Here is a 72089-nt window from a genome sequence, read left to right on the forward strand (position 1 = left end):
AAAAAATTAAATTGATCAAAATACCCTTGAAAATGTTGAGATTAGCCTACTAGCTCATATGAACATATGTGTTCATATAAGCCCAACGGCCCAGATTGAATATGGGCCGATCTGATGGTCACGACCTCATTTTGTATTTTAATTTTAATTTTTTTCTACAAATCCAAATAATTTGAAAGTTTTTCTACAAATTCAAACAATTTAAAAATTTAGTCGTGTGTTCTTCAAAAAAAAGGAAAATTTAATAAAAATATCAAAACAATAATTTATAAAAATTAAATTGACCAAAATACCCCTGAAATGTTTCGGGGGTATTTTCGTCAATTTAGTTTTTGTGAATTATTTTTAAAATATTTTTATTAGGTGCATCTTGATGAGAAGAATACACGTTTAAAATTTTAATTAATTTATATCTATAGAAAAAATTAAATTAAAATACGAAATGAGGTCGTGACCATCAAATCGGCCCAAATTCAATCTGGACCGTTGGACTCATAAGTTCATATGAGCTAGCGAGCTAATCTTAGCATTTTTCTATCTATATAATATAATATACTATAGATATTATATACATGGGAACTATCTATATAATGTAATATACTATACATATTATATACATGGGAATGTTTAGAATGAGACCATTTATCTTTGATACAAGGTGAGACATTAATCTTGACCAGTGGATGTAAAATTGGGTGGCTACAATTATTCCATTGACCAAGATCAAACTTCAAAAGAAATTTTCTCGAACTTTGTGACACATTCAAGCTATCAAACTTCACATCGGACGATTGTAAATAATCATGACCACCTTGTATCAAAGTAATCGGTCTCATTGTATACAATCCCTATATACATTATATAATCTATACATTATTTGTATCATATATGATATAAAAATATAATATATTATATTCTATATTATATATTATATATTATATTACCAAAATATTTTATTATATTATATTATATAACAAAACTAGTTTCTCATTAGGGGTTGGAGAAATATACATTAATAAAATAAATATAAAATACATTATATTACGTATTATATTATATATTACATATTTATATATTTATGTTATTAATATATATTTTATTATAGATAATATAAATATTTATTATATTATATATAATATGTAATATATTGTATAATATTTAAATAAGATGTTTTTGTGATTTGCGAACCTCAATGTTCAAAATTAACTTGAATGAATTGTAAAATTTCGTGTCCGATAGGGATTGGCCAATCCAAAAAACCATAGATAACCCTATTCAACGTACTTTGGTGGAATAGCATTCTCCACATGTTTTGCTCAAAAATGTGGATGGGCCACTCTCCAGGATTAAGCTATCCATGCGTGAATGTATTATCCAAACAAGGAATAAGAGCCCAATACCTAGATAGCCTTATCCTAAAGAGTCTAATTCAAGTACCCAAACATGCCTTTAACAAATTATGCCAACTAAAATACAAGAATTAACATGGTCACAATAGCTAAAACCACTCATGCATTTACCCATCACTCCTTTTTCACTTTCTTAAAACTATTGCCTATTGTGGTTTGTGGCCTTTAATATTTAATTACCAAAAGGCATCCTTTGGTCCACTTCGGCAATGTTTCTTCTGCCCAAATAGGTGCACACCACCTCTATAACCAAAGAAAATTCCCTACCCAATAATAATCATCATTAAAAGTCTTTTCTCAATTATTTGGGTTGACTATAGAATCATGTTTCGTCGTTCTACATTTAGGATTCATGAAAATTTTTGGCAAAATTTTATGTTGATTGTCTACTTAACGTAAGCAACCTCCTTTACTTGCACTTCGGTGTAGTTAAAAATTTAAGATCCTCACGCTTTTTAGACCAGAAAATTCCCTGCCCAATAACACTGGTAATTTCAAGTGAAACCTGATAACCACTGCAACCTCCATATCACCCGTCACATCCCCAATTCTTTAAAGGTAACGTATCAAGGCAAACTTTATACATCAATTTTAGCTTCACGGTTACCCTTTTATAAACATTTAAAGTAGTGAACATATTTGCCTGTCTCAAAACTTCCATGAGTATCTTTATCGTAAAATTACAAACACTAGTAATTTTTTTCTTCCGGCTTGCGGAGTTGACTGTTTATGGAACCTTAATCGTGCATTTTGGAAGGCAAAGCCGATATTGAAAAGTGAAGGATTAGGGAATGAATTATCATCATCAAAAGTTTTTTTCCAACTATTTGGTGTCGGCTACATGAATCATCATTCGTCATTCTACTCTATCAATGATTATACCCTCAATGAGGCCATAAATCCTCATATATTTTCTCACTCCGTCCAACTATGTCCTTTTGAATCTACCCTTTGTTATTTTTTTGCCTTTTATTTGAACTAACTCACACTTCCTAATAGATGTAGTACTGGATCAGCGCTGCACATGGCTAGACTGCCCAAGTGTACTATCTCTCATCTTATTGTCTATAGGCATCACACGTAAGTTCTCCTAAATGTAATCATTTCGAGTTCAATCCCTTCTTATCTTGCCACTCATCCATCTCAAAATCCTCATCTCACCTAAACTCATCCTATATGAGTATATTGTTACTTGACCGTCCAACATTCTATCCCCATAAAGCAAAGTTGTTCTCACAGTTGTCTTATAAAACTTACCCTTCAACTTCATTTATATGTGGTAATCAAATAAAACTCCAGTTACACATCTCCACTTCGCTCATCCAACTCACCCAACTCTAATTCTATGTGCAACATCTTCATCAATTTTTTTATTTTTCTGAATTTATCGGCCCAAGATATCAAAAGTGTGTTTTTTTTGTATTTCTTGACCATCAGTTTTAACTACTTCCTCGTCTCTACTCATATTATTACTAAATTGGCACTCCATATGCTTTGTCTTAATCCGGCTAATTTTAAGACCTTTAGATTCTAGAGCATCTCTCCAAAGTTTTAACTTTGTGTTGATGTCATTTCGGGTCTCATCGATCAAAACTATGTTGTCCCCGAACAACATGCACCACGGTGCCACATATTGTAGGTGTCTAGTTTAAGTCATTCATAACTAAGATAAAGAGATATGGGCTCACACCTGATATGGACCTATTGTCACTGAAAACTCACTCGTCTCTTCAATAATTGGCACTCCCTTATGCATATCTTTCGCCACATCAATGTATTATCTAGAGACTCATTTCTTTTCCAATACCTACCAAATAAATATGGAGGTACTCTATCATAAGCTTTATCTAGAACAATAAAGACAATGTGGAGGTCTTTTCTTTTCACCCTAAATTTTTCGTTGAGTTACCTAAATAGAAAAATAACCTCAATTATTGCCTAAGTAAGAACAAATATTACTCAAAATTGTCACTTGATGTGTCCCCAAAATAGCTTCTAATCAGTTCCAAAATAGAAGCGATAGAAGTACACCACTTCAGGCAAAATACCTCTAGGCCCACTTAACCGCCTCACCTTGAAGCAACCGCATAGACTCCTAGGACAATGTTGTCTAGGTCATTTGGACAGCAGTTGAGATGGTCCACAAAAGTTTTCCAATAATGACCACAAAACGTTAACCACGAGACATTGAAAGCTTAGTTCCTTACATATATAAGCCTTACAATTAACTAAGAATCCAATTGCTTTTGTTGTTTTGGGCAAGTCGGTGAGGGAGAAGGTCCTAAACCTGTTTTTTCATTAATAAATGAGTAGAGAAAAACAATTAACGTACAATCCTATAGTAGGACAGTTGTGTCAAATCACGCAACCATATTTGCCTCCCAAAAAATATGTACAATAGACCATCGATGAGAAGAAAGCCTAATACAGCAATTATCAACAATCGTCTTTAGCCTCCATGGAGCACGATATCGATTATGAATGACATCTACAAAAGGGCTGAATCATTTTCTATCTGTATTGGAAAGCAACTCCTCTAATGAACCAATTAAACTCAAGAACATAAGAATCCAATTGCTACCAAGAAGAAAAGTATAACCACCAATGAAATGACAAAACAAGTAATGCTATACTAACTCATGAACATAATCTCATCTCACAACAATCTGTCAGCAGCCCAAGGTTGAAACCAATATGGCAATACCAGATTCTACCATTACTTAGGAAAGCTTAGGCTGCGCTCTACATATCTCAACCATCAAGCGAAGAAACACAATAACTGGGAACTATCAGATGTTCTACTTTTTGGTAAATTGGGAGCTATCGAACCAGTGTTTCAAAAAGCATTATGTGGTACCCGGGCAGCTGTGGGGGTCCAAGCCACCCAGCACCGAGGCGACTGTCTAGGCAGCCCAGTTAAGAAATATATATATAGAATTTTGATACAAATGTGGAGAATTTTGATATTCTAACCACAAGTATTAGAATTTTGATATTCTATCCATAATTCATATTTAATATTCCCATGAATGAGGAATTGAGGAGAAGTCGAGAAGAAAATTTTGATAATGCACAAGATATACTTTCATACAATACTGAAATAATAAAACCATGCAAGCATACACTAATAGTCTGATACACACAAAAGTTACATAATAGAAAGTAGAAAGTAGATACTAAAAAATAAGAAAAAAAAATATACAGAAATTCAAAAAATATACAGTCTAGGATGCAATAGTCAACACTCAACAGTCAATACCAAGAGTCAAGCACTCGAGCGTCTTCAACTCTTCATTCTACAGTCATCATCATCATCTGAAGGAGTAGGGTAAACCATATCATATGCATCAGATTCAAGGCCATCATTATCAGAGTCATATCCGTCTTCAATATAACTCTCATCCTCATCTGTTTCTTCTGAATCTGCTTCTTTCTCCTCTTCTACATCCCTCTTACTATGTGTAGATGAGGCTCTAGGAGTCTTGGTAGTTCTACCATTTTTTATCCTTTTGTGCTTCCCTGAATTCAAATATTGTATAATCTCCTCTTTTTTTTACGCGGGACAACATCCCCTTTAATACTAACAAGATGTTTTTTTAACCGATAAATACCCCGATTAATATCATTTGCACAATAATTACATGTAATACGATTTTTATTATTCGGATTCGAGTTATAACCATACTTCCAACCCGAATCACCACTTCTAAAAGAACCTGCAACAAATATTTCCATAGAACAATACTCATTTTCATTCTTTTATAGTTCTTCTAAATATAAAAATTGTCTAATCTCATCCCGAATAGCTTCATGAACCCTTTTACAAGAAGTAACATTCCCTTAATACCAGCAAGGTGTTTCTTGATTCGTTAAATACCCTCATTGGTATCTTTTATACAAAAATTATACCTTCTATAATTTTTATTGTTTGGTTTCAAGTTATGACCATACTTTTAACCCGGATCATTTCTTCTAGCAGAACCAGAAATAGATCTATTCAAATGACAAAAATAGTATTCATATTTTTGTTTTATAGAACTCATATATTGTTTAATCTCCTCTCTTATAGCTTCATGAACATTTTTACAAGGGGCAGCATCCCCCCAAATAACCGACAAGATGTTTCTTAAACAAGTTTATACCCCCTTTTGTATCGTTTTCACAATAATTGCATCTAATGCAACTTTTGCCATTTGGTTTCGAGTTATATCCATATTTCCAACCCAGATCTCCACTTCGACTAGATCTTGAAGAAAACATTTCAAAATAAAACAAACAATCTAAAAACGTTTTATACTTACTTTGATTGATTGAACTCCAAACTTTCACCTCTGAGATATTTTCGAATGCTAAAATATTCAAAAACACCCTCTAATATATTAAAAAAAATTCAAAACTAAATATAATCTACCTGAGTAATGTTTGAATCCATTTTCTATAACTTTGATAAACACTTTGATCCAATGAAAATCTCAAAATCTATTTTTTTTGAGGTCTCTCTCTCAAATGGATTCTTATGGGTTTAGGTTTCAAATGAAACTAAAACACACCCTTAAAAGCTTTTATTTTTTCAAAAACCTCAATAGAATAATAAAAAATAAAAATAAAAAATATCATTTCCAACCCTAGACAGGGCTCAGGGCGGCCGCCAAGGGTTGGGCGTTTGGAGCCCACCTAGGCGGGTGTTGTACCGCCTAGTCGACCGCCCAAGAACCACTACCTATTTTGCCGCCAAGGCATGAGCGATGCTCCTAGGCCTTCTGGACCACCTAGACGCTGGGCGGTCCACTTTTTGAAACACCGTATTGAACTCAATTTTCATGGCTCATCATAGGTAAGGCTAGAAGCTTGCACAAAATATTATGTACATCTTTGCTACAAGCTTCAATAATTACTCCCGCAATTCCCTGAGACGAGGCATCACCATGCCAAGTTTGAGGATCTGGATTGATGATGACTCAATCTTCAATGTCAGCATTATAAAAGAGAACTCTCGTCATCCTTGACATTTACGCCATCGGCATTATAAAACAGAAGTCTCATCATCCTTTGGCATTTACGCCACATTCACATATGCAATCTGAGCATTACTGAACAAAGGCAAGGATCAACATTTCATACCCCCTTGAGAAAGACAAACTTGCCACCCACCTCCTTACCAACCTTGGGATGATTCCAGATCTGATTATCTTGTTCACCTTGGTAACACTCTACCAACTGCAATTGGATCTAGATTGGTTGGAGATGGTCATCCGCAGTTTCAAGTGAATTGTCCGAGGCGGGATTCACATTTTTTCATAAACTAGTTCCCAAAGCAATTATCATTATTGTAAGTTGTGTCATTTTAGTGGTGCAAAAAGGTTTACCAATATCAGAAAGAGAACCAAGGTGCATCTCTTCGTGTATATTATTGAAATGGCATCTAAGAGCTGTTACATACATCAGAATATAATAACATTGCAACAAGTTTAGAATCAGATACAAAACTTTGGAGCTGAGCAGCTACTTTCCTAAATGTGTCAAGATCCGGCTAATCAGTGCATCCTTCTTACCAGTAACTGGGAGGTTGTGTGCTGCCAAATAATTTTTCAACTCTGGCATAGTTAAATCCTTGAGCTGTAGACACAACGCGCAAATACATCAGAATGATCTTCGTCATACAAACAGATTGACGTTACCAAAAGAATAACTGCTAAAATAGCTATATCTGTTCACCTTTCCACTTTCTGCAAGGTCATCCCAGTTATAATTTGCTGCTTCCTTAACAGCTGTTTCAGCCTTTCGTTTTTTAGATGCCTCGCCACCTGATTTGGTAGCTTCCAATGCAGCCTCCTCAGCGTCATGGTTCTCACCATAAACTGCAGCCTTGAAGCCTTCCAATGCATTAACAACCCCAGGTCTGTGACATGCTTACAGAATCAGAGTCTCAATAATGCCAGTGTGACTTGACATAATTAACAGTAAGAAAATGTTAATAGTTTTGAGTCTTGCCTTCTCATGCCTTCTTCATCAGGTAACGTCTCATCATTGATCTCAGGCAACTCATCAACATCATCCCCTAGAGCCAAGACCTGCAGTAATGCATAATGTCTCTGCAAGGCTGCAGATTGTTATCAAGAGTGATTATTAAAATAATTAATAATCCATAAAACTCCAAAAGTCAAGTGATGAAAATTTTGAATAAATTTTACATGTGCATGTAGGTATATTTGTGTGCAGGCATGTATAGCTTACAATTCTACAGCGAACCCTGTAAGTGTTCGACAATTTTTGGAATGCAATGGCCCTACTCAATTTGAAAACTATTTTTGGTAGCATTTCTGGTTACTTGATGTAGGACAAAGGGGATTTGGCTCTATAGGAGTGTAGGACGGTTTAGTGGGGTAAATTGAGGGGTAAGGTTGAGAATATTGGGTTAAATTATGAACAGCAAAGTTACAGTTTTGGTTAGGCTTTAACTATGTTTGGATTAATTTCAAATTCTAAAGTTGGATTAGGACTTCGAGTACGGAAAGGAGTAGAAGATTTTGAACTCAATGAGGATAGTATTGAAGCTGGCTTGGAAAGTGGACGACGTGATCTAGCATAGTATGTATAATTTAAAATTTTCTTTTGCAATACCGGCTAAAACACTTACATATGTCCAAGATTTACAATTTCAACTCAATAAAATAAGCAAAAAGCCAAGAAAAGGATTCGCACTTGCTGCGACCTCTCAAAAACTTTTCTCATTACATAATCATAGATACATAATTGGAGATTGGGAACAAGAAAAACATAGTATAACAAAATCAAGTAGTTTGCCAAAAGATACCTCTAATGGACTTGGTCCACCCGACACCGGGTCTTCTCCAACAATGGTGCATGGGATATTTGGTCTTTCTTGAATATCAACAAATGGGAAGTTTGGCTAAACCCTTATCTTAAAACACAAGAGCATGTATGCAAAAAATAAGGCCTCTCTTTGATGCAACTATGTGAGGCGTGTTCCCTTTTCTTCTCCATGAGGCGTGCCCCTCTTTTCTTTTCTAAGTCTTTTGGAGAGAGAGAGAGATGAGAATAGAGAGAGGGTGGCATGCCACCCTAGGAGGAAGAGAGAAAGAAATGAGCAACTTAGGGAAGTGTAGAATGGACCCCCCAATATGATGCATTTACAACTTTGAGTCTAGGGTTTTCGGAATGAGAGTTAGCCATCATTATAGAGATTCGATCTTGACCGCAGATCATAGGTGACATGTGGGGTGAGAGATCTAAGCCATAAAATCCTTAGATCTGCTATCATGATTTAAAGGACGGTGCTAGAATCTTATCCCTCAGCTTCCTTAACCCAATTCCAACAAATATTTTGTATAGAGAAAAATACTATGTATTTCTTATTTAATTTCAATCAATCTCTATACCTTCCTATTTTGAAAACAACCATCCTCTTTCACAAGTCTTTCTTTAAATTTCAAATCAACCTATGTGGCTTCTTCATCAAGCCACACTTATGGAAGTCATAGTGGGCTCCACACCCCCATCTCAAGGGCCTAATGTGGTAGGTCCCAATGAATTTTGGGCCCCCACAATCTTAAATAAATTTTAAAACAAATAAAACGATTTTTAGACAAGCACAAGTATTTTATTTTTATCTTACTATTTTAATTCCTGCAAAATCAATTTTAGCCCTTTTAAATTCTATTTTGATAAAACAAATATCTAGATGTATCTTAAAATGCATATTAATATTCTAAAAAGTCATTTAACATAAAATTAAATATCTTAAATTTATTTGATGGGAATTGGATCTAACTTCGTTAAGGAAGATGCGAATATATTGAGGCACTCTATCTCCCCTGGTGACCATGTCTCACACTCACTTTTTCAAACTGACTCAATAGCTCCTATGGCCCACAGTCCATCACAGGAGTTCATGACTGGACTACCAAAGCCAGCCAATAAGTGATGAAAACATAGTCCTAGTACATGAATTACAGGTTCCCCCTCAGAGGACAAGTCTAATTCTGACCCATGCTCTCAGCCCCATAGAATTCAAATACGAGCATTCCAAAGGTGATTCCCAGTTCAAATTGATGAATTCAACAAGATCTAATAATCAAGTGCCCCATCGGTCAGGTGATCGAGTGTGGGACATACCAAGTCCTAAGGGGGTAACCCTAGGAAATATTTCAACAAGTCTTCCATGTTTCATTTATTTTGTTGTTCATGATTACTATTTGTTTCTGAAGTTATAAGTTTGAATTTTTTTGTTTTAAATAAAGCATTTGGCAGTAAAATTTAAAGATCCTAAACAATAGGTGTATTTCTGCATTGTATTGTGGCAATTGTAAGTAGAAATTCCAATTATTACTAGAGAAAAAAAGAAAAAAATTGAATTTATATTTTGGAATTCTACACAGCCACACCTTTCATATAAAACCAACGCTAACACTCAAATCAAACTATGAAATATATCTTCATGCAAGTGAGATAAAATTACAGAAATGAACATACAAAAGAAAAATGACATACCAGGATTTGCAAATTGAGAAATTGAAAATTCTTTCAAGTCCAGCTTTTTCATCACAGCCATTGCTTTTTCAATTTGATCATCCGTTGCTCTAGGAATAGTATCACTATCATGATTTTGAAGCTGCATTTTGACATGGGAAACCCAAAAATATGTGTTGAGAGAAAAGTTTAAGCTTTCATTTTTTAATCGAGCACGACTACATGACAAGAGGATTAACACACTATATCTAGTGCTGAAAGCACTGAGATATAGAGGTCATTCATTGAACACTAGGGAAAAGGTCTAATTCCCAGTTACCCATAAAGGAAAAATAATATTTCTATTTGAATATGATGTTTTTGGAACAGTGCATCATAGTGTTTTAGTATGAGCATCTGCATTTAAAATTATAGCATCCTAGTTCATTAATATCACTACTTACAATGCAATAAAGAGAGAGAACTCCAAATTAGAACTTGTTCAATGTCGTTCAAAAGGGGGATAACAAAGCAAGATTAATTGTTTGTCTCATCTAACCTCTTCTATGCTCCGGATGTCATTACAGTAAGGAAGGTAGATCATATGCATCCCCGGGGGCTCAAGTTGAACACCGTTCCTGATCATGTCATCCTGCCAATGCAAAATAGTATCAGTAAAATGTTAACCAACAACAGAACAGGTCAAGAAATTTAAGCACATCTTAATTCAAATGGCACGAACATATGCACCAGTCAGTGCCTAAGCATTACAATGGGAAAAATGGAAATGGAAATTTGAGAACTATTATTTGAAAGTGCAATGCTGAACTCCATTGGACTTTAAAAAATAATGCAACATGACAAAAGTAGTAAGCACATGGTTCGTTTGCCATATTTCCTCCCTGATTTCAAGTAATTTGAATTACATTTCAAGCACTTGACAACTACTAAATGATCATAAACAGAGAAAATACCCAGACAGGTGCTTGTGTGCAAGCAAGCACCCACCCGTGACATACACAGGAGACACATTTCCCATAATAATCACTTGAAATTCAAGTCATGATATTACAAATAACTTAAGTTTGCTTTGTAAATAAAGCGATACCCAACTGGAAAAGATCTCTAGTTGTCATCTTTCATCATTCTCACAATGTAAAGATGAGAAGGAATCACATCATGTTTCCCTAAGACCCTCCATATTTCCTATTTACATAGATTTCCCTTTACAATATAGTTATGCTGGAAATTACAAGTATTGGAATAGCAAAGGGAGGAAGAAAGAGAGGCATGCCTTAGGCTAGAGGGATTTCTCGACTTGGAAAGCCCTAAGAATAGTGGTAGACAAATAGGAGGTCTAGTTTCCCATACATCACACGCCTTTGAGCTGCAACTAATACATGCTTAAGGACAAGGAAATAGCAGAGAGACTGGTACTAAAACGAGAATCTACTAGTAAGTGTTATAATGTCTGGGACAACCCTATGAGACCTGTTCCCTTCACATAATGTCGTAATATAAAACCTTCATGTGGTAAGGATTGGTACCCATTTATTGCCCCAAGTTGAGGTTCTGCCTTGCGAAGGGCATTGTCAAAGATCAATGAAACATTTGAGCCACCAATTTGAGGCAAGAAGGATGAGTGCAATACTTAAAGCATGGCCCACACCATGTTGTCCCTGGTTAGACAACTTCAAATCTCCCACAGAATTCAAAGCTACGGATACGCCAGGTTCACTCATGGACCTAAAACTCTCCACCCTTCCTACTTTCTGACTTACGCCATATTTACCAACATGTGAGCTGTTGTCCTTATTCAAATGTCTTTCATATTGTGGATAAAGGCCCATATCACAAGGAAGTGAATAACAGGGTTCAAAGACCTATGCCTTCATGCCTCAATTAACTTCAATCCCAATATGTGCAGATTTTCCAACTAATATTATTTTTAAACAATCACTTAGTATATTTAATTTGTATGTACTCGAGAGAGGAATACCCGCACACGCATAATGGTGCATGTGTTACATGTCCATAGGGTGCGCTTACAATCCACTAGATTTTGGGATTCCGCCATCTATCAATAGACTTTGATGGACCAAGCATGAGCCTCTGCTCAAGACTACGGGTCATGAGTTCCTTTGGGTTTGTTTGAGAAAGCTACCGGGTCCAAGATGAGCTGAAGTGGGGTCCCTTGGTATTATGCAATTGCTTCAAAATTAAAGGTACCTAAGTTCCTTCCATAGATTTTATTAATTGCCCAAGTTAATCGATTTTGGTAAAGAACATTTAGAAATGATTTAGGTATTTTTGGCAAATTTTACTATTTATGGCAACCCATGGAAAATTAGAAACATTTTAGAAACCTATAATTAGAACCCACTTGTGAATCCTATACACGCTGGGCCCAAATGGCCAATGGGACCTACACATGTGTACACATGGACCGCATGTGGGGTCCATATGCCCACATGAGGGTGACAACATGAGGATGATGTCATCCACACATCAAAAATGGGAAAGCATGGTTCTCATTTGTTGATTGGTTCTAATGATATATGTCATATTGTGAATAGCCTTAATTTATGGAATGTGCACATCGGGTGCACAAGGGATGCACATGGCCTAGCTTCTAGAATGGTCATCATCATTATTATCAGCCAAGCCTTATCCCAACTATTTGGTGTCGGCAACATGATCTTGTTCTGTCGTTCGGCTATATCAAGGGCCATACCCTAAGTGAAGTCATAAAATTCATGATAGGGATGTGGCAAAAGTTTTCCATTGGTTGCAACCAAACACAACCTTCCCCCTTTTTGCTGGCAACGATTTTCCGCTCTAAAACAGGCATATAGTTTGATATTTCAATTTAGGCCCTAGGGATTATGGGATAAAAGTATCCACTTGCATGTCACATGGCATCCTCTCCTTGATTTCATGGATAACCCATGTACTAGTGAGAGAACGACTCGAGTTTTAAATTTATGCTTTCGAATATTTTGATCTACACTAAGGAGCACAACCCTCTCTCGACAATTTCTCTCATAAAATTGTTAAGATGATGGGCAATTAAGTCTTTGATCCAAAATTTGAATTTGATTAAAACGTATTCAGTCTTAATTATGGGTTTATTTATTGGTGGAATTTTGAATTCAAAAATTGGAGAGAAATTTGGGTTTGAATTTGGTCAAGGGATGATGGTTATGTATGATAGCTAGCAAGGGTTTGGATGTCTGGGATCAAGCCTCTCTCACCCCATAGATTTCCCAAGTGAATGGATCTAAATTATCGTCATAAGTAACTTCTAAACACTCCTAGCCAAAGCTTATAAATAAACTCCCACTTCAAAGTATCCAATTCAGTTTGTGTTATTACACTAGTCTAGAGAGACAAAAAGAGAGAACGAGAGAGGTGGGACACCCCACCATCTAAGCTTTATGACAGAGAGAGAAAGAAAGGCACACCTATGAGAGAGTTGAGAGAGGCACCATGGCCATGAGTCCTCAGCACCTATGCTCTCCTTGCTTCACCAAGCTCCATGACCTTCTTCTTCAAGCTCCAAAGATCACCTAGGCCTCTTAATGTTGTTCTATCTGCTACTATAAGTGCATTTAGAGCAAAATATGATCACTATCTTGGTGCTATTTCCTTCATCTTTTCCCAACCCTTACTGTGTTCTCATGATCCTTCACCATACTACAAACTTTTGGATCAAAATTTGCTGGAATTTGGCACCATGCACGTACCTATTTCTCTCTCTCTTGCTGCATTAAATGAGTCCCCTAGATGAGCTTAAAATGTGCATTTGAAGTTCCTTATATGCTTCCCATATTTTGCGTGTTATAGAGCTTGGATCATTGCATTATCTGTTTTGGAAATCCAATGTGGGTGTGATAAGTCCCGGAAGGTAACTATAGGCAAATTGCATGGATTTTGGCTTCCATGGCTTGTGTCTCCTAAGAACACATTTGTTAAGTGTTTGCAATAATTTGAGATTGCAATTAAGTCATTCTACATGTAAAAATGTTTGATGTACATTGTCTTGGCTATAATGCGATCTCAAGTTGTCCAAATGAATAGAAATGGTGATTATGATGCATAGAGGTGCTTATAATCCGCAAATATTGCTGTAAATTGAATTAAGAGAGTGTTATATGAGTAAGAGGTGGCTCTGCTTTCATTAATAGTTTACGTGATTGAGGTGTATACTTGTTGTCTCTTTGTGAAATTTTAAAAGACTCATACTAAGAGACCGGCATCTATACCTATCAATATTTGCCTACAAGCACAAGCTATATTTGATTTTATATCAGTACATGAAAGATATTTAGATTCCTTAATGATGAAAGACGAATCCTTTTACATATTCCATAAGTGTTCATTTCTTTACTATGTCTGTGGAGTTGCAAAGAGAGAAGAAAATTGACATTAATGCAGTAACAACTGTAATCAACATTAACCAATTTGAGTCTCTAATAACCATGCAAAGAGCAAGTTCAATAGAAATTCCCTAGATAACAGTACACAGAAAAGAGCGATGCTCACTTGGGCAACAAGAGCAACCAGCTGGGGATGAGTTGAGCTACCAAAGAAAGCCAAAGCAAATCTGCGGATTAGGGCACATAATTTTACTTTGTAAGACAATAACCAAAATAAAACAGCTTATGTTAGAAGACAACAGAAAACTAGAAACTTTTGTCATTGGTACTCATAGAATTCCAGCCTATTTCATTCATCTCACTATTGTGTAATCATACGTAGATTTTTGCAAGGCATTGATAGTATCAAAGTTATATTCAGCAATAAAAGGTCTTAACACTTCCCATGGTAATCGTAAATAATTCAAAAATGATATTTTGCCACCTGCACAACCCAGCTGCCACTTGTGCAGGCTCTGTCAACTGTGCAGCAAGGTAATTCCGCAAACCAACATCAATAATGCTAGGCACAAGGTTCCCAAGGGAGTCTATGGTTTTCAAGAGGCTAGGGATCAAGTAGTTCCCCAAGATGGCTGCTCGATGTGCGCTGAGAGAAACCAATAGATTGCAGAGCAGTGTTTGTCACATTTTAGGAAGATTTCTGAACAAGTGCATAGATTGAGGAGACTCAAAAGAGCCAATCGCAAAAAGCAAAGTGCGCATCGCAGGAAATCAATTGGCCCTGTCATTGGTTCATAAAGTGGGCCGCAAGTTACAGTAATATGTTTATTCAGGAAGGAGCTTCCATTAAGAAAAGATTAAAAGCAGTCAGGCCAATAAAAGATTTGAGGAATGTATCTTCCCAGCATGGAAGTTGTAGGGGGAGTTTGTGATATATTAAGACCAAAGACTATTTCTGGATTAGTATGACATCAAGAATTCGAAACAAGAAATCAAACATAAGTTAACTAAGAAAGAACCTTAACCTTATTACTCATACAGAAGTCCAAAAAGCCATTATTGTGCTTTCTTCAGACGGTAATTTAATCACACAAATATAGCAGATGCATTTTTTATTTCTTTCAATTCCTAATAATTATACAAAGCATCGCTGTGACGGACTTAGGTCCATATGTCATGTAACATAAGTCAATGTATAATTGTGAATAGCATCCAGTTAGCAGTATTAGCTATCTGAAACCATCACAGGGAACCCTCCTAAGCCCTTCCCGTTAGGTAGATATGGTGCAGATACACCGAATCAGTACACCCACATACTAAGTAATCAAGATGGATTGTATAGGCCTAGAGAACCTGTATCTGTACAATATCGCAAACCTACCCATGACTAGATATAAGTAAATTCTAAAGATATATCTATATCTATGTTACATGGATTCTTCGACAAGGGTCCCATACCCATGTCCGAGATGTATGAACACGCATACCGGTACAGATTCATTTGCGCTTTATCTGTTAAACATGTAACAGGGTATTTTGGCCACCAAAAAACAACCAAAATTTTGGAACAGGTACGTCTAAATACTAGACATGGTGTCCACAACACACCCATGCACATCAAAAGCTAGACGCTAGTGTACTGAAATTGGACCCGTGTTTTTCAAAAGTTAGACGCTACTCCACTTTTTAAACGTCTTGTGAAGTTCATCAAATACATCAACATTTCATATTATTATTTAAGTATCCTATGCGTCAGTAACCGACTTGTCCAGACTGTATTGACATGGCTATTCAACAGGGCATTTTTAAAGTTATCGTGCTGGACATCGCTATGTCAAACGATAGAACAACAGTTGTACTTGTATCTTGTAAAAAATAATACAGAGGGGTTACCACTCTCACCCATGCATTTGTGATTCCACCCAAAAAATGAGTGGCAAACCAACTTTGAGTTTCATATTCCAATCCATATTTGGGTGAGAAAGTAGAAGCATGGGAGACTAGAAGGCCGTACATATAGAAGAAAAATAGTGATCTATCAATTTATTGGATATGAAAGTAATTTACACTATGATAACAATATTAAAGTACCACTGATGCAAGACAAAATTAATCTTATTAATTTTTGTTTAATTTATAAGGACGTATTGTTCAATTTTAATTTTAGGATTTATTTTTAGGGTGTTTAAATTTTTCTAGCGTTCTTTTAATATTTTTTGGATTTTTATGAGTTGTTTAGAAACCTACTTAAGAGTATTTCTGGAATATGTGTTTTATCAAGGGTAAAATTGTCATTACAAATTTTCTGTTTAAGTTAGGAGTTTTTGGGTCATTTTATTTATTGCATGGACATGAAGTCTCTTCTAACATTAAATTAAGGGCGGTCTTTTCATTTAGGCGTGAGGGAAATTCTAGATTTCTCCATCTTATTGCTTGTATTTGGCCTTAACTTCTTGTTGATTTTATTGTTTTCCTGAATTCCCTGTATCAACCATGGTCTTCAATCTGATGACTTATATGTCCATCATCACCCTAACTTTCAAAATGACTTACAAAGTTACTATATGCCCACTCTTGAAAGCACTCAACCGCATAGAACCAATAGCATACAAATTATGAGTGAAAAGTTTTTTCCAAGAGCAGCTCAGGAAGACAAGTACTTCAAGAAGATGTGTGTGCTTCCCATCAACCAAAAGACTGTGGTGGTGTGTACGAATAGTTCTTCCTGCAAACAGATTCTTTTATAAAGTTCAACACGCATGTACTCTTATCTTCCACATTTTTTAACGTCATTCTTCAAACAAATAGTAGTAAGTATGATAAGCAAATCCGCATTCAAATTATCGAACAAAACAAATCATCATCATCATCATTTTAGCCTTTTCCCAATTAATTGGGATCGGCTACATGAATCCTAGTTCTCCATTCTGCTCTATTAAAGGCCATATCCTCAATGAGGACATGAGTCCCCATATCTTTTTGGACTAATTCCAACCACATCCCCATATCTTCAAACAAAACAGATATGTGAATCTAATTAGTCCAAAGTACATAGCAAGTTAGCAACAAATTTTAAAATTGCGCATATGAGGTAGACCTTGACTTACATGGATCCTTTGAAAGACACGCCAGTGTCAACAGCATTCCACATAGTTAGGGATAAGAGACTAATTACTTGGGAACATTTTTTGCAGTGATAAATATGACTAATGTCAAAACTAGGCATGGCTATAATGAAGCATTTAGTGTCATTATAGATAGATGTGAATAATGCTTTTTTGCACAGTTAGTTTCAGAAGGAGATAAACATGAGATCATTTCCAAGATGCAAACGAATAAATCCATGGGTTGTCACCTTTAGAAAAAATTGTATAGATAGTGTTGGAGTTATATGGTCATTTAAAGGCCCTACGAGAATGTAATAAAATTTCATCATAGTGAAATGATTAACTCCAGTACTGGCAATGGTCCAAAGGGGCCAAAATTGGCAATATTGATGCCAAGACTCAAACTAGACTCGACAAGCTAGGCTAGGTTGAGTTCTAAAACCATGTAGCTCTCAGCATATGGCACAACCGTCAAGGTTTGTAGTGTTAACCCTTGATGAGATGCCAAGGGTGGTTGGCAAAGGGACTTCGCGATCCTTGTATGCGATTGGAGGGCTTCAGTGGACGAAGGTCAAAACCTCATTATGACCATCGCGAAGTATGTACATATAACCATCTTGGGAAGTGAACCCCATTGGGGGTTTGAAATGTACATGTGTTAAAGAGATAACCCCCATGCAAAAGTCTGTGTGACCTAGACTAGTCCCTAGAAGGGAACCTGTAATCCATGGACTAGGATTGCATTCTCTTCACCTATTGGTGGGCTTTGATAATCCAATCATAAACTATTGTAAGCATGGGAATTGTTGGGTCAATTTGAGAAAGTGAGTGTAGGACATAGTCGCTAGTAGAGATGGAGCGCCTCAATATATTCACATTATCCTTAACATAGTTAATGGTTTTAAATGATTAACTTCATATTAACTAAATTTTAGAATATTAAAATGAATTTTTAGAGTGCCATGTATATTTTATTTTATCAAAAAGAATTTTTCAAAGAGAAAATTTTGATTTTTCAGGGTTTCATAGATACATATGGAATTTAAACATTCTAAATGACTTCTAAAAATCATTTTATTAAATCTCAAATTTAAAAGAGAGCGTGGGGCCCAGTTTTGATAAGGACCCACCAAGTTGAGCCCATTTGATAGGGGCATGTGGCCCACAAGTAGGACATACGAGTGGCACGCCCCATAACTTCTTACTCTCTCACTCTCTCTCCCTCTCTCTCTCTCGCTCGTGGAAACTTGAGAAGAAAGTTCTCTAGAAGGTTGGAGAGAGAAAGGGATGATTGATTTCAAAATAGAAAGATTTGTAATTGATTTAAATTATATGACACTAATTGAAATTAAATGACACATTTTAATAAATTAGATTTTGATGGGATTAGGTTAAGGAAATGAGGGATAAAGATCTAGCAAATTTCTTTTAATCATGATGGTTAATCTAAGGAACCTATGGCTAAGATCTCAATACCCCCACGGCACCTTTGATCTACGGTTAAGATTAATCTCCATAAGGATGGAAAACCCTAGAACTCAAAACCCTAGTTTTGCACTATAAATAACCCCCCTGGGGATGAGATTAGACACACCTCAGGTATTGACCTCTCTCTCGCTCCCAAGGACAGGTACACCACTCTCTCTCTTCCTCTTCTCTTCTATTTTATTTTTTTCTCTCTTAGGCTTTAAAATAATAATAGTAGGGGGCACACCCTAGCCATAGAGGGGTGGCATGCCTAGCTATTGTGAGCCCTAGATTCCCTATCCCATGGTGTTTCATGCTCTCATATCTTGAGTAAAGGGTTTTGACTATGCTTTCCATGTAGTGAGGCTTAGTGGTAGACAGAAATCCCATGCGCCATGTTGGAGGAAATCCAATGTGGGGCGTACGAAGTCCTTGGAGGTAATCCTTGGCATTTATTTCGACTTTCATTTTTTTCTCAATCTTCTTGGATGTAATTTTGTTCTATGTAACGAAAGAAGTTTTCTAAGTGACAAGCAAGTAAGAATCCTCTTCTTGTGTTTTCATTTTCTTTGAATCAAAAGTAGTAATTATTGGACACTGACAAGTGGTATAGCCCATATAACAAAAGAAAAAGCGATAAATTTTAACTACAATACTTGGCTAGATCACATAGTCCACCTTTCAAATTGAAGCAAGCACTTCATGAAAGTCCCCAACGTTTAGAGGCGTGAACATTAGAAATGTTTTTCAACAAAGAGATAGCAATAACTCCATATTCTTTAGTTCAAAAAGATTAAGATCAGTATTGTGGCAGGATTTGAAATGTTGGCAAAAATCTCATAGAAGAAATGATTTGGGCTGTATGAGGTATCTTTTGGAACAAAGACACTGTTTGGCCAGCAAAGATTAGTCGACAAGAACATAAATGACATTCTTGGAAAGGCCACTCAAGCAGAAGGTTAAGTTACTGGCATATGAGCATAAGAGATACAACATGTAGTAGATAGCATATCATATTGTGGGATTACAGTCTCGTATACCAATTCATGATTTAGTAAGAAATAACTCATGTTGTCAACAAGCGCATCAGTGATCACCAAAATGTGTTTATCAACAGTTCATTGAATCATACAAAATTTCTGGAGCACACCAAGACAAGATTTGTTGCTCTATTGTTCCTCTAGATTTTTTTTTTTTTTTATGACAATCTATTCTTCCTCTAGAATTGGTAATGTGGTAGTGAGATAATTCAGTTAGATGTCTCAATCAGGGGACTTTGGGCAGTCATGACGCCCATTATGTCATCTTTTTCAACTTAGTTTCACAATTGTCACTGTTTCCTTACCTCACAATAACCATTGGCCTTCAGTGGAAGGTGATCACAATCGAGGGGTGTCATTCCATGAGATGCCACAAGGTTTTTCCTAGCCAGTACCATCATTATTTATGCTAAGAGGCCTTTTATGCTATAGCCTCCACCTATAAATGCATATCCGTATGTGTGGTGTATTGTGTATGTGTGAGGGATACTAGTTGGGGGAGAAAATTTAGTTGCATACCTGTTGGAATTATGGCCTTTAAAGGCCTTAAATTCAAGATATCCTTGCTTAGTTGGAGTAAATAAGTGAAGACGATTCTAGTGTTTAATGCATTGGAGCCCAGAATCATATACCCCGAGTAGGCAATGAGAAATACTTGTGGGAAAGAGATATTGCTTTTAAAGGTGGATCATATGCTTCGTGAATGATAGGTTGACCAGGGCTAAGAGAACCAAAAACAGATTGAAACCCGATACCTTAAGAGAAAGGGCCCTGTACAGGATGGTCATGACTCATAGAATATGAGTTTGTACCCTGACACGAGACCACCCTATGGCATGTGCACCCACAGTTGCACGGTAAGCCACTCTTCTAATGTGTGATACTGTGATCCAACTAGGAAGAGCTTGCGCACATGTATGTGCTTTTACAGGATCCATAAATGAGAATTTCCATGTTCTCAGGGGTGCACCTGTAATCTACTTACACTCGAGGATGAAGGGACAGTGATTAGGGTGACTTTGATAAGCCATATTATGCGTCCCTACTATAGACTGTGGAGCATAAACTTGTTAAGTCATTCCAAGAGAATGGACCATCATTACGAACTAGACCAGTGGAGGACTCCAGTAAATAGTTAACTGAATCGTGTACCGAGGGTGCAATTCTGGTTCAACGATTCCGGTTTGGAATCATTCCCAAGATGAAACACGGTTTCAGGACACGTTTCCAAGTTTTTCAATACGCATTCCAAATTATTATTTGAATCTCGATTCCTGAAAGCTTAGAAGCTAGATTCCATATCGCAGAATTTGCAATTCATAGTTGCAAAACAAACGTGTGGAACACGTTGATTCCAATTTTTTAGGAATCGTGAATCCATGTTGTTTGGAAGCTAGATACATATTGTCAAAAGGTGTGGTTCGTAGATGCATTAAACAATGTTTCGATCAACATTAAATCAAGTTCTAATGACACGTAATCAAGATTCAACTGCAAATGTTGAATGAAATACATTCACAAATTGTATGATGCCAGAGGAGCTCCAGGAACCCATTTTATGTTATCAAAGGAGTTCCAAGTACCCTTTCGCATCATATTACATTTTTGTATAAGATCAAATACCCATGGTTTGGGTCTTGGGATTGTGATGTTGTGAGAGCCAAAAAATCCTTAACAAAATTTTGAGATGAATCCATGTACAATAATATCTGCCAAGTTACCCAATAGATTTATCAATCTATAAATCACTTAGTGGGTGGCAGCCCACCTCCAAGGAAGACGTCTGGGTGGGAGACCAAACATATAGGAGTGCTGACAAAGATGTCAACCCACATAATACGGTTGCTTTTGGTAATTGTACTAAAAATATGGACTCCAGATTTCAAGCTTGTAAAAGATGTAAAATAGTAAATATTTTCTCGTAAAATACTTCTCTCATATACCAGAGGAGATTGGTGTGTGATTCCTGAATTGTGGAAATTTCAAATCCAAATTGATGGGGACAACAATTCCAATAATGTAGGAATCATGATTCTTATTTCATTGGATCGCGATTCCAGAAGCCATTGATCGGTGTGGGGTCATGTGCAATTCCCGATAGGTGGGAAACTCGATTTCAACATAATGGGATATTGATTCCTACAAATTGGAATCACAATTCCTTTTTTTTGGATCGCGATTCTGATTATTGGGAATCACACCTCCGGTGATTTTCATTGTACAGCCGGCAATTCCAAGATTAGGAATCATCTGGCACATGCGATTCTGCAATTCCTGAAGCAAATTGGAATCACAGGTGTTTCCAACAACTATATGCCAGTAACCTAGATTTCAAGCCTAGGGATCTCATTTACCAATTTTCCATTTTGTTTTGATGGCAAAATGAGTATTTATAATAGACAATGATTAATGAATTTTTGACAATTTTTAGAATTTTTTGAAATATTTTCAGAGCATAAAATGAGGTTTTTTGAATTTGTTTTAACAAAATTCCACTTGAGGACATCTAGTGGGGGCCCACATGCCACTCAAGTGGCCATAGAGCTGCCACATGGCACCCCATGGACCCACCTATGCCCAACATCACCATGATGTCAAACAATAAGGGGGTTGTCCTAGTTTGTCTTTTGAGTATTTGTTCAAAATAGTTTGTAATGTTTTGAATGAGATAAAAACTTTTTATAATTTAAGTGATTTCATTAGTCACATGTTTTGGCACACATGCGGGTTCATTCACATGTGGCTATGGTTTTGAGTATGCCATGAAATTTTGGCTTAAACCCTAATCCATGAGAGAATAAAGTTTTAAAATAGCTTTTCATGAGGCATCACCTCATTACATTAAGCCTATGTAAATCTTTTGATATGGCTTCATCCTATTGGATGAAAGAAAGATATTTAGCAAATTACATGAGAGGCATGCCCCTAACATTTCATTCTTTTGTTAATTTCAAAAGATCACCATGGGCACTTTTGAAATGGATAAATAGCATTTAATTTGGTAAAAGGACCCAATCTCGGGTTTTTCATGAGTGATAAGGGTGTGAAATATCATCATTTGATCTTGATGACTAGATAAGATGAATGGCTAAGATCAAAACTCTCTCACGTACTATGGATGATGAACATCAAGGGCCATGATCAATTCACTTAAAATGTCGCACTAGAAATTGCCGATAAATATCCCCCTTAGTCTCATATCCAGCACCCTTGAGACCCCATTTTGTGATTGATAAGAGAGAGAGTAAGAAGCTACACATCCCACCTATTTCCTCCTTGTTCCATTTTGATGAGTTAAAGTCACATGGCCATTAAAACTTCTTCCCTTGGTATCTAGGCTAATTGGTGTTCTAAACTAGAGGTCACTTCTACAGCTCTATTCCTTTCATTTCTAGAGTAATTTGTTCATCTTCTTCTTACTGTAAATCTCATTTTACAGTAAATCTTTTCATGCTTATGTGCTTGAGTATTCAAAAATCCCAAGTCCCTTGTAAAACTATGCATGTACACCATCACACGTGCAGATTTGGTCTAATACTTTGCACCTAGACATCATCTTTTTTTTATTTTCATTACCCGATTCTTTGAGATTTCTCCGAGAATTTTGAGCATATCAGTAAGCATTTGGTGCCCATTCAAGTACCATTCCATTGGCCCTTGGTCCTAGAGTATTTCTCTCATGAAACAACACTTATTTCCACAAGTTCATGGCCATATACACTCATATAGTTCAAGTTGATTATAGCGTACTTTTGCTCACTGTTTTGATCATTAAAATATCATCTCTCTCATTTTAAAGTTTCTCACTCATTTTAAAGTTTATGGCCATATATACTCATATAAGCTTCCATATTTGAGATCAGCCTAGGGGAGAGAATTATTTGGATTGGGTCCGAATCCACCCAAATCCAAATCCGGATCCGAATAGTATACATCGGATCCAAATCCGAATCCGATCGAATCCTGAATATTTGGATCTGAATCCGAATTCAAAATTATATACAATATCCGGATCCGGATTAATGTTAAGATTCAAAAAAGAAAAAAAAAAGTCACGATTACCCCCAAAGTCCTCATTGCATTACTAAAGATATTTTATTAGAATTTAGAATGTCTAAGCATCTATGAAACTTGCAAAAAGATATAAAAATAAAATAAAATAAAATAAAATAAAAATTAAAAAATAAAAACAAACAAACTTGCAAAAATAGACAAAATAGGAAAAAAACAGAAGAAATCCTAATAAATTTGCAAAACTTGCAAAAATGAAAACTTGCAAAAAGATAAAAACAAAACAAACTTGCAAAAATAGATAAAATAGAAATCATGATAAACTTGCAAAAATGAAATCTTGAATCACACCAAAGCAAAGGTTCGCTTTCAATAATATCTTAGAACTTATAAAATATCATTATAAATCTCTCCCAGAAACCAGCTTCTGCAACTTCTCCACCAAAAAACTATTCATACAAATCCAATACAAAAATTAGGAACTACTCAATTCTCTATCACAATCCATTAGATTTTTCAAGAAGAGAAACACATCTATCCCACCAACTTGACCAAAACTACATCTACAAAAGCTTTCCCAACAGAAGCAATCTCAGCAACTTCCAAAAAAACCATCCATGGAACCAGATGAAAATCCAAGAACTATACCGGATTACACTTGATTTATCAAAACTTCGAAGGACAATAAACTAACCTAGGTAGAACTCTGCCTCTATATTTTGAGACCGCCTTTGCTTAGAAAGCTTGGAAGCTGCTTTCACAGTGAAAAATCCAGCGAATTTCCATCCAAAATCCTTCTTCCTGCAACTTCTAGTGGCTGGAAAAGAGGCCAGAATTTGAGGTGAAGCAACACTTGACTCCATTATTATCAGAGGTGGGTTCTTGGGTTTGGAGTGGTGGGTTTTACCAGTTGAGAGAAGAAAGGTACAGAGAGGGGTTTTGCAGGACAGGACAGATGGGACGCCATTTGAGGAGGCTCTGAGAGGGGATGCCACAGAGAGTGGCTTCTATGTTGAAGTGGATAGGATGAAAGAGAAAGGAGCTCGCCATGGCTGGTTTGAGGAGACAAAGTGATGGAGGCACAGAAGAGGAGAGAGAAAATGAATGGTTTTACAAACCCTAATTTGGGAGTTTAGAGAGAAGTGAGGATCCAATCCCCACCCTTAATCTTTTATTAATAGACAGTGGGGATTAGCTCTTCCAAAATTTAAAATTATTATATATATGTAAATTATAAATTATTTATTTGTATATGTATAAAATAAAAATATACTATTTAAAAAAAATCGGGTCCGATCCAAATCGGATCCACCTGTACCTAGATCCCGGATCCAAATAAGATCCGAAATTTGGGTTTCGGATCCGGATCAGGTAAATTCTTAGCCTTGGATCAGCCCTTGTGATTTGAGCCATCCATGCCTTCATCAATTGGACAAAACTAAATCCCTAAAAGGTCTGCTTATGTGACCGGGGTACAATTTCCCACTATTGTTTTGCAGTTATTTGTTGTAACTTTGAGTTCATTAGTGTTTTATATCATCAAGAATTGATTATGTAAAGCTTGGATTCGGATTATGTGAAAGAGTGAAGTGTATATGCAGTCCATGTACAAGTATATGTATTAAATGGTGTAGTTTAATTCTACGAGTACAATGTATTTGTTTTTGTGGCTGTGACAGTGAGTAAAGCTGTACGTGAGAGAAGTGTTTGTAAAAATTTTAAGTGACAAGTGAAAGTGTTGGAAAAGGAGCACTCTAGACACTATACCACCTTCAATACCTTACTCAGGGGGTATGGAGTGATCACCACATCTCCTATGCCATTTTATTCGACTTAGTTTCACTGCTGACACTGTTTCTTTATATCACTTAACCTCTGGCCTTCGGCCGAAAATATTAAGCCTAACCATTTTGCATAGCCAGCTTTTCTAATGGTTGATCCACCGAGTATCTATCATTATATGTGCCACAACACCTTTTCTGCTGTAGCATCCACCTATAAATGCATGTGTACGTGAGTGGATCTATATTTAATCATCAAAACTATTAAAGCAGTTTATGTTACTGAAATCTTCCTTCTTCGTAACCATTGCTCTCATAACTTTCTTAGCAGCAAGACTATTATAGCAGTTTATATTTCCGAACTATTACTTCTGCATAACCATTGCTTTCATAAATTTCTTATCACACGATCTAAATAGCCTAACCACACTAGTTTTGGCTTCCCCATGTAAAATGACACAGAAAATATGATTCCAGCAAGACATCCCATCAATATAATTCTGATATGTTGACAGAGACTCATAATGTCAGAAATAGAGGCATTTTTACACAAGAAAGACTATATGAACCATTGATCCATGCAAATGGATGTTATCATGAGAACAGGCATCTTATGCAAGGGTGACAAACAAAGTATATGTACCCCATGTGTGACTGGCAAAGCAACATGTATTCAAAACTCTCTAACAATACGTACCCAATGCATAACTGGCAAAGCAACATGCATCCATAACTATATGCCAATATCTCATATTGATACTTCATTGTATCACATCAATTAATCGGTTCTTTGATAATGTTACTCACCACCTTACATAGTTTGGGACCTCAATATTGAAGGTAATTAACAAACACAGGCTACAGAACATTTGTTATAACCACAAATAATTCATAACCATTCATTATGTAGCATCATTGGGTAAACTTGTAAAGTTCCATCAATCATCAAGGATAGTAGCATCACTACTTACCCATTAGTTCTACAGATCAGAAACAGTTCTAACACTAGCCACCATGGACAAGCCCCAAAAATAACATCCTAGCATGACTAACAAGTAAACTGATGAATAAAAAAGGCTATCAAGCAATTATTCACCTTTGATATTTCAGCATAGCTCTATAAAGAGCAACGAAAATGCAAGTGCTTCCATCTATTTCCTGCACCACAATGACTGGGAGTGAGTCATGCCCCAATCAGCAAGCCACTGCAGAAAACCAATAGGATGCTTGACGCTAACTGAAAACCCACATTTATGATTCAAATGATTTTGAAAATATATTACTGTAATAAACGCATATGACAGGATGTGTCACGCATCTGATTTAACCTGGTCCGATTTCCTAAATTAGTATGATTACATCTGGATTTTCGAGTTAAGCTGTATACATCTATCAAACTTCTATGCTTCAACTTGCCCAGCCAAAAAAATGGTGGGTGCAAATTATTCTATTTTATATTCCACTTCTGAGATTTTCCCATTCAGGTTTTTAGGTAATATCAAGTTTTATGAGATTTAATCACAATCATATTACACGTTACCAAAAGAAATGTTCAATTGAGGATTAGCATTGCTAAAGCAAGATACTACCACTTGTCTCAAAAAAAGGAAGATACTACCAAGGTGTTGATCTTCCATCACAATAACAAATGGAGCATGCTACCAGCATAAAACTAAGTTGAACAAAAGTTGAGCTCCAATAAGTAGCGCTTCAATAGTTAATTGCTTTAAACATACTAATTATATAAATTAAACTAGAAAATCTTTTACTTAGTGAAAATTAGCAGGTTTTAAGCTCACAACTTCAAGGCTGCAACATCAAGTGCCATCTCAGTTAAGCTACGAGCTTGAACCCATTATAGTGACACAATCACTAATTTACCACAGCAATACAAAGCAAGTTCACCGTTTATATTTTATAGCAACTTCTTTAAAAGAAAAAAGGATTTACATCTTGCTCCCTCCTTACATGGTACTTATAAACGAAAGGAGGGGGAAAGACAAAAGATTAAATCTTCAAGAGAAGCCCAAAGATAGGAAATCAGGGAAAGTGATGCAGGAAAAATTATTCTTATTTGAAATTTTTGATTAATTTCAAATGATGTATATTTAAATTTCAATTGTAAGGTTATTATCAGTTATTTTTAATTGCTTCTATTTGCTAGACCCGTTAGGGACTTTCTAGGCATTTTACTTATAGTTTGGATCATTTATTTTAAGTAAGTTCTAAGTTAGGACTGATTTAGTCATTCTTATTTAAACAAGGGGCATTATGGACTTTTATGTTTAAGCTACGACACATGGGTCAATTTTTTATTTGTGTGGACATTATTGTTTTTTTAACATTAAAGAAGAATACGAAAGTGGTGTGGGGAGCTAGAGGCTCATGCATGTGATTCTATTTCAGGAAAAAGAAAGAAAAAACCCCAAGCTTTTGAAACCCTAGCTTGGTGAAGGAAGAAACACAAGGTTTCTTCTAATTATTGCTTGTGTTTGGCCTAAATTGCTGTTGTTTTTCCATTCTCTTTCAATTTTCCTACATTAATTTCATAATAAAGCAGGGATTCTTGAGCAACAAGGGGAGAAATCTTTGGTTAAGTCTAGAGTTTTCTGATTTCACCCAAGAATTTGTTACTTTTTGCCCAGGGTTTACTGCTTTCAGCGTTTGCTAAATTCAGCCAATGGTTTGCTAATTTTTGCCTAGGTTTGTGATTTCGGCAAACTTATGTCAGCAAGAAAGAGTCATGGTCTTTCATAGACCAACCTTGAGATGCTAGAGATGAAGAGATTGAGGATCATCTCAAGAGGCAGGTTCAGCAGCTTACACAACAACTTGCAGGCATCAATCATGGGCAAGACGGTGAGCTATCCGCCCCAGAAGATGTCAAGACAGCCCTTTTCACCATTGTGCTCCGTATGTAGAGTTTAGCGAAGAGGAGAGTGATAGAAGACCTAGATGAGGAAAGCATCACTCTAGAGTTTTAATTTAAAAGTGAACATTTCTGATTTTGACAGGCCCAATTTGACTCACAACTGAGGGTCGCCTAGGAGGGGCCAACCTTGGCGCTGGCCCGGCCCTTGTGCCCATAAGGCCAGGCCGGGATGAAAACAAATAAAGAAAAAGTAAAAGTAAAAAAAAAAAAAAAAAGGGAGAGAGGGTTTGGTCAGGCCACATCAGGCCGACATTGGCTTTAGCTCGGCCCTACTTTTTTAATTTTTTAGGGCTGAGCTGCCCAACCCATTGCTAGCCCTACTCATGACCAGGGGGTTCATCTTGCTGCTTGTGAGTACAATTTTGTTCTTGGTATTGAGGAGCCTGACCATGAAGAATCTTTATTTTCATCAAATCCTTTCCAAAATCAGCAAGATATATTGGGCTTAGCCGCCTATCTTCGACACATATTCAAATGTACAACAAGATCTCTTAGGAGATCCAAACTACAAGAAGGTTCAAGATGAAGATCTCAACGATATTGAAGAGGTCGAGCGTTCAAGAGATTTAGGGCATTGGAATAAAAGAGTAGTGCAATGGACTCATAAAATGCAATTGTGAACCTGGATTCAGAGAGTAACTAAATAGATATCGACTGTCAAAAAAGTCCCTAAAGGGCAAAAAATTGAGTTTGAAGTCTTCCACATAATTTTTAATACGAGCTCAAAGGATAGCCGTAATTGTTAAGTTGTATCGATTCCTCAATAGAAAAATCAAGATCCATTTCATAAGGATTTCTTCTTAAGACAAATAATCTTTGAGCGAACAAAGAAGAAGAAGAAGGTGGTTTTGATGTTGATATCATCTTAGCACACTTAAAAACTCAAGGAAAAGTTTTCTCTAACCAAGGGAATTTGATGTAGGACAAAAATGTTCTTATTTTAAATTTTTATTTAATTTCAAAAGATGTATATTTAATTTGAAATCCTAAAAGAAACAGTGGAACTGAAGAAATTCTAAAATTAGTCGTTCGTATTTACACAAGTGTCATTATGGATTTTTGTCCTTAAGTTGGGACATATGGGTCAATTTATTATTTGTATGGACAATTGTTATCTTTTGAACATTAAAAAAAAACAAAGTGGTGTGTGAGGGGGCTAGAGGCTAATTCAGGTGATTCTATTTCCCAAAAAAAAAAATAAGGAAAGAAAAAGCCCCAGGCTTTTGAAATCCTAGCTGGGTTAGCGAAGAAATCCTAGGTTTCTTCTAATTATCGCTTGTGTTCAGCCTGAGCTACTACTGTTTTTCTGTTCTCTTTCAATTTCCCTACATCAGAAAGGCAGGATTTAGGCAGGATGGGCGCCTAGATCCAATCACTTCCCCACTTTTACAGTAAAATGGATTAGGATATAGTTAAGATTTGAAATGTCAAACACGATGTTTGCTGACAGGTAATTAACAACATTAAATAAATCAAAGAACAAATTTCGCAATGTGGCATACAGAAAAACAAGAATATATAGCATATAACTTTCAAAGCGCTACACAATTCTTAAGATTCAGGAATCTATAGTCATTATTACCACAAGGAAAGGATACTAACCTCATCACTAGGATAGAGAAATGTTGAGGGCTTCAAATTATGATAATCTTTCAAGCAGTCCGTAGGCTTGAATCCTAAAAGAAACAGTGGAACTGAAGAAATTCTTTTTACTTCAGACAGTTCCTCAAGGGAGAACCTTACAATCTCACTGCAATTCAACAAATTAAAATAAAACAATCAGAGTAGATACCCAAATAGTAGTGTATGCCAAAGCAAAGAATTAAGCTTCAATATGGCAAGACAACAACTCAGCACATACAAGAAATTTGGGTATGCCAAAGCAAAGAATTAAGCATCAATATGGCAAAACAACAACTCAGCACATACAAGAAAAGAAACCCATCCCAGAAATAAGTATCTCACATCGAAAAAACACAAATGTCGACATCCAAGCCAAAACCCATTAATTCCATGCTAAGTTAACAAAGAGTAACATCTTCCTGACATGCTAGGATTAACACAAGATGAAGCAAGGTGAAAACACATATCACAATGTAGTCAATAAACTAATAAGACCAAGAACTCGATCTTAAACTTTACTTTGACTTTGGTTACAGCAGTTACAAGCTCTCAAGCAGCACCTTATATTTTGACATATATGCCATTCAATAGAACTACAAAATCCTACATTCATTTAAATTTTATAGGAGCAGTATTATAGAATGAACAGCATCCTGAAGCATTTTTATAATCTAGCTCAATGAAAGAGTATGTCAATGAATATGCAGAGAAACACATTAAGGGAGAAATCTAGCTCCTTCAAAGTATGGGAAAGAGCATAGACGTAGAACTACAAATAAATGAGAGAATGCCTGGGCTGCGATATATCGCATATGTGGCCCTAGGACACTTTTTTAGAGTAAATCTTATTTGTAAAATTTCCATATAGGAAGGCTTTGGCCACCTCCAGAGCCCACTGTTTCCATATCTTTAGTCCTTCAAAGTAGGGGAAAGAGCATTGAAGTAGAACTGCCAATAAAAGAGAGAATGTCTGGGCTACATTATATCACATATGTGGGCCCTAGGACACTTGTTTGGAGTAAATCTTAGTAGTAAAACTTCCATATAGGAAGGCTTTGGCCACATCCAGAAAGCCCATGGTTTCCGTATCTTTAGAACAAATTCAACTTGGTAAGATGGACCACTATTATTACCATGTTGAGTATGCCTCACCTTGAGAGTGAAAGGAAACAACCAGTGAAATATGTCAAGAGCATAAGCCTCAACAAAACCCAACCAAAAAGTCAGAACATGATACATTAGGACCAATGCACAAGAAGATTCATCTAGTAAACTAGCCCTCAAGTCAAGTGATGCCCAACTGCCAAGCAGAAAAACCAGACGGGTTTCCCACCCAATAATCTGTAAGCACCTACATGTACAGATACTCACTTTTTATGTAAATGAAAACGTTCCATTGGTTCCTGAAGCAAAGTCCCAGTGTCCGCACATATAAAGGACCTTTCTGACTGTACAAAGAAATAGAAAAAAACAATTATGACACTCCATGCGATTTATAATACCATAATAAAGAACCTTGGAGTAAACTAACAGATATCCGGCTTAAGAACTGTGTTAACAATCACTTGACATTTGTTTCCCACTTGAACCAAAAAAACTAGGAACCACTAATAAGCACAATATTTAATAGTTACAGAGACCATGTGATTGCTGGTAGCATTGGACGATTCTACGAAAGTGAATACCTTTAACTGTGTATTGCTTACAGAATCAAGCCAAGTAATTACCCCTACAAAAGAGCATGATGCAGATTATTACTTATTTAAGCAACGAATTCATAAAAGCCATGCTTTATTACAAAAGAAACAACTAGTTAACTACAGTATACCAGGACTTGTTGGACGAATCAAAGCATAAGAATTCAATTCAATCCACATGTCATCGTGTATCAAGAAGGCCATCCTCCGGATTACACGCTTTTTAAAAATTCTTTTCTTCAACTGATCCACCATGTCTTCAATTCTAAAGTCAAAAAATTGTCAGAACAGAAAATCAAATTGAAAATAACATCTCGTTTCCTCGTCGAAATGGACAGGGAATGATTTTACAAATTTGGCCACAAGAAGGCAGTTGAAAATGCAGGACTAAGGGAGAAGACAAACTGAGGGAGATTAACTGTGAGGCATGAAATCTAATCAAATAATTTAATTCTTAAGCAAAAATCATATCAAGAATTTTAAAAAGAGCATATGCATATTGAATAGTAGTGAATGACGTAAGTATCCATTTGCTAAACAAGGATGGCATGGCATTAAACAATAGCCAAATAATTAAATTGCATCATTCTATTTAAGATGCTAAAGCATGGAATCATTTTCCATATATATCATTATATGGAAAATGATTCCATGCTTCAGCTGGAGCACGCTGCAGCCTGCTCCAGTTAGAGTATCCACCATTCAATCATGGTCGGACTATAGAGATTTGACAACAGAGAGCAAAAGACTGCCAGCACACTTTAACTGCCAAGAGGAACTGACCATATGCACAGTCTGCCCATCCATCAAACTCCACCAACCAACTACACAGTGGATACTCTACCTATAACTAATCCACAGTATGCTCTAGCAAGACCATAATTCACACTCCCAATCTGTACTGATGTTAGTAAGGGCATACTTTTCTGCTGCCAATGGCAAGAATTCTGATAGCTCTTCACCTTCCAAACCCAGCAGTTCCTATATATTTAAGAATATATCAGACCGATTGCTGCTAATGAACCTACTTTTTCTTTGTATGGTTTGATTGTGTGCTATGCCAAACCATGGATTGGTGCTGTTGTGGCAGCATTTTAACGTGAAAGACCATTCATGGTTGAATAGCCCCTTTAGGTGCCACTTTTAGAACCCAATTAGGTATTGGCACCACTCCTAAAAAGCCGCTGTTTGGTAAGCTAGATGAAAACTGAAAGAAACAATTTTCATCCAACGCACAAAATGCCATACATTTTTCACAGCTAACCAAACTTTGACCAGTGAGTCACATCCAATCTATGAAATGAACCAAATTATAAAAATAATGCTTCCAGTAAAGTAATGCTAAAGCATGTAAAACAAACATACGGCGTAAAATTTATATGTATTGAATTCTGTCCCTGGCCTACACATGGGGAAAAGCTCAATTGAGATGCTTAGGTCTTGCACATCCTACAAAAAAAGGGAATATTAATACAAAGTAAAATCAACTACATCATAGTTGCTTGATAAGAAAAACATATGAACGTAAGCAACAATAATATGGTTTATCCTAGTACTTTTGCCCGTTGAAGTGTTGTCCTTATCATATCAGATTTGGTGGCCCCATCCACATGTCGAAAAGGATCATCTTCATTCGTAAATAGAAGTATTCGCTTATCAACATTCTTGGAAGATCTGAAAGAAAAATCATAAAATAAGCGAAAGACAAATTTGAGCACAAAGTTTGACTTGAAAAGCTAAGCATGCTACAAACTTAATACTAGCAATTTTACCCTCTGCGCAAAAGGCCTTGTGAAACCCAAATTGCGTTGTAGAGCGAATTCTCTCTGGTCATGGGAATAATTCCATTGCGACTTCCAATTTTTGTAAGGAACTTCTCTGTTATACGCGAAAGAAGTTCACAGAATACATATAAATACCTCACCGCAAACAAATTTCATTTTGAATGACAAAGAACCTGTATAGTCAAACAGTTAATAAACTCCCTTAACTATGCAATTGATCACAGCATCTTGCTCTTGATACAATTAGAGCAAAACAAAATTCAATAAGTGCGATAAACCACAATGACATGCATCAAAAAACATACAAAATGCATGGAGATGAACCTTTGACGGTACTAAAGTTTTCTACATTTGAGAAGGAAGAGTAGAAGTGCATGTAAAGAAATCAAAATGTTGGTTGGTAGAAATTTTGATATTCATTCAATCAACAAAAGATCTACAGCGGTTAATCTCAATTTGTGGAAAATTTTGCTCTTAAGAACAACACAACCGTAAGATTATGGTGAGCTTCTAACAATAAGGAAGTGCCTTCAATGCCTTCAGAGTTCTGAATAACAAATCCAAACCCTAACACTAACATATAAATCATACTTTAAAACCTTCACGAGCAACATATCTAGTTTAGAGTCGACAGACCATAATGTTCACGAAAGTATTTACTCGAATAGTCCATGTCTCTGTGTATCCCCAAATGCTACCACTGATACGATGAGGGAGAAACTTCTTCAATACATCCAATAAGCCATTCACTTATTGTTTATAAATGAAAGTAGAAGGCTAAAAAAGGGTAAGGGGCAGCCCAAAAGGACATGGTTGGAAGTATTCAAAAAACATATGCGGATTTGTAGCCTCTCTAATTGGGAAAAGGCTCTGATGATGATGAGAATCGTTACAGTATGCCTTATCCATCAGCCCAATTTCAAGTCAACGCAATATATTATACGTTGCATAAGATAAAATAATGCATCCAACACATTGATACACATTTATACCAAATCATACTGCATAATAACAGATTTTGTTTACATTTTTTTTAAATTTATTCCATGTAGAAATGTTTGCAATTTTATTTGTTTAGCTTTAGCTTGCTTATGTCCTATCCAGCCTTCTTTATAACTTAACTTTGTCTCTAGACTTCCCAACCAAGATTAGTTTACATTTTTCTTTCTTTTGTGTGTTTTTTTTTAGCCTGATTTGTAGATTAGTCTAGATTTGTCATTCAAAACTGCTAAATGTATTTGACAATTATAAGTGGAACCAGAAGCAATTCTACCTAGCACTATATCATAGATATTGGGAATGGGAGAGACAAGAGCACGGGGACCGGGAACGGGGTGCAGAGCAAGGTAAGCTCGAAGTTCCGTGGTAGGGGGAACAAGGTTTGTACATGGTCAGGTAAAGTGATCGAGATCCTTGACTTTCAGGGAGCATATTTCATATCTGCACAGGAGCGAATTCCTTACTGAATGGGATCGCGCGCCGCCGTGATTAAGATCAAGGTTCCTGAAGTTCAATTATCCACTGTATTGTAATTTGGGAGTGAATTCCATTGAACAATATGCTTAAGTTTTATCAAACTCATAAACTCAAGTAAAGAAACATGTCCTTGAAATTCTCTTTGACATTTTCTTATCATGGGTAGGTTGTTACCATACAATGATAGTTTGGGACGTTCTGCATCCCCTCTGACTTCACTCAAAGAGAGACTAGCATGCAAGATTTTTTGTATTTAGATGATAATGCACCATTGACATGTTGTATAACACACATCTTTTTCATCTTAATTTGTTCGTTGAGCTATTGAGAAAATGTTCATCACACACCCTGATAAGAACAATTTTTTTTATATGTTAATGGTTGGAATGGAGGGTGATAAAAACAATTACTTATGCAAAAATCGTTTTTTTGAGAATTAGTAATGTGGGTCCCTTACAAAAATTACACACTTACCTACATTGGTCTGCCTATGTACACACACGTAGTCATTTTTGACACCAATCGGTTGGAATGAATGACTCCTAGTTGAATATCGATTGATGATTACATTTAAGAATATTGCGATAGATTGTTTCCAAAAAAGAAATGTCGTGATAGCTATGCTCTCCTTTGCAAAATAAGAAAAAAGAAAAGATATTGCCATATATAAGTCCCAATAGCTAACCTCCATCAAAGATTTTTTTTTTGGGTAGATACCTCCATCAAAGATTGCTAGAGTCTAATGACATATACACGAGAGAGACCTCATGTTTCCAAGCATACATGTAATTCCATCACCCTAAGGCAACTCCATGAGTGGCTCGATTTTGTTGACCAACACTCAAGCAATAGAAGTCCTACAAAAGGTGGACATAACCCAATGAACTAGCCCCAAGGTCGCTAATCGTGTTGACTGCAACCTCATTGAGTCATTCCTCAATAGAATCGCAACACAACTAACAATAGTATCTCCTTTCAACTTCTTTCTTCTCTCTTCTTACCTTCTTTTGTTGCCTTTCTTTGAAACTAGGAACAAATCACGATTCACAAGATGTGTAAAATTCTAAACTATAAAATACGTAGGAAACCATGGCATTTAGAAAGTTTGTAGGTCACAAAAAATGGAGATCCACACTCCATTATATAAGAATCAAAAAATGTGTCAATGAAACTCACTATCAACGTAAAGGATACTTGATTCCAAGATGGAGGAATCGTGGTTACACTTACTCATGGAACCATAATATTTGGCGTAGGGATCTGGATCCCAGTAACATGGGATCGACAACTCCAATTCCCTGATCGAAATCCTGAATATGAAGGAATCACCTAGAATCGAGATCTCATATCTCAAAGCGCAAGATCAAGCATCTGCAGCGAAAACAAGCCCCTCCTTAGAAGATCTCGGTAACTATGAATTCTAATAGGTTTGCAGTCATACATAATATATTTCCTTTCATCAGCCTAACTAGTGATTCTTTGCTTTGGCATATGGATAGGATCATTCTCCTTGTGAGAATATAAATATGTTGGTTACAATCAATATGTGCATGGGTCTTTCACCGGTAAACCCCACAAGGTCATGTCAAAGTTGTCGTATTGACAAAAAACAGGTTTTAAAGTTTTCAACTAACACATTTCAAAAAAAGGTATCCTGATAGAGGTTTGGAAGTGCATGTGAGAGATTGGCACATTCTAACTGACCACAACAAGATTTTATGGAACAAAGAAAATGGCTGAAGAATAGAGAGAAAAATAATATGGTACTTATTTACAAGAACAAATGAGACATAGAAAACCGAACCAAATATTAAAGGACCAAAATTATACAACACACTATGAAGTTATGTGAGACAGTGATTGAGCAACGTCTAAGACATGACACGAATGTATCAGAAAATATGTTTGGCTTTATGCTAGGGAAGTCGATAATTGAAGATATTTTCCTACATAGGCTTAAAAACTTTAGGGAGACAAAAAGAGACCTCCACATGATCTTTATTGATTTATAAAAAGCATACCATAGGGTACCAAGAGAGTTGATTTGGACGGAGCTAGAAAAGAAAGGAGTCTTTAAAGGATATATTGACGTGGTTAGAAATATATAAGAGGGAGCGCTAACTAGTATGAGGATAACAAGTGGAGAGACACATGAGTTTCATTGACAATAGACCTACATCAAGGGTCAGTATTGAGCCCATCTCTTTATCTTGATTATGGACGAGTTAACTAGGCACCTACAGGATGACATATAGTGGTGTATGTTGTTCGTGGATGACGTAGTTTTGATTGATGAGACCAGAGGCAGTATCAACAAAAAGTTCGAACTTGGAGGGAGGCTCTAGATTCTACAAGTTCTCAAATTAGCAGGGCTAAGATAGAATATATGGAAAGCAAGTTTAATAATAATGAGTAAAAATTTAAGATTGATGACATAAAAATACCTAAAAGAGATTACTTTCAATCTTGGGTCGATAATCCATGAGAGTGGAGAGATTGAAAACGATGTCGCGCATAGAATTACAGCTAGGTGGGCAGAATGAAGATGTTTATCCGGAGTTTTGTGTGATTGCCACAAACTGAAGCGAGAAGTTTTATAGGACGGTTGTAAGACTAGCCATGCTTTAGAGGTCAAGAAACAACATATCCATAGGATGAGTTTAGCTGGAATGAAGATATCGAGATGGATGAATGGCAAGACAAGAAAGGATATAATTCGAAATGAAATATATACGAGGGAACTTAGGGGCAGCTCCAATAGGCGATAAGATGAGAGAATCAGACTTAGGTGAGCTGATCATATGAGCATAGACCTAATACAACAACGGTTAAGACGCGCGGTTTGGCACAAATGGAAGGATCTAAAAGGCCAAGGGGAAGAAGCCCAAAAAGACATGGATGAAAATAGTGAGAAAAGATATAATGGCTTATGGTCTGACTGAGGGCATGACCCTTGACAAAACAAAATGGCGAAATAGGATTCGTACAGCCGACCCCAAATAGTTAGTATAAGACTCAAATGATCATGATGATATTGACAATTTTGTTAAAAAATAAAATAACCTAACATGAATAAACACAAGAAGAATATTACATTTGTTCCATTATGATGTATGGGACTAGTTCTTCTTCATAAATTGAATCTGTTTACTTTTGCATTCTCTTAATGGTTCTTTTGAGAAATATGAGTTTACAACTTTACATGTTGGTGAAAAGGAAAAGATGTTGCAGTCAAATTTATGTCCTTCACATATAGTTCACCCTTCATATTAAACAGGAAAGCCAATTAAAATACTTGCTTCAAATCAGTGGCAATTTAGATCAACAATCACCGATCTGAATTGGGAATAGCCCAAGATTGTCTGTTTCTTAAACAGAATCAATCATTTACAGTAATATAATTTATACTATGGATAAAATTTACTTCAAAACTAAGAGATTGTTGGTGGTTAGCTCGCACAGGCCTCAAACAAAACGTCCATAATTCGAAGCCTTGAACATGCCCTTTCTCACATAAATAGCTTTTCTTAAGGCCTTAAGAAAAAGAGATGAGCTTTTAGGAATTGAACCTTGACATTTCAATAGACATCCACAAGTTACAATGAATACAACATTGTAGACTTTATGTTTATAAAATGTAAATTATATAATATATAAGTTACTTTTTATTTTTTCCTTTATTATGTTTGATTGCTAATCCGCATAACCGATCCGGTTTGGGATCCACGGGTGTGCGATCCAACCCACTGATTTGCTTTTAAAACATTGACTTGATTATGTAGGAGAATGTGCATCAAATATTTCCTTATGGTTTTCTTAACTTCAAAAGCACTAATTAAGTATTGCATAGTAACTACAATAAACGAAGTTACGAAAAGAGGCAACTATTTTGCAGAAGTTTAACATGTTATGACAATCAATACGCATCTTATTAAAGGTTTTAGATAAAGCTATATACCATGTAATATTGTTTGTTTTCTTTTTAATATGTGCATGTGATATTGTTATTATACTAGAACCATACTAATCAAGAATAGTTTTACTTCAAAGGTCAGAACACCCTCATAAAATCACTTGAGAGATGTGATTGCATGTCTAAATGCATATCAACTCCACTCTAAACCTTTGGGCTCCATATTTTTTTCTCTAAAATAGGCTTCAAGACTCAAGGGACAAAAACATTTTGAGGTACAGTATATGGAACTTGTAGTGTCCCACAAGTCAAATTCATGAAGTGCTTTTTTTTAATAATTTTTAATTTTTTCTAGAAGAAGCTAAACTCATTAAGTGTTAATCTACCTTCCTCTCAAACTATGATATGCTTCAAAATGGATGTTGTATCCATGTCAAGTATTTTAAAAGCACATGTAAAATACAAGAATCTATGGTCAAGTCATGTCCCTAACAATACCTTTGCATCATAGCTCTAAAATGTAAATCTGCAATAGGGGGACAAGAAAACTCGAATGAATAGTTGCCACTAGATGCCATATGACCTCCTTATCTTCCTTCTTCTTGTTGGGGTTGTGTGGCCAACTAAAAGCCTTATGAGAGCATGTAATAAAAATATTATAGTAAAATATTAGCTCCAGTGAGAATGTGGTCCACTTTGGACTATGAGGCACTACTAGTGCCACGATTCATCTGAGCTTTGACTAGCTATGGCTCATGTGATGTCTAAAACCTGTGCTCCTGGGCATTATGTAAGCACAAATTCGATGTAGGGTTATCCTTTGATGAGGTCGGAATTGCGCCCAAGACAGTTTTGCCAGGGGACATAATGAGACCCATGTGGGTGATGGATGGTCAAAGAGGACAAGGGCCTAAACCCTCATCATTACCATCACACGATATGTATACTAAATAGTCGTCCGGGAAGCAGCCCTTTTGGATAAGGGTGTGTAACGTGTACATGTGCAGAAGAGATAACTCCCTACAACAATGGACTATGTTGGAAGGACCCATTAAGCATGGTGTTGAAATGGGGCCAGGACTTGTCCTGAAGAAGGGACCTGTAATCCATGGATTAAGATCATGTCTTCTTCAGTTATGAATCCTTGCAAAGGGCTGTGCGTCATGGGAACTATTGATTCAATTTGAGAAGGTACAGTGAGATACAGTCTCTAAAAAGATGGAGTCCTTTGTATATTTATTGTAAACATAACTTTATAGATCTTATTTCCATCAAATCTCTTTGGAAAAGTTTTAATATGTTTAAATTATTTTAGATAATTACAAATAAATTCCAAACCTCTTTGATTATTTTATGTTATTGAAATATGATTTTTAAATAAAGAAAAATGAATTTTTGGATTTATTTTAATCAAAGAGAAAAATAAATTATTTAATGACTATTTAAAAATTATTTTATTATCTAAAAATTAATTTTAATATATTGAGGGCCCATTGGATTTTATTGAGCCCACCAATTTGTGGGGCGTGGGGCCCATATAGCCACCCATGTGGTGGGATGCCCCACCTCCTCGTATTCTTTCCTAAATTGGTTGCATCTGATGAAGCTACATAATTGACTTGAGAATTTTCGAAAAGTGTAGAGTACAGATTTTAATTGATTTCAAAAAGGAAAGCGTAAAAATTAATTGATTTTTATTTATTATTTTCTCTACATAATATTTTGACGGGAATGGAGTTATGAAAACTAAGGGATAATGGTTCCACCTCATTCTTTTAATCATGATGGCTAATCTAAAGAATGAATGGATGAGATCTCTTCATCTCATAGGCCTCCGACATCAAAGGTCAAGATTATGTCTCACAAAGATGGTAAAACCATAACCCTAGAAACGTTAGCTTTTATTCCATATAAACTAGCTATGGGGGGCTCATTCTTTACACATCTCATCTCACATCTCTCTGTCTCTCTCTTTAAGACTAAGGGGTGGCATGTCCCTCTCTTATCTCTCTTTATTTGTCTCTCTCTAAGTTAGGGCTTAGGAAATATAAGAAACCATAAGGGGTGACATGCCCAAGTCACAACAACCTAGCCTTCTAGTTTTAGCTTTATGCTCATGTATTGAGAATTGATATAGGTTATCTCATGTCATGCTCTCTGCTGGTTTTGCATAGGCTTCCCAAATCGTAAGACAAGTTCTTGAACCTAAATCCCATGTGCCATTGGTGGAGGAGATCCGATGTAGGGTGTACTAAGGCCTTAGGGGTAACATGAGGCAAGGTATATGATAATTTTCTGGTTTATGCTCTTTTGATTTAATTATATCCTTTATGTAATTTTCAGATCAATGTTGTGAATGTAGTTTTGTTTTAATGGCATGCAAGTGAGAGTCCTTGGTGTTTTATTTTGTTTCACAGATTATTTTCAAACACTTGTGGGCGATTAGAGTGGTAATACAAAATAAAAGATAAAAAAAAATTAATCGGTATTGACTTACCCGATCACATAGTAGAACACCTTTCCCTTCTCAAGTTCAAACAAGGTGTGCTCTTCGCAAACAGAACATCATGTTATGTTCTAACAGTCTCAAAAGCATCTCCCATTCCCCATGCTTGTTGCAGCAAAGGCGGTAAGATTCATGCATGGAAGATCACCTCAAATTGTCCTTCCTTATGTATTTGTTACGTACAATAAACGAGTATGTTCATGTAAGTTGCCCAAAGGCTAGTTACCAGAATCTCCAACTTGGCGGCAGTCCCAAATCCCAGCGCAGGATCTTGGATGGATCTTGCTCACATATGGAGGAAACATGAACCCAATCCCTTAGGGATCAATCAATATAATTCACACCCATATTAGATAGATTTTTTTTTGAGTAAACATGTCTTAAATGCACATCAGTCAAAAATGAAGGTAATTATGATGCAAAATCATTTTGTGCATTGTCCAAAGGGAAAAGTGATGCTTTAATACATATCTATCATAAGAAAAGTATTTTATGCATGCCAATCAAAAGATGTCTTCAAACTAGCAACAATTGGTGAAAAAGAAGTCTTCAAACTAGCAAAAATAAGAGGGAGGAAGTATAGATATCTATATCATATTAAATGCATTAAGAGAAGAGGATCATAGTAAAGGACAATAAGGTCAATGAAAGGTGGAAAACTTATTTTCAAAAATTGTTAAATGACGACCACTATCAAAGCGCATCATGAATCTTTGACATAAATGAGGCTAAGGTCATAAATAAACGTGTAGGATAAAGACGTCTGAAGTGAAAGAAACTTTGAGAAAAATGAATATAAGAAAGGCTTTAGGATCCCAATAGTGGTTTACAAGTATATGGGAGAGACTGGAATATTCTGGTTAACCAAGCTCTTCAATAAGATTTTGAGAATAAAGAAACTACAAGACAAATGGAGACAAAGTATTATAGTACCTATTTACAAGAACAAAGGAGAAATACAAATCTATACGAACTATCGATGGATCAAACTTATGAGTCACACTATGAAGTTTTCAAAAAGAGTGATTGAGCAACGACTAAGAGTCTACGACTAAAAAAGAGTGAATCTAAAAATCAGTTAGATTTTACGCCAGGAAGGTCAACAGTTGATGTTATATTCCTACTTAGGCAATTGATTGAAAAGTTTAGGGAGAAGAGAAAATATCTCCATATTATCTTTATAAAAATTTGGTGGGTGCTGGACAAGACAAGAGTATTTAGATGATATATTGACATGGTGCGAGATATGTATGAGAGAACGATAATTAGGACAATTGATAGAGAGACAAGCAAGTTTTCACTGACAATAGGACTACATCAGGGATCAATGTTGAGCCCACATCTCATTGTTTTGGTTATGGACAACTTAACTAGGCATCTATAGGATGAGGTACGGTGGTGTTTGTTGTTTGTAGATGACATGGCTTTGATAGATGAGCCTAGAGATAGTGTCAATATAAAGTTAGAACTTTGGAGGGATGCTTTAGAATCTACAAGCTTTAAAATTATCAGGAATAAGACAGAATATATAGAATGCAAGTTTAATAATGGAAGTAGAAACGAGCAATCAATTACGAATGATAGCCAAGAAGTAAAAGAGATTATTTTTGATATCTTGAGTCAAATTTCCATTAGAATAGAGAGATTAAGGAAAATGACGCACATAGAATTAGAGTTGAGAGGACGAGGTGGAGATATGCTTCTGAAGTCCTATGTGATTGTCGCATACCAATAAAACTGAAGAGAAAGTTCTATAAGAAGGTTGTAGAATTAGACATGTTATATGGAGCAAAATGTTGCGAGATTAAGAAACAACATAATCATTGAATGAGTGTAGTTGAGATGAGGATGTCGCGATGGATGAGTGGCAAGACAAGGAGTAGAATACGGATTGAATACATCCACGGGAACTTGGGGGGTCGAATTGGCAATAAGATGAGGGAAAATAGAATTAGATGGTTTACCAATATGCAGTATCGACCTAGAACGGCGCTGGTTTGGACTTTGGAGGGGCGATTTGGTTCAAGAGGAAGGCTCTAAAATGTGAAGAGGAAAGCCTAAGAGGAAGGGATGGAGGTCCAAGGTCAGCAACTTTAGTAGACCAAAATGCCTCTCTCTATATTTATTCTCTTCTAGCTCCGCTTAGGTTTTTCTTTTACTTATGATGAGTGGAAGATATATCTGATTTTGACTGAAATCTATTAATATATTTTATTAAAATTACGATATATTTGCAAAAAATGAACTGTAATATACTATTATGCGAGACTGTTATATGATAAGAATTGAGTCACCATTCGAGTTTTAAAATTTACTTAGCCAAGCATATATGTAAGTAAAATACATATATTCCTAAATGTTCATTGCATATCTAAGCATGGTCTATAAAAGTTCTGTAAGTTTTGTCTTTTAAAAATACATATTTACTACAAAAGCACTTCCATGATGCTCAAAAAACGAGGGAGCTTCTTGCTACTAAATACGCCCCACTCCTGCTCATGCTTCCAACAAATATGGTCCATACTTTATGTTCTTTCTTATAGTTACCCGAATCGCCCATTGGGGTAGTGATTCCGTTTCAGAATCTCGATTCTGCATTTCCGAGGACAAACTCGATTCTGAAAGAAAGGAATCTCGTTTCCAAGTTTCTCGAAATGCAATTCAATTTAGTTTATGAATCTCAGTTCCTAAAAGCCTGGAATCAAGATTCCATATCGCAGACTTTGTGATTCTTAGCTACACAACAATGTGATTCTGCTTGTGCGAAACATTAATTCCAAATTTTTAGGAATTGCAAATCCATATTGTTTGGAATCAAGATTCTATATCGCAAATATCATGATTCTTAGCTACACAACAATGCAATTCTACTTGTGCAAAACGTTGATTCAAAATTTTTAAGAATTGTGAATCTGAAGTTGTTGCACACGGCATTAAAATCGAAGTTTAAAATATGGGGAATATGTGAAATTTTTTATTTTCTTATTCTCTAATTTTTATCCTTGTATTTAAATTCCATATTACTTTTCTTACCTAGTATAAATATTACTAAAAAAATTTGTTACTTCGAATTTAATAATTGTTGGCAAATGATGTGGGTAAAAATGTAATATTGTTTAATATATGTTGGGTACCAAGGATAGAAATGATGGTCTTTATAGAAATACGGCAAATGATAGTCTTTATTAATCTTGAAGCTTATGATAGCGTACCTCGAGATTTGATTTGGTAGGCGTTAGAAAAGAAAGGTGCCTCTAGACAGTATATCGACTTGGTGAGAGACATGTACGATGGAGCGCTAACTAGTGTACGAACAACTAGTGGCAAGACGAGTGAGTTTTCAATGACAATAAGTCTACATCAAGGGCCAGCATTGAGCTTGTACATTTTTTTCTTAGTTATGGACGACTTACTAGGCACCTACAAGATGAGGTTTCGTGGTGCATGTTGTTCGAAAATGATAAAGTTTTGATTGATGACATCCAAAACGGCATCAACACAAAGTTAGAACTTTGGAGGGATGCTCTAGAATCCAAAGGTTTTAAAATTAGTCGGACTAAGACAGTTTAGTAATAATAAGAGTAGATACAAGGAAGTAGTTAAGATTGACAGCCAGGAAGAGATCAAGGAAGATGAAGATATCAAGGAAGATGTCGCAAACAAAATTAGAGCTGGGTGGGCAAAGTGGAGATGTGCAACTTGAATTTTATGTGATTGCTAATTACCAATGAGGCTGAAGAGCAAGTTATATAGGACAGCAATGAGACTAGCTTTGCTCTATGGGGCGAAATATTGGGAGGACAAAAAAAATATACCCATAGAATGAGTGTAGCGGAGATGAGGATGTTGAGATGGATGAGTGGTAAGACAAGAAATGATAGAATTCGAAATGAATCTATTTGAGATAATTTAGGCATGACACCAATATGCAATGAAATGAGAGAGCAGTCTTAGGTGGGTTGGCCATGTGTGGCGCTAACCAAGTACAACATATGTTAGGAGGTGCGAGTTAGTTTAAATGGAAGGACTAAAAATGGCAAGGGGTAGGCCGAAAAGGATATGGTTGGAAGTAATCCGAAAAGACATGGGAACTTATGGCCTCACTGAGGATATGACTTTTAATAAAGCAGAATGGAAAACCAAGATTCATGTAGCCGATCCCAAATAATTGAGAAAAGGCTAAAATGATGATGATGATGACATGATGGGCACCCAGATATGCTATCACTGCTTTTCTTCAAGTAGAATAAGAGGATAAGAATATGAGCAAAGTGCCCTACGGTGTTTCAGGTTAAATTAATCATTAAATATCAAAAATTGACTTCAAATTGAATAATTCAATTTTCAAAAGTCAACTAGCAAAAAAAGAATTTCTATGTCTACTTATTTTATAATTCAAGGAAAGGAGATAGATGGAGCTCGTCCTTGTTCTCACTAGTTGTATGTCGTAGACCCGCTCCAGGCTTTGTAGGCGAAGGGTTGTTGGTAGACCGAGTCCATTGTATGGGATTGTTGACCAAGATATCATAAAGGTTAACATTAGTAATTGCACTAAATATATACAAACCAAAATTCAATCTTGTAATAGTTGATAAAATTTAAATTTTTTTTGAATACTTCTCTCATATACTGAAGGGGATTGTTGCGCAATTCCAGTATTGGGAGAATCTCGATTCCTGAATGATGAGAATCTTGATTCCAAGTTGATGGGGACAACGATACTAGAATTTTAGGAATCATGATTCTATATTTTTAGGAATCGCGATTCCAATCTCATCGGATCGCAATTCTATAATCCACTGAACTATGTGGGGTCAGGTGTGATTCCATCAGTGTTCGCAAAATCGAACCAGAACGGTTAACTGAACATGGCGCCGGAAGCGGTTTAACCGGCCTAGCCGGCAAACCGGCCAATTCAACCGTTCTAGCAGGGAAACTCCCGAGCAACCAAAAAATTGTTGAAAAAAATATAAAAAAGATGCCAAAAAAAATCTACTAAAATATGAAAAGCATATAGATAATGATTCAAACAAAACACATTCAAATGAAGTTGAAAATTAATGAATAAAATGGATTTTAAAAGTGAGTATTAATTACCAAAACAATTTTTAATACTTACCATAATGTAAAAAATATTAAAAAATGTATTACAAATCAAATTCCTTATTTTTTTGGATTTTATATACATTTTTTTGAATTTTTATTTTTAAAATACCGACCGATCACCAAAACCGCCCGAAACCAGAACCGACAAGGGGCAGGTTCAGTGTTCGTAAAATCGAACTGGAACGGTTAACCAGACATGGGACCAAAAGCGATTTAACCGGCCTAACTGGTAAACCGGCCGATTCAACCGTTCTAAACGGGCAAGTCCCGGGCGGCCAAAATTTGCTGAAAATTAAAAAAGATGCAAAAAACAAAATCTATTAAAATATGAAAAGCATATAAAGAATGATTAAAAACAAAACACATTCAAATGAAGTTGAAAATTAATAAAAAAATGGATTTTAAAAGTGAGTATTAATGACCAAAACAATTTTTAATATTTACTATAATGTAAAAAATATTAAAAAATGTATTACAAATCAAATTCCTTAATTTTCGAATTTTATAGACATTTTTTTGAATTTTTTTTTTTAAAATACCGACCAATCACCAAAACCGCCCAAAACCGGAACTGGCAAGGGACCAGTTCCGATCTAAACGAGCGGTTACTGCTTACATCGAGCGGTTTTTCAAACAATGGGTTGGTTTCGATCTAACCGAGCAGTTACAGATTAGATCGCCCGGTTTTTCTAACAATGGATTCCATATAAGTATGAAACTCAATTCCAACATGAAGGGACATCGATTCTCACAAATAGGAAACATGATTCCTATTTTATTGGATCGCGATTCCAATATAGTGCGAATTCGTAATTCCGAATTGTACGGACAACGATTCCAATTTTAGGAAAAATTTGATACATGCGATTCCGATTCCTGAGATGATTCTGAATCACAGGTGTTTCAAACAACTATATTCTTTCTATCATTCATGAGAACAACAATCTTCCACAACCATCACAGTTTCGAAAACTGTTGAATTAATTGTGAAGTGAAATCTTTGTCAAGTCAATTTTAGCATATTTAAGAGTGGCCACTAATAATTTCAACTACATAAAGAATTGTTCACTCCATAATTCTTGGGGACATTGTTCTTTTTAAAATATTTGGTAGAAGGAACTTATGATATATCAAGGAAAAAAAAGACTATTTATCTACTTCTAAATGGCATAAAATAAGTTTCTTCGAACAATTCAAAACACTATTGGAAAGAGTAACCAATTTTGGAAGGTTTTAATGCTAAGATATACATGCGCATACGTTACTCCATCCATGCAACCCATCAGTTAAAAACCCAACTTAAGATTTATATATAAAATAAAACCATAATATGATAACATACAACCTTATAGTTTCATTGAATGATGTAAAGGCCCCAAAACTAGTGGAAGGAAATGACCCAAACCACTCCCCCACAATTTTGCACCCACTTAAACCCTCGGACACATGGTAGCCCATGGACTCCCTCTAACTTCAAGAAACCGGACAAGGAGCCCCTTCCCAACAATTTTCCCCCCTACTCACATGTAATACCCCTTCACCTCTTTTTAATTAACACCAATGAAGTCTACAGCAAAGATAAAGGGGCTCTGAATTTAAATCCTCGTGTGAAACTGCCCAAACCCCCCCCCCCCCCCCCCCTATCTCTCCCCCCAAAATCTCTAAAACTCCATGAACCTCATTGCTACTATTGTTTTGTCTTTCGAGCTTTCCCACTCTAGGATTTAAGGATGTACTGCCAGAGGAATTGAACAAAGCCTCACAATTAGAGGTGAGTCAATTGTTTGTCAATCAAGAAATGATCCCTTATGCGCTTGATACTTGGGTTTTTCATGGTTTTTATATCTATGCCTCACTCTCTGTTCATGGCATAGCGAGGGTAGTTAGGGAAAATTTCTGATGTTACTCTCTAAACTTTCATGAGAAAATAAATACCTAAAGCCACTTTCAATATGCATAGATAGTTTGATACACACTCATGAATACCTCTAATCACAATAATCAGCATTTTTTGAGAGAAATTTTACAATAATCCACTAAAATATAAGCTTTTAGCCTCCATTAATTCTTTGCATACTCTGATCTGTTAAATTAATTTTCAGTGTCAGTATTTCATTTTTGAAAAAACTTTTATTTTTTTGGATGGTATATTTGGATTTCAATCTCAGAAATTGCTTCTTAGTGAGAAGCAAAGTTTAAAAACACAAATCGATGACCCAAATCGCCTATCCAAAAAAAACTAATTCGAATCGGCGGTTGGGATTTAGTGATCCAACTAAGTTAACCAGCCAATTAAAAATTAAAAAATAGGAGAACAAAAAAAGACACAAAAAATATTAAAAAATAAAGTGGGATAGGTTCTCTAATAGAACCAGACGATATTTTGGTAGAACCGGACCGGCACCGACGATTCCCAAATTGAACCAGCTGATTCCAGTCCAATTCGCCAATTTTTTAAACCTTGACGAGAAGAATCGGTTTTAAAAGTTGCATCCATATGCCATACTCTTTATCTTTTGAAGCATTAAATTTATTTTGTCTAAATTCAAAAGAGAGAGAAGAGAGAGCACATATTTATGAAAGGTTAGAGAGAGAACCGCATGATGGGCTAAGGAGAGAGTATAGTTGTTGGAGAAGAGAGCGGGATTAGTTAGGGATTCACCGAAACGCCCTATAGTGGAAGCTCCTTGGGGTTAGGATCGGCGAAAGTACAATGAACAAGACAAGGAGCGATATCCCTAGACTTATGGGAGTGAGATCCGATGTCAATGAGTTCGATGTTTTGACTAGTAGGAATCTATGCTCCACCATACAAAAAAATGAGGTTGTAAATAGAGCTAGTATGAGTTCCCTTGGTTAAGGAATCGTGGTTTAAGTATGTCATATAGGGGGGTACCTCCTCCTCTAATATCGAGAATTTTAAAGTATAGGAATCAAGGTCCTCAGCTGATTGGCCCCGAGATCTGCAAGTGCCATTTACCAGGGATCCCTTATCAGTGCCCCCCGCATTCAACAATGGATTTATTTATTTTTGCGTGAATAACAAAGGATTAATTATATGGCTCTATAAGTTAATGTCTTATGACCACTACATTTTCAGGCCATGACACAAGTTTGGCATGCATCAGTCCCTCTGTGTCCCCAGCAACCCAGAATCCTACAACTCAAGAGTCATCTTCTTTGAATGTAGTCTCCTCTACTTCCATTGTTTCTCAAAGGCTAGCTCTTTAAAAAGCAAGAGGACAAGATGAACTACTCTCTCTCTCTCTCTCTCTCTCTCTCTCTCTCTCTCTCTCTCTCTCTCTCTCTCATATAAAAGAAGTTTTTTAAAGCTTGGAATGAAAGCACATATTCTCATCTCACAACTGTAATCAGATCTAAGACTTTAAAACAACAGGACATCATAAATATAAGATTTAAATGAAAATATATATTCTCACAACTATGAGAGATGGCTTACACAATCGGACTTAATAAAACAATGGGTCACTCTAGACTATGCCAAGTTTAAATTAAGAATCTAAAATAATGGAACTTCGTGCTATGTGAAAAAGGAACTGGAATTTAACATCATGAAACTTATGATTCCTAAATAATGAGATTCTGGAAACTTCAAACAATGGCAATCTCTAACCTAGTATCATCCATTAATGAAAGTAGGACCCACAAACATGGAACTTAAGATTTTAATGTACCAAAACCTTGGACCATGGTTTATGGGAGGGGGATCTATTTCGAAATGGAACTGGATTCCACTGATGGAAGGAACGTGATCCCCTTTTTTTGGGAGCGAGATCTCAAAATCACAAAAAACGGGGTCCCTACAAGATCCCATGCAGAAACCCGTGGGATCGAGGTACCGAAGGGGGATCGTCACCCTGCCCACAAGGTTCCCTTAACTATGGGAGAGAGAGCGAGAGAGGGAAAGGGTAAAGAGAGAATAGGTGTAGAGGAGAGAGGGGGGGTTTCAAAAGAGAGAGATAGAGAGACATGGGAGGCCACATGAGGATTTGTAATGAGCCTTTTTGCTTTGGACATCTTTGGTATTAAGAAAAAAAACAAGCAATGTAGTAATTAGGAAGGATGAAAATGCAGAGAGGGCAGTGCCATCCCATTTTTTAAAGCTAGAGGGGGTCCACGGGCTTCCCCTTTTTGGACCCAAGCGTTTAAGAGGGAGAAAATTGTGGGGGAGGGGTTGCGGCTCAGTTTCCCTTTAAAAAAAAAAATTACTGGATTCTCACCTTCTATATGACTGAATTCTTTTATCAGCCTTGCCGTTGGCCTATCAAGTTCTTCTCTTTCAGGAACATTGAAAACATAGACGCTATCCAAGTCTTGCATATTTTTCTTTTCCTTCTGCAAAAGCCATAAAGAATGCAAAAGACTAGGAATAAATAGTATGACAAGAAATCAATAACAAATTAATATTAGGAAAAGGTTTACATAAGGTTGCAACCTTGAAATGTAGCATTAAAGATGCACCTTAAAAATCCAACATAAAGGTTGTTTTAATGTTGAAAAAACCTCTAATTGATCATCTTGACATCGAGATGTATAAATATGAAAAAAAAAAAAAAAAACAAACAAACAAACAAACAAAAACAAAAAAACAAAAAACAAAACCACAAAAATTGACTCCCAAAAATAGAACATCTTGCAACGCAATATCTAGACCATCAATTTTCAATATTTTCATATGTTTATATATCTACTTGATTTTAGCCATTTTTGGATTTTAAAAATTTATAATTAGAGATGAAAGCAGATTTTCAGATAATCCTAAGAATTTTTTACACCAAAATCATATGTTATGATAAAATTTGGAGGTGCGCTTTAATTGGATTGCTTAAGGTTCCAACCTTATACAAACCACACCCTTAATATTATGAATATTATGACAAAGTCACGTTGCTCGAGTTAAGCTATTTGAAACATACATTACAAAATTCGTCACACTAAATTTAAAGTAGCTGAACTCTAAAACATCACTGCAGTAACTAAAGCCTTATTGTGCACCATAGAAGATTGATTGCCCCTCTATACCTCATTGATGAATGAGAACTAGAAACTTGGCATCCTTTAGTACAACCATAAGACCGTCAAAATTATCCCCACAAATATCCTCTCAAACTTATGCATGACCAATTAAGACAGAGACATTCCTTGATGATTCACTAAAGTTTAATGAGACCACTTGTCATCTCTTGGAGTTATGTCAGAAAAAATTTAAACCATCTAAGCGTGAACATGAAGCACCAAAGAAAATAAATGCCTCTACCAAGTTCTCAGTGTGACCTTATTTCTAGCCAAAACATACAACAATAATGAACTTACTGTATTAAAGAAGCAAATAGCAACCTCGTCATAATCCCGGTTAATGATTAGGGTCTTCAAGGACTCTGTAATGCACCTGTTAGCAGCATGAAAATGGCTTTCACTCTTCCCAGCATCCTGCATGGGCAATGCATTAGGAAGACTTGGTCGAAATCACACTTGATATTTGTAGCAACAAGGCAAGACAAAGAGAACAAAAACAGAAGCATGGGAAATTGATGATGTCCACAGCACGCCATAAAATGTTTTTTTTTTTTAGAAATGTTAACTGTTGTATTGAAAAAGAGAGAGACATACAAGGTTAATCCAGGAAAAACTTAGAGAGTCTCCTGGTAAAAAAGAATAGGTCAGAAGACTGTATACAAAATGGGGTTATAGATTTTCCCCTTACATCATATTTTGTACATGTACAAGAGACAAAGAGACGAGAAAGAGAGGGAGAGCAGAAATCAAAAGCCCTGGCTAAAGGGACAGCCAGTTGTGTGGGTTGGAGAAGAAGAGAGCACGCCATAAAATGTTTATAACAACAATTACAACTGTAACCACTGCTGATAGGGTTCATTAAATCCTTTACAAAAATAATATCCTCATCAGGATGTACATAAAATCACAAAGGCAAGCACATCTGTGATGCTCACAACTCTACAAAAGCACATGGAAATTGATTCGTGACAATAGCACCAAACCTGCAGTCAGTCATATGTAATGTCCAACTGCATAGCCTTGAGTTATTTTTGTTCATTTATCTAAAATAAACAAATAGATATGCCACATACCTGAGCAAGCATTTCTGGTCTAGCATCTATGAGGTATACAACAAATTCCTTGCTTGATTCCCTTTCCTGTAACATAGGTGGCAGAGTTAAATGGCAAATGGAACAAACAGTACAACCCAAAAATAAATATTGCAAGCTTCAACCCATCATATTTTCATCAAAAATAGATAACTAAATGTTAAACCCATTATTTATTTTAGGGTAAATTAGGAGACAGGGTGCTTACTTGATTCCCTTAACTATTTCACAAAAATAAGATAGAAATGGGATAAAAAGAAAAATCATGGACCAAAAACTACTCGAGTTCACACCTAAGATGAGCTGTTTGGACTTGGAGCAAAGAGCATCAGAAAGAAGGTTTAAAAGTTACAGTACCAAACTTACTGAAAGGATAAGAAATTAAGATAGGTGATTGCGGAAGCCAAGTTGTTGTAGTAGATTTTTATCAGCAGATCAAAAACACAAGAAATGGGCAGAAGAATTAAGTGCATAATGCATCAAATAGTAAAAGTATAGAACAAACATTAAATGGGTCAACCCATTTGTTAACTGGTTTGGAGCACAGAGATGTAGGGTTTCAATGGCCATTAAAGGCCTTATGAGAGCATGTAATCAATATCCAATATAATGGATCAAAGAACTCCGGTGGGAGTATGATCCAAAGGACCAAGAGATCATGGTCCAGAGAAACCGAAATAGGCAAATGCTATCTACCGATGAGGGTTCATGAGTTATCCCCTGATGAGGTCGAAGTTGTCGAAGTTGCCCAGGAGAGTGAGCCAAGGGACTATGTAACCCTTGTGTGTGATGGTTGGCCTCTAGAGATGAGGGTCAAAAGCCTCATCACTGGACCATCACAGGACCATCACACGACATGTGCATATGATAGCCATGGCGGGAAAGCAAGACACCATTGAGGATGTGGTGTGCACATGTGTGAGAGACTACCCCTACACACAATAGAGCTGTAGTTGCATCCAGTTTTTGCGACAAATGGGTTCGTCTCTAGGGGGAACCTGAGACCCATAGATTGGGATTATGTCCCCTTACCTATTGGCCGACTTTGGTAGCCCAATTATGAATCCCTGCAGTGGTCTGTGGGTCATGGGAACTACTGGATCAGTTTGAAAAAGCAAGTGAGGATTATAGTCCACAGTACAAAAAGGAGTGCTTCAGAATAACTTAAAAGTTCCTAGACCTAGAAAGATCCTATTCCCATCAAAATTATTTGATTATATTTATTTTGATAATAATTGATTTTTAAAATGATTGTTTGAATCTTTAATTATCTCTTGATATTTTACTTTTGCAAAATGAATTTATAAAATTAAGAAAGATTCAATTTTCAATATCTAAATATTCAATGAAGAAATAAAACTTATGTCACATATTCTAAAAATCCACAACCCTTTTAAAAAATTAACTTATTTTTTTTTAGGGGGGTCATGTGGACCCACCTAAGAGCCCCCAAGTTGACATGCGACTTTTTTAGAGCCAACCTGGGCATGCCATTTTTTATGGGAGACCAAAGATGGCACGCCCCATATTTTGGGCAACCCATATTTTGTGGAGATTCTATATATTGTGCTAGATATGGTTTAATAATGATCTTGTTGACTAAGTCAAATTAAAACGAGATATATTTTAATATATCGAGATCTTGTTAGAGCAATTCAATTTGAAAATAAGATATGCTCTATGAGTCCTAAGAGATTAAAAGCTCTAAAAGAGATATAAAAAAGAAAATAGTTTTTCACTTGATACACAGTATCTAGTATTTTACTTATCTTATATTTTGATGTGATAAAGGTTTAGGAAACTCAAGCATAAGGTTCTACATCGTCCTTTGAATCATGATGGCTGATCTTAAGAATAAAAGGTTCAGATCTCTCACCCCACAAGACTGGATGAATTTAAAAGTGGTTATTCCCAAAGAAATCCTATACCCTGAAAAAGTCTATAAAAGAGAGCCTCTCCACCTCTCATTCTCCAAAATTCTCTCTCTTTCTCTCTGATATTCTTATAGGGGTGGCACGCCACCCTTTGAAAGTTCTCTCTCTCTCTATCCAGTTCTCATCTCTCTAAAAGAGAAATAGGGGTACGGCCCCATAAGAGAACAAGAAAAGTAGGCACGCCCTACTCTGCAGTTCTAATGCGCTGAGGCATTGAAGGAGATAGTCCTTTTTCTCTCATACTTTGTGAAGGTGTTTAGCCAATGCTTTCCCATATTTGGTAGATCCGAGAAATTCTAATTAATCTCATGTGCCATTAGAGGAAGGAGTCCCGATGTACGGTGTTCTAAGTCCAGTTGAGGTAATCTTTCTGCATCTTGTTTTGTGGTTTGTAGTATTTTATTTCTTATGTTTTCTTATTCCCAAAAGCATTGTGTTGGTTTTATTCATTGAATAAAAAGAAGTCGTAATTAGTGGCAGCAAGTGAGACCCACTTATGGTTATTTATTTATATGTTATGGGTTGAATTTATTGTAATTGGACCGTGTTCTAGACAGTGTGAAAAAGAAAAGTTAAAAAATTATATACAGTGTGCTAGATAACCTAGTCCAACTTTCAAGACAACTCACATTCGCATATTCTAATCCCCATCTCATCACAAAAAATCATAACTTGCAAGCCGAGTTGGTTGATGGGCATTCAGCAAAGGGGTCCAAATTGAGGATAAAAAAAAAACATAAATAAAAAATTTATAGAACACTATATTAAAACCATTGAATTTAGGGATTTGGTGCCCAAATATCAGAGCATAAATTCCGGGATTACAATCCCATCTCTCACCAAAATAACAGAAATCACTTGCAAGTGCCTAAAAGAACGATGTTTCTTACTTTCATTTTTATAGACGATATCAAGCACCAGAAATGGAGGCAAAAATAAGAGGAAAATAGGCCACGTAATAAATTCATAGAACAAAAAATTTGCATGAGCTCGACCTGTTTTCTGGAGTATCAGAACCCAAGTTTCCTGGTCATAGTCCTAGGTTAACCAGAAGAACAAGATCACTTCACTTTTAGGTGACTATCACGGGTGTTTATTTCTATGCTTTCTAACAGAGGAGCAAAACCAAGGATACATACCTGAAAAAATTCGCCCTCAGGGTCTTCCTCATCATCTCGAAAAAGGTTGTCTGGGTCATAATCCATAATAAGTGTCTCAAAACACAGAGCGAGAGAGAGAGAGCCTTGCTATGTAAGCTTCAGAGAAAAATTGGGAAGAAACCGAAACTGTTCCGAAGAAACGCATCCGCGCCTTCCAGAGACTATTTAAATTGGAAGGCCCCCGCCCCCGCCCCCGCCCCCGCCCCTATCGTATTTTTTCATAACACATAAAAACTGGATAGAACAAATTAAGTAATGTAAAGCGGGTATTATTGTAGTTCTAATTTTATAACTATGTTTAATATATATAATATAAATTAATTAATATTATATTATTGTTATTATTATTATGGATATAAATTTATAACATCGTAATACTATTGTTATTAAACAATTTACATAATTATATATTAATTAATATTATATTATTGTTATTATTATTATGGATATAAATTTATAACATCGTAATACTATTGTTATTAAACAATTTACATAATTATACTTAGATGAGACATGTTGATAACATTTAATTAAAATTCTAATTATTTTCTGGTTTTTATCTTTTATGTTGCCAAAGAAGACTTGCAATATGATAGAGTGATTTCAGCATAATTTCTTATGGGCAAGTGTTGCAGAAAATAAAGGCGCTCATCTTATTAAATGGATAGAATTTATTATGGGCAAGTGTTGCAGAAAATAAGGGCGCTCATCTTATTAAATGGATGACAGTTTGCCTCCCTCCGGAAGAGGATGGGTTGGGAGTGCGAGATATGACAGAATTCAATACTGCGGGTATGATGAAATTGGCCTGAAGGATTTTAGCTAATCCTTCTTCTTTAGTCACGTGGTTTTTCATGCACAAGTATTTCAGAACGGGTTCTATTTGGAATTCTGTAGCTAAGCAGGGGTTGTTCCCATGCTTGGAAGGGCATTCTTGCTCGTCTATCACATAACGGCCAGACGATGGATTTCTTGATGGACCCTTGATTAGCAGTACAGTTGATTTGGATTTTTATGATGAACATGGTCAGATGGACTTGGGGGAACTCAAAGGGCGAAAGGTTTATGATTTTATTGACGGCAACCCCCAATCATGAGCACTACCTTCATCTTCTTCCAATTTCTTGAACAATAAATGGAGTGATGTGGAGCACCATATACGTCCCTTGTAGCCTAAGAAGGATTCACTTGTATGGATTCATTCTGCTAATGGAATTTTTTCAATGAAAGCGGCATGGGGACTTCATTCGCCATAGTAGTTCACCTCAGCCTATATTTCGTGAAAGTATGCAAAATGCCATCCACGGGATAAGTGGTTTTCTTGGCTTGCTATGCACAATCGGCTATCGACAACATATATATTTCAACAACGAGGTTGTCATATGGCTACTATCTGGGTTTTTTGCAGGAATAATGAGGATAATCTTTGTCACCTCTTGTTTCATTGCAATTTTTTGCAGGGTGGATGCGGTTTTTAACCTAGTAGTGTGGTAAGAGATTTGTGCTTGGACCTTCGACCTAGGATATTCTTCGAAGTTGGTTAGCTTTCAAATTCAAATCATATGGGTTTCTCAACATTTGGATGGCTATTTTCTTTACGACATTATAGTTTCAAGAAGAGAAATAAAAGAGAGTAGGTTATTGTTCGGATTACTTCACATGCCAAGGCTCGAGCAGAAGTTAAACAATAGGCATTCCATCTGTCAGAAAAGGCAATTATTAGCAATCTTCAGATTACTTTGCGCCATCAAAAGCCAAAATGCCTAATCCCAATTGCATGGTCACCCCCGAAGGCCCAATGTTATAAGTTGATTATTGATAGTGCGTCATTGCATAATCCGGGTATGGCAGGTGGTTTTGGGGTCATAAGAAACAATACTGGTGGTTTTGTGGCAACTTTTGCTAAAAAATTTGGATTTGCTTCCAATAATTTTGGACAATTCCAGGCTTTAGAAGACAAAATTCTTTTAGCTATGCATAAAGGTTGTTTTCCAATACATATAGAAAGTGATTCATCTCTACTAGTGGATGCTATTAAGAATCAACGTCATGCCCCATGGAGAATTCATACGGTAGCAATTAATTGTCATGTCAGGCTTTCCCCCTACAAGTGATCTATTGCACATGTTTTTACTGTGGCGATCAGGGTAGTTGATGCCCTTGCTAATAGAGGATCTGTTTACTTAGGCGCCAAGATTTGGCGTAGTCATTCGCCAAACTTTCTTTCTCTTCTTTTATTACATGATTTAGTGTAACTGTCCTAGTATAGGGTTGTAAGATAATGTGTTCTTCATTTTCTATTAATGAAAATCTGTGTAGGGGGCCTTCTCCCTCACTGACTTATCCAAAACAAAAATAAAAGATTCTAATTATTTTTGTAATTATTATAATATTCATTACAACCAATGGTTTAAAAAGCGGATCAGTGACCCAGATCGGGCACCTCAAAAACCGATCCGGATCGACGAATCAACGATCCGGATCGGGAATCGGCTGAATCGGTCAGATTAAAGCTTCAAAAAAATCCGAAAAAATTATTAAAATTCATTATAAATGTTGGTTTTTAGGAATCCAATAAGAAATGAGGGTACTACATTATTAACTTTCATTGTTTTCATCAATTTATGAATATTGAGATGTTCTTTCCATGTATGAACTTATGTTGACCATTAAATTTACATCACACAAAATAAATCATAGAATTATCATGGATTAAGTATATAATCATATATGGACTACAATAAAGAGTTGACTAAATCGATGAAAAATTGGCCACTAAAATCTTGAATTGGCGGAAAACCCTAATCCGCTAAAAAAACTCAAATTATTACAACCTAACTAACTATAATATTATATACCAACAATATTTTATAATTATTTTATTATATAAATAATAACAAATCCAAAATATTTTATAATATCATTTAATTTAAAATGTATTATTGACAACTGTAAGAAAATAATACACTACATTATTTATAATACAAAAATTAATAAATAAAATAAAAGATTTGGTCATCAATGTAGAAATTATTACAATGCGTACCAATTTTCTTTATTTTTTTAGGTTTCTAGAATAAATTAGTGGAAGAGATTGTTAGTAGAAAGAGAGAGATTTCAAATGGCCTCATTGTATGAATCCTATCTTTAAATTAATATTACTAAATTTATGTTAAAGACTATCATGTTATAAAAATAAAAAATATAATTAGACCATTTATTCCTAGGTTGTATTAAGAAATACCTTTTATTTTTTGGACAAGAAATACTTATTGTGTTATCTTTTATTATTTTTTAACAAGAAAAATATGATACTTGTTTATTATCTTTTCTTTTTTTTTTTGACGAAAAAAGAAGATGTTGTACTACATTTTTTTTTTGCTTGTTGTATTACTTTTTATTTTTTTTTATCCTATGAGCTAGTACTAATTTTTTAATCCTAATTAACTAATAAATTAATTATTACTCATATAATAAAATAATACCATGATATAATAGCTTAATAGAGTTTTTATGTTTTTTTGGTAAGTAAATTTAATTTTTTTTTGTGAAAGATAGGGGTGATGGGCACCTAATTATTATTTTAAATACTTTTGTTCTTTTTTTATCATCAAATTTCATTGCCACAATCGGACATACAACTTTCTTATTCATGACAGGCGTACACCGTTGTGCGTACACCATCGCGCATACATCATCTCACTGCAATTTATCCCAACTAATAATATTTGACAGCGTTTTTTCAACTCACAGATATATCCGACATCGAAGCGATGTGAGAAGAATGAATACTATAAAAAAACACTCAACGATGTGTTTGTGTTGAATGTTGTTTTGGCAGCGTATTGCACTTTGAGACTTTTTAAGCTGACAATCACGTGGGGGAAGGCCACGTGGGGGAGTGGGGGAGTAAGGCCACGTGGGGGAGTGGGGTAGTAAGGCCACGTACGGTGGTGTGCCATGATTGACAATCACGTGGAGGAGTGGGGGGAGTAAGGCCAGATTGGCAATCACGTGGGGGAGTAAGGCCACGTAAGGTGGTGTGTCATGATTGGCAATCACATGGGGGAGTGGAGGAGTAAGGCCACGTAAGGTGGTGTGCCATGATTGGCAATCACGTGGGGGAGTAGGGGAGTATGGCCACGTAAGGTGGTGTGTCATGATTGGCAATCATGTGGGGTAGTGGGGGAGTAAGGCCATGTAAGGTAGAGTATCATGATTGACAATCACATGGGGGCAATAAGGCCACGTAATGCCATGATTGACAATGGGGAGTGGGGGGAGTAAGGCCACGTAATGCCATGATTGGCAATCACATGGGGGAGTAAGGCAACGTAAGGTGGAGTGAGGGAGTAAGGCCACATAAGGTGGAGTGGGGGAGTAAGGCCACGTAAGGTGGAGTGGGGGATACCATGATTGGCAATCACATGGGGGAGTAAGGCATCGTAAGGTGGAGTAGGGGAATAAGGGAGTGGGGGAGTGGGGGAGTAAGGTCACGTAAGGTGGAGTGGGTCACATGGGGGGAGTAAGGCCACGTAATGCCATGATTGGCAATCACATGGGGGGAGTAAGGCCACGTAAGGTGGAGTGGGGAGTGTCATGATTAGCAATCACGTGGGGGAGTAAGGCACCGTAAGGTGGAGTGCGGGAGTGGGGGAGTAAGGCCACGTAAAGTAGAGTGGGGGAGTGAGGGAGTAAGGTCACGTAAGGTGGAGTGCCATGATTAGCAATCACATGGGGGGAGTACGGCCACGTAAGGTGGAGTGGGGGAGTAAGGCCACGTAAGGTGCAGTGGGGGAGTAAGGCCACGTAAGGTGAAGTACCATGATTGGCAATCAATTCGGGGGAGTAAGGTCACGTAAGGTGGAGTGCCATGATTGACAATCACGTGGGGGCAATCACGTGGGGGGAGTAAGGCCACGTAAGGTGGAGTGCATGATTGACAATCATGTGGGGATCACGTGGGGGGAGTAAGGCCACGTAAAGTGGAGTGCCATGATTGGCAATTACGTGGGGAGAGTCAAACAATCAAGAGTAAGGCCACGTAAGGTGGAGTGCCATGATTTGCAATAGCATGAGGGGAGTAAGGCAATCAAGAGTAAAGCCACGTAAAGTGGAGTGTCATGATTGGTAATCAAGTGGGGGGAGTAAGGTCACGTAACGTGGAGTGCCATGATTGGCAATCACGTGGGGCGGAGTAAGGCCACGTAAGGTGGAGTGCCATGATTGACAATCGCGTGGGGGGAGAAAGGTTGAGTGCCACACATTTCAAAAAAACTAGGGTGGGTGAATAAAAAGAAAATCGGATTGAAAAATGAAAAAGTAGGAACCGCCCGGTTTTACCGATACTCCATTTGGATTGGTTATCACTGATACCCGATCCGGATCGCCCGATTCCATATCGGATTGGCGATTTTTGAAACACTGATTACAACATTAAAATTGTATTATTCATATTCTTTTTTTTTTCAAGTAAGTAAGAATTATTCATATTGTTAATAATATTTGTATTGATTATACTTTTTAATATCATATAAAAAAGAAAGATTAATTAGCAAAAAAAAGAGCTACGGAATTTACGTTATCAATTTGGAATAGACCCCTATCATCTTACCAGAAAATCAAGAAAATATTATAAAAGCTCTAAAAATAAAATGAGAACGAAAAAACAAAAGGAAGCCCCAATTTGTAATAAATGTGGAAATAGATGCTATTCTAGAAGACAAAAAAAAAAAACCCAACTTGCAAACAATGTGAAAAGAAATGCCATTATGCAAACAAATTGTTGACATGGCTATGAAGCTTTACGTGTCTTAACCTACTTTTGTGGGAATCCAATATATATCCAACGGTCATATGGTCCAACGTCCATATGAAAGTAACCCCTTGTTTTTTTCAAGAGACATGTTGGAGATCAGGGAACCCCTTCGTTTTCTCATAAACTCGTTGAAGAAATACAAAGGTGACCCATTCTTCTCCCTATAAAATAGGAAGCTAGAGAGAGGATGATGATAACAAACGATAGACGTATAGTTCTTCTCTCTCTAAAAGTGAAGGGATCAAAATTCGGGCTCTGTGATCACCGGCCTCATGACACCTCTTTTTTTATCTCGGGTTTTGTCTTATACGGGCTTCATCAAATTTTCACTAACACTAGTATCAGAGCAATCTAGGTTCCATTATTATTATTATTTATTTATTATGAATTATTAACCTTGTGAATTTTTCTGGTGGGCTTTATTTTTTGTGTGTTTTTTGCCATTTGGGTGGTTTGGTATTGATCGGTTTTAGAGGCTCTATGAAGATTTCAGGCCCTTGACAACCACTGGTCCTGTGATCTCAAAATTCTTCGTCTTGGTTTTCTCTCTCTAAAAAGGGGGAAACTCTTTAAATCAATAAACCTCTATTGGCATTATTGCAGTGAATTTTAGTGAATACCACTGCTTGTCACTTAATATCATACATTTTGATAAGCATGTATTGTTTAAAGGCTATAAGGCCGTAGTATCCTGTTTTATAGGAAGCATATCTATAATTACTTATTCCAAGACTACAACAACATTACATGTATATTTTGGCATGTGCAAATTCTCAACATGATAAATTAATTTATTGTTTAAAGGATTGATATCACGTATCTTATACCAACATATTTATTGCATGCAATATTACTGCTGCATCATACCAACGAGATAATTACAAAGTGATATAGAAGGATAGAAATTTTAGATTTTATATGGTAGAATTTTGTGTCACAGAGATATAATCACCTTTGTGAATAAAATTATTCGCGCACTTGAAATTTTTATTTTTTTTCCTTCTTCGATAATTATCAGTGGCTACAATTGTTTGCTATTTTGTTGTCTTATATATTGTTGATATTTCTATTTTTAAAAAAAAAGAAAAAGAAGGGGGCTGAATACATATTTTGCTGCCTTATATATTGTTGATATTTCTATTAAATAATAATAATAATAATAATAATAATAATAATAATAATAAAATGGGAGACGAAAAATTATAGAAAACTTATTTATTGCTCCATTATTTTTTTATTGCTAATATTTGAATGTAATTAATGCACTTACTGCCTTGGTGGGATATAGAAATTGATACTTGATATTTATTCTTTTATTATAAGGGCTCACACACTTTGACATTGCTCTTGCACCCTTGATAAATAATATAAAAGGTTTTTTATTATTATTATTATTACACTTGATAATTGTAAGCCTTGCTTATAGTTTTGGAGGTTGCTTATTTCATAATTTTTTTTGAGGCATCAATTAATAACTAACATTATTTATGAAATAATTGCAGCTCTCTTCTCTAGAAGTATTGACCACACAAATTTTTGGTGCCTTTTTAGCTTATTTAGAACTTATAAATAATTAGTTTGCTCACACAAATCATAGCAAATGGCCAGTAAAATTCTAATGACTAAATTTTCTAAAATTGAGAAATTGAATGGAGATAATTTTGGGATGTAGAAGAGGAAGATGGAATATCTTCTCATCCAAGATAGAATAATATATGTACTAAGAGAATATCCATCAGAAGTTGGTGATAAACCAACTAAAGAAGAAAGGAAAATGCTAGAATTTTTTTTAGAAGATGACCTCATAGCAAAAATATATATGTTAACTTTTATGCAAGATGATCTTATTAAGGTTTTCGAGCATCATGAAACATCTAAGAAAATGTTAGAGGCAATAAAAACTAAATATGACTTAACCTCTGAAACACACCTCGAATTGCCATTAGAGCAATATAAATCATTTAAGATGAAGGATGGTCATAATGTAATGGAATATGTTAACAAGATGCTCGTTATGGCTAAGGATTTAGCCATTGCTGGGAATGAAGTCTCTGAGGGCATGCAAGTTTCCATTATTTTAAATAGTATTCCACCTTCATGGAGGATGGTAATAATTGCACTTAGGTTAAATGCAAAATCTTATACATTAGGGGACTTACCTATGCAACTAACCTTAGAGCATGAGCATATGAACAAAGACAAAAGGAGTGAACTCATGTTTGCTCAAGGACCTCCCAAATTTAGCCAACCCAAGCTATATAACCAAAAATTTCAAGGGAAATTTAATAAAAGGAACAATAGGTTAAAAAATAGAGGAACTAAGCCCTACAATCAAGAATCTAAATAAGGACCGCCAAAATGTTTATTATGTGGTCAGCCAAGACACTTCAAGAATCGTTGCCCACAAAATAGAAACCCGTAAATATAAAGAATAGTGGAAATTGATGCAATAGGCTTGAAGTTGTTTGTGTGGTCTCTGAGTGCATGATGGAAGATCATGACATCAAAGGATGGTGGGTGAACTCAGGCACTAATCGACATATCGCAATCTCAAAAGGCCTCTTCTAGGACTTTCAAGAAATAAAAGTCAGGAAGAATCGCATCTGCATAGGGAACAACACCTATTTTGATGTATTAGGTGTAGGAACTTGTAGGTTGTATGTAGGGACAATCGACCTTGTATTAAATGATGTATATTTTGTCTCTTCTATGAAACGAAATATTGTATATGTCCTCTTGCTCATTAGAAATAACTTTGAAGTCCGCTTCAGATCATTGAAAGTATCAATTGAAAAGTGTGGACAAATTTATGCTTGGGGATACTTAGTTGATGACCACAACTTGTTCCTACTTTATGTAAATGAGAAAGTTGACAACAAAATTTCATCTTATTCTAGTTAGATTGATTGTGTAATTGTTGTTGATGCATTTACTTGGCAGCTTAAGCTTGACCACATAGGAAAAGACAAAATGAATAGGTTAATAAAGAAATATCTTATTCCAAATCTAAACAATGTGAAATTTTCAACCTGTCAGCACTGCTTGTCAGGAAAAATGACTAGAAAATCATTCAATAAAGGGGTGAGAGCTAATAAGTTATTGAATGTGGTCCACTCAGATATTTGTGGGCCCCTTAATGTTAAAACTCATAGAGGGATATCATACTTTATCACCTTTATTGATGGATTTGGATACGTTTATCTAATTCACCATAAATCAGAAGCTTTAAAAAAATTCAAAATATATAAAAAAGAAGTAGAAAATTAATTGGGTACGAATATTAAAGTTTTTAGAACTGATAGAGGAGGTGAATATACATCCGAAGCTTTCAATGCTTATTGCCAATAATATAGTATTTAAAGACACACTACTACGCCTTATACGTTATAGCAAAATAGAATAGCTAAAAGGCGTAATAAAACCCTCTTAGAAATGACTTGATCCATGATGGTTCGTGTTAGTCTACCCAAAACCTTTTGGAGAGAAGCAATAAGCACATTCATGTATATGCTTAATAAGGTTCCAACTAAGACAATATATTCTACCCCTTATGAAATGTGGACAGGTAGAAAACCTGATCTATCTAACTTAAAGAAGCGGGGGTCGACTACACATGTCCTAATTCCATATCAGCACAAAAATAAATTAGAAAACAAAACTCTAGTGTGTAATTTTATGGGATACCCCGAAGGATCAAAGATATATCGATTTTATCATAAAGACAAGAGACTCATTGAAAGTAGAGATGTTGAGTTCTTAGAATATTTTATTAAAAAAAACATACATGTAGTGGATAATAATAATCTATTTAATGTCCTAAATGACTTAGAACCATTGCCTACAGTAGATATGGATAACCTTGATCAACATGATGATGTTGAAGTACCCACATAACCAATGTTAAGTGGTCAAAAGAGGTTTTGAGCTCCTCCATCATACCTTGATTATTTATATATCTATAAGAGTGAGTAGACAGACAACCTTATTGATTAAGATGAAATCCATGACCCTTTTGACTTCAATGATGTTATAAAGTCACAAGAATCTCAATAATGACTTAATGCCATGAGAGAAGAATTGGATTCTATTGAGAAAAATAAAGTTTGGGATTTATGTGATTTACCATCAGATAGGAAACCTATATGTTTTAAATGGGTATTTAAAAAGAAATTAAAATCTGATGGATCACATAGATTTAAAGCTAGGTTAGTAGCAAAGGGTTTTACCCAAAGAAAATGAGTCAATTATGTTGATACTTATTCTCCAGTTGCAACGTTTATATCCATTAAAATAATTTTGGCAGTTGTAGCATATTATGACCTAAAATTTTATCAAACGTATATAAAGACTGCATTCTTGAATGATGAGCTAAAGAAAATCATCTACAAGAAGCAACCTGAGAGCTTCATAATTAAAGGCCAATAAAATAAAGTATATAAATTAAATAAGTCTTTATATGGTTTAAAACAATCTTCAAGACAATGGTACCTAACATTTCATGATGCCATCTTACAGATGGGATATGAAGTAAATAGAATGGACCATTGTGTGTATGTCTTGAATAGTGTGAGTAAATTCACAATGCTCTCATTATATGTAGATGATATCCTAATAGCTGGAAATGACTTAGAAATGATTGATGAAACTAAGTCATGGCTTTCTTCTCGGTTTGAGATGAAGGATATAGGAAAAACATCTTTTGTCATAAGCATAAAAATAGCTAGAGATAAAAAATAAAAAATGTTGTGCTTAAGTCAAACGAGATATCTTGACTATGTTATCAAAAGATTTAAAATGGAAAATTGTAAGTCGTTGTCTACTCTTGTTGAAAAGGGAGTAAAGTTGTCTAGGAAGGACTGTCCAGTAGAAGAATAAGAAAAGCTCAGCGTTCCCTATGCACAAGCTATTGGTCTATGCAGTAAGATGTACAAGGCCAAATTTGAGTTATGCCGTAGGACTAGTTAGTAGATATCAAAGTAATCCAGATATAATTCATTGAAAAGCAGTAAAAAGAATTATATGTTACACTAAGGGAACAAAGCATCTAAAATTGTGCTTCAAGCTGATAAGGTTGAAGTTATAGAATATTCAGATGCAGATTTTGTTGGGGATAAAGACGATAGTAATTTCACCTCAGGATATATTTTCCTCTTTGGAGGGGCTGCTGTTTCTTGATCTAGCAAGAAACAAGAGTGTGTGGCAGTACATATAGGAAGCATAACACATTGCATGTAGCACTGCTTATACTTTTGTCGTCCGGCTAATGCGCTTTATAGATAACTTGAAGCTGCAAATAATCGACGGACCAATCCAAATATTTTGTGATAATCAAGTCCCAATTAAAATAATTCAAAGTGAAACAAATAGCTCCAAAGGAAGACATATATATGTCCAATATCACTACATTCAGGATGTAGTTGAGAAAGATGAAGTAACTGTTAGTTACTTGCCTTCATCAGATATGATCGCTGATCCATTGATAAAGAGTCTAAGTGGAACTACTGTCTAAGCACATTAGCTTAATGAGACTTAAAAATGTTTAAGTCAAACAATTTTCATGAGTGAGAAATCTACATTAACGTGAAAATCCTCATGATAGACGTTTGTTATGAGAGGCATTGCCACAAAAACATGATAAAAACCTCATGACAAGATATTTTTTTTAAAGGTTATACCCAAAAGTGGGAGTGTGCATGTGACTTATTATGCTCGGCCATCATAGCTAAGTTAGAGATGTTGACATGTATAGCTATGAGGCCTTACATGTCTTAGCCTACTTTTGTGAGAATTCAATATATATCCAACGGTCATATGGTCCAACGTCCATATGAGAGTAACCCCTTGTTTTTCTCAAGAGACCCGTTAGAGATCAGCGAACCCCTTCGTTTTCTTAGAGACCAGAGACCCGTTGGAGAAATACAACTGTTACCCCTTCTTCTCCCTATAAAATGGATAGGATGATGATAACAAGCAATAGACGTACATTTCTTCTCTCTCTAAAAGTGAATGGATCAAAATCCGGGCTCTATGATCACTAGCCTCACAATGTCCCTTCTCTGATTTCGGGTTTTGTCTTATACGCACTCCATCAATTTCCACTAACACAAATGTTATTCTAAGCTCACCAATAACTTAGAAGAATTATCTGAAGAAGAAAAAGAAGACACACTATTGTTCTTCTGATTCTGAAGAAACAGATTCATAAAAGAATGTTCTTGCTCAATCAATGTTCTATGGTTTTAACCAAAAACCATAAAATTATTTTCTAAAACCACAAATTTAGAATATAAAATAAACTCTTAAAAGAACATTTTGAAAATCTAAATAAACAAGTAAAAAACACATAAAAACCTAACATAATACTACAAGCCTATGACTTCAATAAAATTATGATTGAAGTTAAATCAAAAAAATATTAATAGAAGAACTCTCAATAAATGACCTCAAAAGAGAGATTAACGAAACCAAATAAGAAATTAAAAATATGAAGGAAATAATAAAATTTTTAGAAGAAAACTGTAATCCCTCTAGAGAAGAAGAAGTTGTTGAATTTCCAGATTTTCTCAATAACCTTCAATTTAAAGTTAAAAAATGGTTTGTAGAAATAGCTATAGTAGACTCATGTGCTAACTTAAATTGCATAAAAGAAAAACTAATTCCTCCTTAAAATTTTGAAAGAAGTGATAAAAAACTTTATACAGCTAATCTTAATAAACTAAAAATCAAATGCAAAATCTCTAACACTCATGTTTGTAAAAACGGCTTATGTCTAACCACTAAATTTGTATTAGTAAAAGACTTGAACAAAAGATAATTTTAAGAACACCCTTTTTACATATGATCCAACCATTTAATGTAGACAATAGAGAAATCCATGGTATGATTGGAAATTTCAAAGTAACTTTTAGGTTTTGTGATATCCCATATAGAAGAATAACAAAGTAATATAATAAATAAAACTAAAGTCATCAATTAATTACAAAGTTCAATGGAAAGTCTCAAAATTAAAGAAATGTTAGAAAGAGATGGAGAATTAAAAGAAAAAATTATAACATTTAAAAAATTATTTGAAAAAGAAGTATGCTCAGAATTACCAAATGCCTTTTGGGAAAAAAAGAAACATTAGGTTTATGTACTTTATATATAAGACTGTGATAAAGATAAAATTCCTACTAAAGGCAACATTATAGTCATGAGTCCAAGATATTTAGAAACCTGTTAAAAGCAGTGTTTTAAAAAATGGCGTGTCGCAACGGACTCGGCCGAGTCGACACGGGAATCAGCCATCCTGTATCGATTCCAGTGAAATATGGCACATCGACTGGTTCTAAATAAGAACCAGCGATTAGTTACAGTAAACCGCATAAGAACTGGCGATTCGATTGTAAACCGCCTGAGTTGCCTGAGTCACAACAGTTAAGCCTGAGTCGTTGCATTGAACATATTTTTTGTGGGCCCCCAATAAACCGCTTAAGAACTAGCGATTTGATTGTAAACCGCCTGAGTCGCAACAGTTAAGCCTGAGTCGTTGCGTTGAACATATTTTTGTGGGCCCCACACCATACAAAAGTAAACCCCGTGCGTCAGGCTTACCTCAACAATTTCATAAACAATTCGTGCTCCCTCAAAAGCGCGTGGACATCAAGGGCACATTGGGATTACTTTTTATGTTGGCATTCACTTCCCAAACTTTTCAATGTGGGACTTTCAGTTTTAAACCACATATCCAGCGAGGTGGCTTTTCGTTCGGTGCAAATTCCTCCGTAATGACGTTGTGCTCCCGTGGGAGCATATTGCCATTTGCTCCATCATGCAAACCTCAAGCCTAAATGTAACTTCTTGAGCAAACATGAACATTAAAAAATAAAAATAAAAGTTATGATAAAAAAAAATAAAAGTTACCTTGACAAAAAAAATAAAAATTACTTTGAAAAAAAATAAAAGTTATGACAAAAAAATAAATATTACCTTGACAAAAAAATTAAAGTTGTGACAAAAAATAAATGTTACCTTGACAAACAAAGAATTTTTTGTCAAAAATAAATAAATATTCCATTGACAAAAAAATAAAAGTTATGAAAAAAAAAAAAAAATTTACCTTGACAAAAAATAAATTTTTGTCCAAAAAAAATAATAATATATTGACAAAAGAATAAAAGTTATGACAAAAAAATAAATTTTATCTTGACAAAAAATAATATTTTGTCAAAAAAATATAATAAAAGTTATCTTAACAAAAAAATAAAAGTTACATTGATATTACCATGACAAAAAAAAGTTACCCTGACCAAAAAATAAAAGTTACGACAAAAAAATAAAAGTTACTTTGACAGAAAAATAAAAGTTACTTTGACAAAAAAATAAAAGTTACTTGGGCAACACCGTTTTCTTAATTTTCTTGTCAAATAAATAAATAAACGGTAATACAACTAGTAAGTATTGTCAATAAATAAATAAAAAGTAATACAACAAGTATCATACTTTTCAAGCATGCGTTTGAGCTGCGATTATTCCAGAAACCTAAAACAATTTTATTTTTGAAACCTAACAAATTAGATTTTTGAAAAATTAAAGTGTTATTTCGAAAATTGGTACATATTCTAATAATTTCTACACTAATAACCAAATCTTATATTTTATTTATTAATTTATTTCCATCATAAATTATATAATTTACTATTTTTTCTTACAGTTGCCAATAATATACTTTAAATTAGATGATATTATAAGTTATTTTGGATTTGTTATTATTTGCATAATAAAATAATTATAAAATGTAAACTAACCATTTCTATTTCAGTATATAAGATTATAGTTAGCTAGTTGTTGCCATTTTTCATCGATTTTGGTGGCCATTTTTTGTTGCCATTTTTTCACCAATTTAATCCATTCTTTATTGTAGTTTGATTATATATTTCGTCTATGATAATTCATGATTTTTATTTTGTGTGATGTAAATTTAATGGTTAACATAAATTCATATAGGGAAAGAACTTCTCAATATTCACATATTGATAAAAAATGAAAGTTAATAATGTTGTACCCCCATTTCTTATTGATTTCTAAAAAACATTATAATGAATTGTAATAATTTTTTTGGATTTATTTAAGGCTTAATCCGACCGATTTGGTCGATTCTCTATCGCCGATTCACCTATCCAGATGGGTTTTTGGAGTGCCTCCAAGGCTTTTAAACCACTGGTCAAAAGGAAATAAAAGATCATTTAGATAAAAGACTAATTAGAAAAAATAAATCAAATTGGAGTTATGCAACCTTTTACATTGAAAGTGCTACTGAATTAAAAAGAGGAGTCCCAAGATTGGTTATCGATTATAAACCCTTAAATAAAATCTTAAAATGGATAAGATATTATATTCCAAGTAGACCAGACCTTATCACACGAATACAAGGATAACAAATATTTTCAAAATTTGGCATAAAATCAGGATTTTGGCACATTCAAATTAAAGAAGAAGACAAATATAAAACAACCTTTACAGTACCCTTAGGACATGATGGATGGAACGTAATGCCTTTTGGTTTAAAAAAAGCACCTTCGGATTTTCAAAAATCATGGATGAAATATTCACGAAATATAGAAATTTTATAATTGTTTATATAGATGATGTTCTAGTATTTTCTAAATCCATAAACCAACACTAAAAACATTTAAAACTTTTCCTTGATAACTGTCAAAAATAATGGTCTAGTTATTTTAGGTTGAAAAATCAAACTTTTTCATGAAGAAATTACTTTCTTGCGAAACAAAATTAGTCAAGGCAGAACAATATTAATAAATAGGTTTATAAACTTTGCCAATAAATTTTCTGACATCATTACCAATAAAAATCAAAATCCAAAGGTTTTTAGGATATGTTAATTATGTGTCATACTAATATCCTAATCAAGCTCAAGAAATAAAATTTTAACCATTGGATTAAGAAAAAACCCTCCAACATGGAGCAACAAAATGACTTTGGCTATCCAAAAAACAAAACAACAAATAAAATCCCTACCTTGCCTAGCTATTTCATATCCATATGTCACAAATATAATTGAAACATATACCATTGAGGCGGGGTATGGAGGTATATTAAAAAAAAAAAAACCAATAATAAAGAAGTACTAGCTTGATTTACTTCTGGAGTGTAGAGTGATGCTCAACAGAATTATTATACAATTAAAAAAGAAATTTTAACTATTTTTAAAACCTTATTGAAATTTCAAAGTGCTATTTTAAATCAGAAATTTCTACTCATAGTTGATTGTAAATTTGCTAAAGAGGTCTTAGAAAAAGATGTAAAAAAGCTAGCCTCAAAATAGATTTTTGCTAGATAGCAAACAATTT

At 35.4% G+C, this 72089-nt stretch overlaps 1 protein-coding gene across 6 annotated transcripts; it reads right to left on the reverse strand.

Moving 5' to 3' along the window:
* Positions 1 to 6787: 6787 nt before the first annotated feature.
* Positions 6788 to 56144, reverse strand: KU70 (ATP-dependent DNA helicase 2 subunit Ku70-like protein). Of its 6 annotated transcripts, none has more exons than XR_016058242.1 (19): positions 55902 to 56144; positions 52811 to 52876; positions 52035 to 52151; positions 50942 to 51056; positions 33688 to 33793; positions 33472 to 33589; positions 33281 to 33364; positions 32838 to 32896; positions 32047 to 32180; positions 31904 to 31947; positions 31590 to 31666; positions 30198 to 30345; positions 26760 to 26821; positions 14424 to 14484; positions 10438 to 10530; positions 9921 to 10041; positions 7401 to 7501; positions 7125 to 7308; positions 6788 to 7025 (listed from the first exon to the last, which is right to left on the reverse strand). XR_016058242.1 is itself a non-coding variant. In XM_020670922.2 (19 exons), the coding sequence occupies exons 1-19, from the start codon at positions 55965 to 55967 to the stop codon at positions 6912 to 6914; spliced, it is 1854 nt and encodes a 617-aa protein (XP_020526581.1). In that variant the 5' UTR covers positions 55968 to 56144; the 3' UTR covers positions 6788 to 6911. The 6 variants fall into 6 exon arrangements, 3 of the variants coding, with proteins under 3 accessions (XP_020526581.1, XP_006850259.1, XP_088726586.1); XR_016058244.1 differs by having other exon boundaries at positions 26760 to 26868; XR_016058243.1 differs by having other exon boundaries at positions 7401 to 7509; positions 26760 to 26868.
* Positions 56145 to 72089: the final 15945 nt, after the last annotated feature.

Source organism: Amborella trichopoda, chromosome 6 (genome assembly GCF_054954075.1).
Source record: "Amborella trichopoda isolate Santa Cruz 75 chromosome 6, AtrichopodaSantaCruz75HAP2 v2.0, whole genome shotgun sequence".
NCBI classification, from domain to species: domain Eukaryota; kingdom Viridiplantae; phylum Streptophyta; class Magnoliopsida; order Amborellales; family Amborellaceae; genus Amborella; species Amborella trichopoda.

Coding starts and splice junctions, on each gene's coding strand:
- KU70 (XM_006850196.4), bottom strand. CDS start 55,967: ATGGATTATGACCCAGACAACCTTTTTCGAGATGATGAGGAAGACCCT. Junction 30,346..31,589: donor CGTTTTCATTTACATAAAAA/GTGAGTATCTGT, acceptor GTTGAATTGCAG/TGAGATTGTAAGGTTCTCCC. Junction 10,531..14,423: donor TGGTTGCTCTTGTTGCCCAA/GTGAGCATCGCT, acceptor TTGCATTGGCAG/GATGACATGATCAGGAACGG.